General features: G+C 44.5%; 1 protein-coding gene across 1 annotated transcript; it reads left to right on the top strand.

The window, feature by feature from the left end:
* The first annotated feature begins 33365 nt into the window (after positions 1-33365).
* On the top strand, positions 33366-57998 carry RUBCNL (rubicon like autophagy enhancer). Its single transcript, XM_082675431.1, has 13 exons — positions 33366-33923; positions 37344-37426; positions 37885-38095; positions 42008-42109; positions 42565-42625; positions 43439-43568; positions 45497-45642; positions 47103-47167; positions 52287-52525; positions 53597-53658; positions 55242-55395; positions 56371-56461; positions 57613-57998. Exons 1-13 carry the CDS (start codon positions 33386-33388, stop codon positions 57732-57734), a joined length of 2004 nt encoding a protein of 667 aa, XP_082531557.1. The 5' UTR covers positions 33366-33385; the 3' UTR covers positions 57735-57998.
* Positions 57999-72089: the final 14091 nt, after the last annotated feature.

Raw genomic sequence — 72089 nt, 5'->3', positions numbered from 1 at the left:
TTTTTTAAAGTTTTGCATTGCTTTTTTAAAAGATATTTTTAAATTTTTATACAATTGCTCAAGGTTACTTTCCATTTACAGCTATTCCAAAATATTGGCTATATATCCCTAGTTGTATAATACATCACTGCGCTTCTCTTACATTCAGTACCTTGTACCCTCTACTCCCCCCTCCCCCGCTCCCCATCGGTACCTATTAGTTTAAGAAGATGTGGTATATATACACGAAAGAATACCAGTCAGCCATAAAAAAAGAATGAAATTTTGCCATTTGCAGTAGCACGGATGAATCTGGAGAGAATTATGCTCAGTGAAATAAGTCAGAGAAAGACAAATACTGTATGATATCACTTGTATGTGGAGTCTAAAATATACATTTCACTTAGTTTGAATATCCCTTTCTTTCAACTGTGAATACAAATCTCCTCTCACATTAGAATTCATTCATCTACAGCTCGGCATGGCCAAGAGGAATAGCAACACATGGTAGGAGTTAGTTTATCCAATGAACAAATAATTCATTCACCATCAGGGCTTTTATTCTTTAGGATCCTCTGGGAATATGTGAGTGAAAAACTAAATATGGGAATCAATGTAAAAACTTACCAAGTGTTTATCTCCATAGACACACACATCGGTCATCGTGTGACCCCCTTCCAGGCAAAGTTTTGTGGGGTTGTGAAAAAATGAAGACCCAGTCAAAGTACTTATTTGCTGTCATTTCTTATACATCTTCCACTTCAGATATTTAAACCATTAAGGTATCCTTTGGTCTCTAACTATACAAATAGAGCTTGACCCACCCTTTGCATTAAAAGAGCAAATTATATCCCCAGAAAGAGAATATATATTAGGCAGTACCTGAGATACATTTCATTCTTTCTATAAGATTCCCTGTGGTAGAATGATAATTTTATCAGCTGAAGCAGTGAGTGTTGGTTAAATAAATTGTGGCTCAGTCATGTGATGGACTATTACCCAGTCACTCAAAATCAGGTTTTTAAAAAGATATTTTTCATGAATTGTAAAAACGCTGATGCTATAATATTATTTTTAAAAACTGGATAATACTGTATATACAAGATAAGTTCCCATTTTGTAATGTGTGTGTATACATATACATATGTAATATAACATATATGTACATATAGATGCAAAAATATAAAAGGAATATGACAAAATACTTAGAGTGGCTGTCTATAAGTTGTAGGATTATGTATGATTTAGAAATTTAGAATATTTTTCCATTCCAGCTATCCTACAATGGATATATTTTACTTAAAATTAGGGGAAAAAATCCATGTTTTGAACATTTCAAAGAACTCTAAATCCCAAAGTGTCTAATCTATTTTCTGGAACACTAGTGAAGGTGATTAAAGTAGATGTTGATAAGGCCAGGAAGATAAACTTGATCATTTTTCAAACTATTCCCTTTGGTTTCTCAGCCACATGCTACCCCAAATCTGCAGAGTTGTCTCTAAACAAAAAGCTACTGAAAAGTGCTGGAGAAGCAGCTCGAAGTCTTTTTCCTTTAGTTGGTCAGTGGCATTATCACTGCCAGGAGGTAACTGATGCCCAAGAATAACCTGAAGGTGCTCACTTGCTTACAACTCCATTGAACATCCTCTGTAACTGGTGAACCACCATGTGCTGGCATTGAGGGGATTCCTCCCAGGAAGGCTAGAGATCTCAGACTTGCACTGACAGAGTGGGCTTAGACAGGAACTGCAGGGACCTTGTGGCCCTATGCTCTACTTCAGCTCTACCTGGATCTACACAAAGGATTGCAGAGTGCTGGAAATGGAGACCACAGGGATAAATGTGTGTTAACTCTATGGGAAATAGGAAGACTTTTTTCCCTATGATTTAGATGCCTTTAATAGATAATTAGTCATCTAAAGAAAAACAGGACTGTACTAAATATTCATACTATCTATTTTAACTTTCAAACTGAGGTTTAGAGACCTTAACCATCTCGCCCAAGATCAAACAAAGACATCATTTGTACTCCGTTGCTTTGTGTCATTGACACAAAACACAGTTCCTTTCCTAAAAGTATGTGGAGGGGGAAAAATGTATTGAGTAATTACTCTACTTAGCTGCTTAAACAAATACTTCTTTGTTTAAAAAAAAAGACATTTATTGGGACCCATTACCACATTTCCAAGTTACTCATAAATGTAAATATAAAAGTCTACGAAAAAGGATGATGTTGATTCACTTAGAGGGACATGACCTGAGGTCTGATGGACTGGGACAAAGACCACACCAGTTGGGCTTTATGAGAAGTTAGATGGGAAGTGGCTGACTTTTTATGACAATGGCTTGAGGAGAGAGAACAGTACTACAGGGAAATGTGTGTTTCAAACAGTTATGTGGTTTATGATTTCCATTTGGATTAGGGAAAAAAATCAATGGACACAGGATAAATAGCTCTAAAAGAGGAAATCAACGGTAACACAATAATACTGGGGACTTTAACACCTCACTTACACCAATGGACAGATCATCCAAACAGAAAATTAATAAGGAAACACAAGCTGTAAATGGCACAATAGACCACATAGATTTAATTGATACTTATAGGACATTCCATCCAAAAAAAGCAGATTACACTTTCTTCTCAAGTGCATTCTCCAGGAACATTCTCCAGGATAGATCATATCTTGGGTCACAAATCAAGCCTCAGTAAATTTAAGAAAATTGAAATCATATCAAGCATCTTTTCTGACCACAGTGCTATGAGATTAGAAATCAATTACAGGGAAAAAAACATAAAAAACACAAACACATGAGGTTAAACAATATGTTACTAAATAACCAAGAGATCACTGAAGAAATCAAAGAGGAAATCAAAAAATACTTACAGACAAATGACAATGAAAACATGATGATCCAAAACCTATGGGATGCAGCAAAAGCAGTTCTAAGAGGGAAGTTTGTAGCTATACAAGCCTACCTCAAGAAACAAGAAAAATCTCAAATAAACAATCTAACGTTACACCTAAAGGAATTAGAGAAAGAAGAACAAAGAAAACCCAAAGTTAGCAGAAGGAAAGAAATCATGAAGATCAGAGCAGAAATGCATTAAATAGAAACAAAGAAAACAATAGCAAAGATCAATAAAACTAAAAGCTGGTTCTTTGAGAAGATAAACAAAATCGATAAACGCTTAGCCAGACTCATCAAGAAAAAGAGGGAGAAGACTCAAATCAAAAACTCAGAAGTGAAAAAGGAGAAGATACAACAGACACCGCAGAAATACAAAGCATCCTAAGAGACTACTATAAGCAACACTATGCCAATAAAATGGACAACCTGGAAGAAATGGACAAATTCTTAGAAAGGTATAACCTTCCAAGACTGAACCAGGAAGAAATAGAAAATATGAACAGACCAATCACAAGTAATGAAATTGAAACTGTGATTAAAAATCTTCCAACAAACAAAAGTCCAGGACCAGATGCTTCACAGGTGAATTCTATCAAACATTTTGAGAAGAGCTAACACTCATCCTTCTCAAACTCTTCCAAAAAACTGCAGGGGAAGGAACACTCCCAAACTCATTCTATGAGGCCACCATCACCCTGATACCAAAACCAGACAAAGATACTACAAAAAAAGAAAATTACAGACCAATATCACTGATGAATATAGATCCAAAAATCCTCAACAAAATACTAGCAAACAGAATCCAACAACACATTAAAAGGATCATACACCATGATCAAGTGGGATTTATCCCAGGGATGCAAGTATTCTTCAATATACGCAAATCAATAGATGTGATACACCATATTAACAAATTAAAGAATAAAAACCATATGATCATCTCAATAGATGCAGAAAAACTTCTGACAAAATTCAACACCCATGTATGATAAAAACTCTTCAGAAAGTGGGCATAGAGGGAAACTACCTCAGCATAATAAAGACCATATACGACAAACCCACAGCAAACATCATTCTCAATGGTGAAAAACTGAAAGGATTTCCTCTAAAATCAGGAATGAGACAAGGATATCCACTCTCACCACTATTATTCAACATAGTTATGGAAGTCCTAGCCACGGCAATCAAGGAAGAAAAAGAAATAAAAGGAATACAAATTGGAAAAGAAGAAGTAAAACTGTCACTGTTCGCAGATGATATGATACTATACATAGAGAATCCTAAAGATGCTACCAGAAAACTACTAGAGCTAATCAATGAATGTGGTAAAGTTGCAGGATACAACATTAATGCACAGAAATCTCTTGCATTCCTATACACTAATGATGAAAAATCTGAAAGAGAAATTAAGGAAACACTCCCATTTACCATTGCAACAAAAAGAATAAAATATCTAGGAATAAACCTACCTAGGGAGACAAAAGACCTGTATGCATAAAACTATGACACTGATGAAAGAAATTAAAGATGATACCAACAGATGGAGAGATATACCATGTTCTTGGATTGGAAGAATCAATATTGTGAAAATGACTATACTACCCAAAGCAATCTTAAGATTCAATGCAATCCCTATCAAATCACCAATGGCATTTTTTACAGAACTAGAACAAAAAATCTTAAAATTTGTATGGAAACACAAAAGGCCCCAAATAGGAAAAGTAATCTTGAGGGAAAAAAACGGAGCTGGAGGAATCAGACTCCCTGACTTCAGACTACACTACAAAGCTATAGTAATCAAGACAATATGGTACTGGCACAGAAACAGAAATATAGATCAATGGAACAGGATAGAAAGGCCAGAGATAAACCCATGCACCTATGGTCAACTAATCTATGACAAAGGAGGCAAGGATATACAATGGAGAAAACACAGTCTCTTCAATAAGTGGTGCTGGGAAAACTGGACAGCTACATGTAAAAGAATGGAATTAGAACACTCCCTAACACCATACACAAAAATAGACTCAAAATGAATTCGAGACCTAAATGTAAGACCATGCACTATAAAACTCTTAGAGGAAAACATAGGAAGCACGCTGTTTGACATAAATCACAGCAAGATCTTTTTTGATCCACCTCCTAGAGCCATGGAAATAAAAACAAAAATAAACAAATGGGACCTAATGAAACTTCAAAGCTTTTGCACAGCAAAGGAAACCATAAACAAGACAAAAAGACAACCCTCAGAATGGGAGAATATACTTGCAAATGAATCATTGGACAAAGGATTAATCTCCAAAATATATAAACAGCTCATGCAGCTCAGTATTAAAAAAAAAAACCCCAATCCAAAAATGGGCAGAAGATCTAAATAGACATTTCTCCAAAGAAGACATACAGATGGCCAAGAAGCACATGAAAAGCTGCTCAACACCACTAATTATTAGAGAAATGCAAATCAAAACTACAATGAGGTATCACCTCACACCAGTTAGAATGGGCATCATCAGAAAATCTACAAACAACAAAAGCTGGAGAGGGTGTAGAGAAAAGGTGACCCTCTTGCACTGTTGGTGGGAATGTAAATTGATACAGCCACTACGGAGAACAGTATGGAGGTTCCTTAAAAAACTAAAAATAGAATTACCACATGACCCAGCAATCCCACTACTGGGCATATACCCGAGAAAACCATAATTCAAAAAGACACATGCACCCCAATGTTCATTGCAGCACTGTTTACAATAGCCAAGTCATGGAAGCAACCTAAATGCCCACTGACAGACGAATTGATAAAGAAGATGTGGTACATATATACAATGGGATATTACTCAGTCATGAAAAGGAATGAAATTGGGTCATTTGTAGTGACATGGAGGGATCTAGAGACTATCATACAGAATGAAGTAAGTCAGAAAGAGAAAAACAAATATCGTATATTAACGCATATATGTGGAACCTAGAAAACTGGTACAGATGAAGCAGTTTGCAGGGCAGAAGTTGAGACACAGATGTAGAGAACAAACATATGGACACCAAGGGGGGAAAGTGGCTGGGGGTTGGGGGGGGTGGTGTGACGAATTGGGAGATTGGGATTGACATGTATACACTGATGTGTATAAAATGGATGACTAATAAGAAAATAAATAAATAAATAAATAAATAAACATAATAAAAAAAAGAGAAACCATAAAGTGAAAGAAACAATTGCAAAAATGTAAAAAAAAAAAAAAGATGAAACGACCCTTCCCCCACCAAGTATAATATTTTTGTTGGTTCCAGGAATTAATTAATTAATTTGTATTGAAGTATAGTTGATTTACAACGTTGTGTTAGTTTCAGGTGCACAGCAAAGTGATTCAGTTATATATATATATATATATATATATATATATTCTTTTTCAGATTCTTTTCCCTTATAGGTTATTACAAAACCCCCAAGTATAATTTTATTCAAGGAAAAGCATACGTTAAGAAGAATACTCATTTTTATCTATCCAATAACAAATCACTATGACTGGACCTGAGCCTTTCCAAAGACCTCAAGCATTACACAGGTTCATGAAACAACGTGCAGATTTTTCCTCCTTGCTCAACAGTATCAATGCTGACCAGCGGAAATGTGCATGTGTGTGTGTGTGTGTGTGTGTGTGTGTGTGTGTGTGTGTGTCTACATGGCTAGTGAAGCAAACAACTAACAAAAATTTATTTTAAAAAGCTAACATTTATTAAGTTCTTACAGTGTATCAGAAACTGTACCATGCATATTTTAAAATATTATCTCATCTAATATTCATAAAAACCTATGTAATAGGTATTATTATCCTCTTTTACAGATGGGGAAATTAAGTTATAATGCAATTATCATCATTAGGAATCAATAATGTTTTGAATGTTTATTATATGATAGGCTATACTAAATATTCATATACCTATTTTAATCTTCATAATCACCCTGTTGAAGTAGATACTCTTCTCATGAAGTACGGTTTACAAATAAGCAAGTGGAGGCTTAGAGACCTTAAATGTCATGCCCAATGTCAAATAAACGTACATCATTTTTACTATTTATTGCTCTGTCCTTGACATAAAAAATTTAGTCCCCATTAGTCCTAAGCCTATCTCTGAGAAATACATTCCAATACCAGATAGACAAATTTGGGCAAGTTACTTTTCCATTCTTGATAATCAGTGAAAGGCTGGGATAAAGAGGATCCCATGTCTTCAAACTTGCATCTCAGTCTATGTAGGCTGCCCATTTTTCTTTAGTTTCCATAATAATGTGATATACACTATTGTTTGGGACACTGGGAAGTATAGATTCTAGACGTTAAGGAGAGCCTGACTAAACATGAAGCATTTGGGGGGTTGAATCTTAAGGAGTATGAGTGTAGGGCAAAAATAGAAACATAGCTCTGGTGCACAAAAGAGGTATGATCATCATACGAATAGTTAACTCCCCCTTGCTGGACCCTGTGCTACGGTCTGGATGTCTAATGCTACGTGCTAGACAGTATTAGTATTATGTTCATTTTGCAAAGAAGGGAAGTAAGGCTCAGAGAGAAGTATCTTGCTCGAGGCACGCAGCTGGTAAGTGGCAAAGAGGATGGGAACATGTAGATGTCTGTCTCTGAGCCCCAGCACTAAACACCCAGCTTAGCATTTCAGAAACTGAACTGAGGGGAAGGCTGCTGGCCGAGGAAGAGAGACTGGGTTTCTATACCAATCCTGTTTCAGCTTCTTCTCATTGTTACCTTCAAAAAGATTTGAGTCAGGAACCAAAAACCATAAGAGGAAGATGAGGATTTATGGAAGAAAATAAAATGGATAAGATGGTAACTGAAGTAAATGAACCATATGTGTGACGTAAATTTTTAGCTTGGAAAAAAGCAGTTAAAGTAATAAAGAATCGGACTTCCCTGGTGGTCCAGTGGTTAAGACTCCACGATTACACTGCAGGGGGCACAGGTTTGATCCCTGGTGGGGAAGTTCCATATGCCGTGTGGTATGGCCAAAAAAGAAAAAGTCACAGGGCTTTCCGAAATTCTCTACGTTATTATCCTCATTTTCTGATAGAGGAATCCAAAGTACCATTGCACAGATGATGGTCTTGCATTTTATTTAAAGACGTCCCCAGAACTACCAACCTTTAAGGTCAATAAGTTCATCCTTACGTCTGGTGGTGAATCACCTGCTCAAAAAAGTTTGAGAAAAACAAGATCATCACTCCGGCAGCTGGGAGGGTCCCATGACTCAAGTTACGCTGACACTTTCATCAAGAGCTCTATGCACTGAGAGACTGTTTTCTTCCTATCCTGTGGTCTTTTTAAGGGGATTCCAAAAGCACAACCAATTCCTCTTATTTGTTCTCTCTTGTAAATCATGAGTTGGGAAAGGGTCTGGTATTTTGCAACTGCAATGCAGCCACAAAATCAATGTGAAACGTAAGGCTTTGTGTGTGTGAGCCTCTGGGTCCATCTGAGTAGTCGTTCACAATACATTGTGAATCTCTAATAAATAAAAACCATAGCTAATATAAAAGACAGCTAAATTGTAGGTATTACTGAATATATTATTTCAAATGCCAATCATATCTTTTATGATTAGTGCTTCTTGTGTCCTGATTATGTAATCTTTGTTCATGTGTTTTTTTAAAAGAACGCTCATTGTTCTACCTTTCCCATGAAGGTCTGTGATCCACCTCAAGCTAATTTTTTGTGTATTGTGTGAGGTGGAGGTCAATGTTCAGTTTTATTCCACATGCAATCAGATTGCCCAGGCACCATTTATATTTATCTGAAAGGACCGTACTTGCCCCACTGAACTGCAGTGGCACCTTTGCTGTCAATCAAGTGACCATAGATCTCTGAGTCTGTGTTTGGACTTTCTCTTTTGTTCCCTTGATCAATTAGTCAATGAAAGCCTTTAGCATTCACTAGTGAGTTATACTGTTTTTCTGAGGTTGGAAGGAGAAGAAGACCTAAGTTTAACACAGTTTAATATAGTAACTAAATTATAAAGCCACATAAAATTTTAAGAAAAGTTCCTGGGAGGTGAAAACGTATATTGAATACAATGATATCTGATGGACCAAAAAATTATCAGCATGTAAGTATTCTGGTCTTTCCTCACCATATGCACCCTGTAAAACAAATCTTGTATTTGCCTGTTTAGTTTCTCCCACTTTGTCACTTATACAAAGAGTCTTGCTTGTTTGGAAAGTGTCTAAAAAGGTTTATATAATATAAAAGAGAGAAGCCAAAAGTTGTTTGGCTTGTGTGTTGAGAGAGAGTTTAGGTGACCTTTGGAGAGAGAGCGGGCTGCTTGGGAGTAGATTCTGGGTGTAAATGAATTGCGGGTGGTGAAGGAAAGCAATGAAGGGGGTGGATCACCTTTGATGACCCTCAAGAAATGCAAAGAAAGGGTTTTGGTTGCATTACAACTTTTGCTGTTGTTGAAATGTGTTGAAGTAAATTTGAAGCCATTTAAATTTTATAAGAAAGAAAAAGACAGAGTCACAAGCATATGAGCTGATTTAGGGAATCTGAGCTGCTTTTAGAATTATGCCCATTGGTACTTCAACAAAGCCCACACGGGCAAGGGAGCCTTGTTTCATGGATATTCCAGACAAGTGCGATTAAATTCTATTGTTTTCTTTACAATAAAATTGTAAAATTAGTATGTGTTTGTATGTGTTTAAGCAAGATTAGCTCAATTTTTATAACTTTATGAATTCTATGATTACAAATCAGAAAATGTCGTTTATCAGACTGTAACTTGATTTTTGTTACCATCATATTTAAAGGGATTGTAAACCTCTCTTGAACTTCAGAATAAGCTTTCTTCTTCTTTTTTTTTTTTCAGAAGCGTTATCTAATAGCCTACTATATTTGCCTTAGAGACAAATGCCTCTGAGGATTCTGCCGTTGTAATGCGATCCGCGGAAGCAGTGACAGGAGCCTTCTCTCACCAGAATAGCGAGAGTAGGTGTATATGTGTATCTGGGTTGATAGAGGTGAAGAGGAGAGGTTAATTTGCACGGTGGGATTCAATTCCCCTTGGTGAAAACTAGGTCGTGCACTTTTGGGGAAGAACATCATTCCGTCCTAAGGAGTTAGGAGAACTCCAGAGCCGGAGAGCACACAGCATGCTGACTTTCATTGAGGTCACTCCCTGGTCACTGTCTTATTGAACTAATCCAGTAGGATGATAGGATGGGGAAGGACTGATGTGTCATTTTGTCAGGGAGGCACCCACGTCCTGTTCCTCGTGCTCTTTTCTGTCTTGGATGGGTGAGGGCGGTGACTGAAGTTGAAAGGTTTATTTTTTATTTTTTGGTAAGAAGTAGCCATTTACTCTAGGACTTTTGGAGTAAGAACTCTGTATTCTGATAAAACTCCATTCAATTTTGCCATCGTTTGCTGAGCCCTCACTGTACGATGCGCTCTGTGTCAAACGGAGGAAGCCACAGTGAGTTGAGTAACTTGATGCAAAAAGTGGCCTTTGGAGAGAGAGAGAGGTGCTTGGGAGTAGATTCTGGGTGTAAATGGATCGGAGTGGAGGGGGAAAAGGAAGGCAATGAAGTGGGGGTGGAGAGTTATGAGTTGGACCACCTTTGATGATGCTCAAGAAATGCCAAGAAAGGGTTTCGGTCGCGTTGTGACTATTGTTGGCTGTTGAAATGTGTTTAAGCAAATTACCTTAATTCCTTAATCCTCCCAAAATCTCATCCTAGGGAGGTAATTCTACTGACAGAAGAGGGGCCAGAAGCCCATCATCATCATATCCTCTTCCTTCTCATTATCTTCCTCATCATCTCCATCATCATCATCACATGATTGCTATAGTGTGATCGACATCTACCTTGTGCTGTTCTAAGCGCTTTTCACGTGTTACTCTACTTAACTCTCACGACCTGTCTATCAAGTATATATTTTGATAATAATAGCTACCATAACAGGGAACTCTACCTAATGCACTGTGGCAACCTAAATGGGTGGGAAGTCCAAAAGGGAGGGGATATCTGTATGAGTATGTTTCACCTTGTTGTGCAGTGGAGGCCAACACAACATTGTAAAGAAACCACGCACCAATAAAAATTAATAAAAAAAATAAACAAGCTCCATTGCCCACTCAGAGAAGAAAAATACTCCAACTCTTATGGTCACTACTCACTCTTAAAAGATTAATTTAGCAAAACTGAATACCCACCACAGCAATGAATGTAATTCAGCGGGAGAGTGGCTTGAGAAAGCTAGCCACGCTGGAAAGCAGGACGTCTTAAATGAATGACAGATCTGAAGATTATTTTCAGATTTGATCAGCATTTTTGAGAAGTAATGATTAGCCAGGGTGGGAAAAATCCAGATCAGTATTAAGTGTTTGCATGTTATAAGGCAGAATAAGCTAAATCCAAGGCTGGGACTTAATATTCAGCCTCTCACCATCCGCTGTACTCGCCAAAATGGACACACAAGGTCAGACTGTGCTGTAAAACTGGGAGAGTTAATAGTGTTGGTACGTTAAGGCCTCAGTGACGTTGGATCCGTCACAAATAAGAGCATGTATGCCACAACACTATACAATAAAGGAGGTATTATTACTATTCTTCTTCTTCTTCTCACTTTTAAGATGAGTGAGGATATTTAGGAAAAGAGAGGTTGAGTAATTTGCCAATAAACACAGCTGGTACATGTGGATTCAGAATTTGCTTCTGAACGATATAGCTACAGAGCCCACACCTTTAAGCACTATTCATTGCTGTGGCGAGGATAACAGTGCACACACCCACACATATACACCTGAAGCTTCTCCTGCATTTGTGCAATGCGACAACTCATTTTCACAGGCGTTATCATAGCTAATCCTCCCCTAATAATAATAATGATGGTCAACCTTTACAGAGCCTGACTTTGTTTCAGCCTCTGCTATAGCATTTCACATCTATTCATTCACTGAATTCTTAAAACAACTCTATGAGATACCTATTCTTATTAGCCCCATTTCACATATGAGGAAACTGAGGCACAGAGACACTAAGTTTCTTGTCCAAGGTCACAGAGCTAAAAGTAGCAGAGCCAGAATTTGAACCCACAAAGTGATATGAACCTGAAGATGCAAGTGTTATTATGCTTATTTTACAGTGGACGAAACAAATTCGATAAGACTGGATGTGATTTGTTTCCAAAAGGTGGTGTTAATCTATTGTTGCAAAACATTGAATAAACTAGTATGTTATTTTGTAAAAATAATAATAATAGCTACCGTATATTGGATGCTTCCTTTGTGCTAGATAGACACTGTGTTGAAATACTTTACATTTATCATTTCATTTATAGTGTGCAATGGTGTGTATACATACTATAGTGACCAAGCAAAGGCTCTTAAGCGTCCTGTGTTTCTCTCTGTGATGTCATTTTAAAGGAACCTAATTTATTTATCTGCAACCTTCCTTCACATCCCTCGATTATCCAAACCACAGCACGGTGGTCATTTTTGAAGAATGTGATGTTCTTGGCTTGGTGTCATCCTCAAGAATTTGAGAAACCTTTCCTGCTAAAGACATCAGGAAAAAGGAATTTCAACGCCTATTTGGTAACTAAGCACACAGACGGCAAGATGAGACAGAGAGCCCTGCGCTAAAAGTGCAGAGAGTCTGAGCAATGGTCCAGAACAAGTGAAGCCCTCAGAACGAATGACCAAGGACATTTCCACAATGTTCTCTGCCCGGGCTATTAGGTCACCCCAGGAAAACACACAGGCATTTTGAGGGTGGAAAAGAGCTTTGTGTGTGCCCTCCAGCTGCTCCTTCGCTTTCCTGCAGGCTCTGAAAAAAATCAATGGTGGATGCAGACAAGATATTCTGTTTAGGCCTTTGCTACTGAAAGCGTGGTCCATGGCTCAGCAGCTCTGGCATCACCCACGAGCTTGTTGCAGCATCTGGGGCCCCACCTGAGAGCTACTGGATCCGAATCTGCATTTTATGAAGATTCAAGGTAATTCCTAAGCACATTAAAGTCTGAGAACTTAAGACATATTAGATCACCAAGGAAGGAAAAGGCAAACATCAGTCCCGCCATTCAGAACCCTTTAGTAGCTCCAACTGCCATGAGGATAAGGGTCCAACTCCTTAATGGGGCATTAGACTCAGTCTCCGGGTGCCTCTCCCTCCTCTTCCCTCTTATATTCTCCCCAGACTCAGCTTAGAGCAGCTGTGAGAACCAGCCAGGCTTTCTTTTCGCTCTGTGTGCTGCATATATTTCTGCAAACTGAAATAGGAGCGTTCTAAAGCCAAAGGAATATAGTACCACTTAGGAGCAATGAACACACAAAAAAGCTCTCCTGGCCCGTAGGAGCCTGGCGAGTGTGACCGTGGCCAAGTCAGGGTATCAGCTCCGCACACAGCTCAATGTGAGAAGCACTTCTCTTCCCACAAGGGTTCTTGAGTCAGTAACTTTCAACTGATGGCATTTTCCAAGGGACCTTTTTATTTACCCTTGGTTTGACTCTCTGGCAGCAGCTCCAATACCAGAGGATGACAACAGGATGCTCCGGAGCTCTTCTTAGCTCCCCAAAGGTTGTCATGACTCATTGACATGCTGTACTTGCCTTTTCTTCTTCCAATAGGCCTAGTGTTTAGCGTTGGACATGATACGGGTGTCAGCTGTGTTGACAAGAATGTCACAAGCTCTTTCACCAGCCAGCCTGAAGAGCTTCCACATGCCTCAGAATAGAAATGAAGCTTCCTCTTGCAGGAGGGAAGTTACTACCCCAGGCTAAGACTACGCTTTGATTTTTAAATTGAATTCACATTTTCCCTGTAAGTGGAAAAGAGAGCTGGGTATTCTCATCCCAAATTCTCTGTTACTTCAAGTCCGTATAATTAAACTACCAATTTCCTGATAATAGAGGCATTCACTCACAACTAGTTAGAGAGAGAGATGGTTAAGCCTTACATTTTTCAGACTATCAATAACACACCAGTTATGGCTCACCGTCTCTATATTTTGCCAAAAACTCATTGATTCAACAAATATTTTTAAGGGCCTATATTATGTTCAGAGCACTTTGTTGATCAGAGAGAGGGAAAAAAATTGAGATATTTTCAGGGGCGTGCAGGAACCCATTTGGCACGGATACGAGACTGCAGCTCTAGGAACTGCATTTCATCAGTGCAATCAAAATCACTTAGTCTCGGGCTTCCCTGGTGGCGCAGTGGTTGAGAATCTGCCTGCCAATGGAGGGGACACGGGTTCGAGCCCTGGTCTGGGAAGATCCCACATGCCGCGGAGCAACTAGGCCCGTGTGCCACAACTACTGAGCCTGCGCGTCTGGAGCCTGTGCTCTGCAACAAGAGAGGCCGCGATAGTGAGAGGCCCGCGCACCGCGATGAAGAGTGGCCCCCGCTCACTGCAACTAGAGAAAGCCCTCGCACAGAAACGAAGACCCAACACCGCCCTAAATAAATTTAAAAATAAATAAATAAATAAATCACTCAGTCTCTTGCAGTCTGTACTATAACAGTAACAATTCCCTATCGTAGAGCTGTAGCAGTCTCCTGTTGCTGATTCACAATATTAAGAATTGAGTGGCTTAAAACAATACAAACTTGTTATTGCACAGTTTTGGGGGTCAGAAGTCTAAAATGGGTCTCACGGGGTTAAAAATCAAGGTGTCAGCTGGGCTACATTCCTTCTGGAGGCCCCAGGGAAGAATTCATTTCCTGTCTCTCCTAGACAGGCTCTCTTTGGCTCATGGCCTCCTTTCATCTTCAAAGCCTGCGATGGCTGGTTGAATCTTTGTCGCTTGCATCACTTTGACTCTCCTGCCTCCCTTTTTTACTTATAAGGACGCTCGTGATTACAATGGGCCCATGGGGAATGATCCAAGTCAGCTGATCAGCAGCCTTATTTCTCTTTTTTTTTTTTTTTTTGCGGTACGCGGGCCTCTCACTGTTGTGGCCTCTCCCGTTGCGGAGCACAGGCTCCTGACGCGCAGGCTCAGCGGCATGTGCGATCTTCCCGGACCGGGGCACAAACTCGTGTCCCCTGCATCGGCAGGCAGATTCTCAACCACTGTGCCACCAGGGAAGCCCCAGCAGCCGTATTTCTATCTGCAACCTAAATTCCCCCTCGCTATGCAACATAACATAACTACAGGTTCTGGGCATTAGGATGTGGACATCTTTGGGGGGCCACTGTTCTCCCTATCACAGGATCTGATGAAACTCACTGGAGATTTATATATAAGCAAGAACGATAATTTATTACTATTTACTGTGAGAAATGTAACTCTGGGGAAATGGAGTAGGTGGGAATGCCCATATTGGCTGGTCAGTATCTCATTTCCCTGTAGGCAAATTGACACAGAAAATCAATTTTTAAATAGAAGATAGCTTGGAGAGCATGAAATCAGAACATCAAATAAAGCTGAATGATTTTAATGGCTGCTGAAATGAATCAGTGAGAGAAAAGCTGTTGGTTGGATCCATCTATATTATAGAGACGTAACTTCCGTTCATCCATTGGTATTCATTGTACTGGCACGCTAAATGTTTTTAATTTTTAAATTTCATGTGGCAAAATAATTTCTCAAGAAACTCAGTTGTTCTGTTCTTACTGCTTTGCACAAAAATCTGAATGAATGAGACCACTTTTCTCTTACCTCCCTGGAAAGGGCCAGCAGGGCTTTGAGTCCCCCGGGTCAGAGATAAGAGATCTTTGTATTTGGCGTAATTGTGGTTTTGTCATACGATAAGCAAAAAGGCAGGAGTTGCCTGAGTGGGAAGTAGCTTCTTCAAGTAGGAGCTAAGGAAAAGAGATTCTTTTTATTTACTTTTGACTTTTATTTTTTTATTTTTGATGGGAAGGACAGAGAGGACCTGTGAGAGAGGGTCAGACTCTCTGAAGGGACGTTTGGATGCTGGGTAAATGCACCCCTAAGAGCTTGGTGAAGGATCCTTGCACCCACGTGTGGCACAGAGTGATGGAACTTCCCAAATTAATAGACTTCAACAATGAGAATCATGCAGTGACCATGATGGAACAAAAACCAGAAATCTTTCCTCGGACGTTACGTAAGCATCTGGGCTCTTGAGAAAATCTAGGGAGGCAGCAAGGCTCTCTAACACACGACAGATTTTTCTTGCCACTTATTCAGGTAGAGATACCAAGTTAAACTTAATTTAATTTAGAAAAAAATTTAGAAAAATAAGGTAACTTTGTTATGGTAACAGAATTTTGGAGAAAAATTCAATACCAGCCATACAGGATTTTATTTAGGTGTTTTGGCCTTTCCTTATTCAACCGTCCATGTGGAAAAGAAGGCTCCCACAGAAACTAATGAAATGTCAGGCATGAAACACTGAAGGGTCAGCTCTGGGAAGCAGGTGTGAAAAATATAAGACGTGGTTAATGGCTTGAGTTACAAAAGGTAGGAATATATGAAGAATTCTCCCAGAGCAGTTGGTGGGCCATTGAGGATCTCAGAGTAATTGAGGCAGGGGTGAAAGAAGAGACTGAAAATTGGGTTGAGACCACAGTAAAGAACACTTTAAATGTTGACTAAGACACTGAACTTTGGACACACTAACTGTCCCCAAACATGGGATAATCTTAGCTGAATGTCTTCCTCTTTTGTAGGATGGCATTCAAATCACACCCCATAAGCCACGTGAACAGTTGGAATTTTAATGAAACACCTAAAACATATGAAGTACAGGACTGGGTCCTGGGGAGGAGGCATCGTGGGGGAAGGAATTCAGAAATAAGTAAGGTCCTCTGGGTCCACAATCTAGTGGGCAAGACAGAATACAAACAACTTAATATTTTTAGTTCTAACGCAGATAACCGTTTACCATTGCACTCATGCGAGACCTCAGATTTTTGTGCAGACCACATTTTTCATCACGAAAAGGGACCAGACCAGAGAACAGGTGCAGCTTCCGGTTCTACTCGTCCAGCTGAGAGCATCTTCAGAAAGAAAAAGCAGGAATTGTGTGATAAAGAGAGAGAGGAGGAGGAATAGAGGACAATATTTACTCATTATCTGTCAGGCCAAGGGCACAGGCCCCTCATCCTGACATCTCCGTGGAACAGGCTGACCCTGGGCATCGGGGTTTGCCTGAAGCTGTGGGACTGTCTGTGCCTGGTATTCCTTGAAGCAAAGAGTATTTTCACCTGGGGCCACAATCCTTTTGTTTTAACTGCCTCTGTCTCTTACAGGTAAAGAGGCTCTTTCAGGGCGTGGTATCTCTGCCACTAACCAACCCCAGGCTACCTATCACAGCAGAAGCAAATAGTAAAATGGCGGGACTCTTCTTCCTTCCCCAAAGCTGGTCTCTGACACCCCTAAAGGAAAGCAAAAGAGAGCAAGATTTATTAAAATTTAAGAAACTAATCCCCAGAGGTCGGGGCCCCTCGCTTAGCATCATGCTTTCACTTGGGCTTTTACTCCAAAGAAGTATCACATCGTGATAGTAGATTTTCAATACGTACATATGTATTTATTATAATAAAATACATATATATTTCATTATGGTAAATATACATGACACTATTTTAAACATTTTTTAAGAATATAATTCAGTGGCATTTAGTACTTTTGCAGTAATGTGCAACCGTCACTGCTATCCATATCCAGAACTTTCTCAGCATCCTAAACAGATACTCTGTACGCATGAAACAACTCCCCATTTTCCCTCCTCCAGGACCTGGTACCCTCTATTCTATTTTCTGTCTCCATGAATTTGCCAATTCTAGCTTCCTCATGTAAATGGAATCATACAGATTTGGGGTTTTGTGGGTTAAAAAAAAGTGGGTACCTCTCAGATCCCCTGGCGCGTGTCCTGGCTTCCCTCCCACACAGGATGGCCCCTTCATCCCTGCACGTCTGCATGGTGACCATACCATTAGGCGCCTTCCTGAAGCTCCTCCTGCTGCTCGTTTCAGCTCAGTTCCTCCCTGCTCTGTACAGAAGTTGATTTCCCCTTTGCTGGCTCTGTCAGCTGAGCTCGAAAGCAGGGTCGCATCTCTGCTCCTGGCACAAATAACTTCTTGTGCAGCCCGGCTGGGTTTGGACGGGCAGCTGCCAGGCTTCTAGTCTCCTACAAGGCTGTCCCGGTCACAAAGGAGCTTTGTGTGTGACCAACGGGTGCTGGGGGGGCCGCTCTGCTGGCTGAAGCTCTAAGTTGTTCCTGGTACTTGCTCTCACTGCCCTTGAGACCTGGGGCCTGGAGGGCACTATGACCTGGCAGATGACCTTCCCCATGAAAAATAAAACTTGCCTCTGCTTCTCCTGCATGGTTCTTGGTTCGTAATTACCTGTGACTTTTTCAGGACTGACCAATCAATAAGGCAGTCTTGGAAAGCCTACCCCTCAGCATTTAGCGACTGGAAGATTCTGCTTCCAGATCCCTGAGGGGCCAGGACAGATTTCCAGTGAGTATTCCTCATTTGAAAAATCTGTCCTCGAATTTTCTTAATTCTAGAGATACTCCTCCAGAACGTGGGATTCCTTTATCTGTGATTAGATGTGGAATGTGTACATTCACATTTATAGAATGCCCCACACAACAGTGCATAGGCCGGGCTATTTGCCTCTTCACCTGTTAGTAAAGATGATTTCAAAGTGGCTTCAGAGGGAACTGACCAAACCTTATTGTCCTGGTGCAAAATCTCCCAGTCTCTCTACAAGAATACTTTTCTTGCCTGAGACTCTGTGCAGTCTAGCACCTACTCAGTTTTTCTTCTTGTTTTTCATTTGTTTGTTTGATTTTGACTAGTAGACTCTCTGATTTACTTTGCATGACATTTGCCCTTGTTTTAAGATTCTTTCTCTCAGCTTCCTCCTGATTCCTCCTTTAAATATTCCTTAGAAAGGCTCTGGCTTGGCCCCTTCTGTGTCATTTCATTCTTCCTCTGTGTCTTGCTAGTGGCACAGTGGCAATTGGACATGGGGTTTTGTGTTAGATACATCTGCTTTCAAAGCCTGACTGTGCTACTTCCTGGCTGTGTGACCTTGGGCAAGTGACTTAACCTCTCTAAGCCACAGATCCCTCCTCTGTGAAATGGGAATAAATGATGTGTTATTCTCGGGGATGTTGAAAATAATCAGGAAAAGTACCTGGCACATAGCAGAGACTCGGCAAACGTTAGCACACATCCCATGCCCTTTCCTTTCTTGATCTAGTTTAGTGTAAGCCCTTCCCAGTCGGCCTTCAGCAGACGTGAATTCCTGAGACAGAACCCCAAATGTCCAGAGCTGTTTCAGGTCTAAGCCAATCTAGGCTCCACATCGGCTGCCCTCAATGGAAGCGGGTGATTGACAGCTACCGTTCACCTGGCTTGTGATCTCGATTCTCACTTAGGTCTTCATCTGAAGAAGCAGCGTCTACGCGGCACCGCCCCTTAACTAACTCCACGCCAGGCTGCGCCAAGGAGGGGGATGTTTCAGAGAGACCCCCGGCAAATAAAGCCAAAAATACCTCTGACATGGTTCCACAATGTCACTTCCATGTTCCTGGAAGTGACAAAGGACAAAGCCAGGGAACCAAAAGGATTTCGGTGCGGGTTTGGTTTTACCGAGCAGAAGGGCCAGGACTGGTTCACCTGCGTGTTGTTACCAGAGCAGGTAACTGGGAGATTCTTTCCCCTAGAGACATTAGGGCGCTGCTGGAGCGCGCTGAAGCTCCCTAGGGGCCGAGGGACGCCGTGCACTCAGCCGTACTGTCAGGGCTTATGTTTCTATTTGTGAAAACTTTCTGTATTGGTTGGCTGCTTCTCGCCAGCCTCCACTGCGATCTGCGTGCTCTGCGCGGCACAGCTGTGATGGGTTTCCAAACCCTTGCTGCGGGCGGACAAGGACGATTAGGTTGAACGGATGCTGGCGGTGGCGTCCTCGGAGTGGGGTTCCGCGGGGAGCAGCCCACTGAGGTCAGAAAGACGCGGCTCGCGCTCCGGGTAAGTTGCAGGTCCCCGCTGGGCCCATTGATTGCAGTGCAGACTTGAATCCAAATTACTAAGGAAGATCATTTCAGGCAATAGCACTGACGCTGAAGACGAATGCTTTGAGCTTTGGGGCTGGACATCTAAGTCCGCCAGGTGTGTGATTATCTCGTTTCGACCCCGGAAAGCGCGGTTCCATCTGGGCCCCCAGCGAGGGGTAGGGTGGGATTTCCGGAGGGAACCGAGGGAGAAGGGAGCACAGCTGCTCCGGCGGTCCCCAGCCCGCATCACCCAGGGCCCGGTGTCGGGGGGAGCGCAGGGGGCCCGAGTGGCTTCCAGCTCGCCTCTTTGGCGTCTCCCCGCGAGCAGCAGGCCGGGGAGTGGCGCTTCGCTTCCCTGGGGAGCTTCTCGGATTGCTGCCGGAGCCCCGGATTTTTTGGTTGGCGCGGGGAGAGGGGGTGGCGGCGTCAGGGCGCCGCTTCCCCCTCCTCGTTCCCTCTTTCGGCCGCTTGGGGGCGCAGTGACCGCGCAACGCGGCTCGGAGCCGCGCCAGAGACGAGACGCCGCGCGGCGCCCACATGGTTTTCCGCCGCTTGGTTGAGCCAGGCGGGGCCGGGGACGCGAGAGCTGCGGGAGGTGCGGGGAGAGGGGGAGGGACGCCAGATAGGCGAGCACAGAGCGGAGACTCGGGGGACCCCAAGGTAGGTCGGGGCAGTGCCGAGTCCCGCCCTCCCCGCCCCGCCCCCGGGAGAAGGTAGGAGGGGACATCTGGGTAAGGGTGGCGGATTTTTGTGGAGTTGCCTTGCAGGGGGTGGGGGTGGGGACGACCCTGTGCTCGGCTTGGGTCCGAGGGGCGCAGGAGTCGGATCACCAGGCACTTTTGCGCAGGGCGACTCTCAGTAAGCGCGAACCCTGCGCCCTGCGTGGTCCCGGACGCTGGGCTCCGGACTCGGTGGCTTTTCCCGGTTCCACAAAAAGCGCCCACACAGCAGGCGAAGGTCTGCGGAGCAGCACCCGCCTAACACGCCCAAACCTGGTGGCAAGCAACTTTTGGCTGCTTAACTGAACTACGTTAGAGTGCGAAAGCGCCGCGCAAGGTTTCGTCCGGGCGCCAGGTGTGACATCCACCTGCTGAGATTGCAGCGGGGATAGCGCATGCTGCGTTTCACCCTCACCCCGCCTGCCCGTGGCCGCGCGGGAGGTTTGCTACCGACCTCCTGCGAAATTGATGCTGTCGGCTTGGAGAAGGTGGAACACCTTCAGAAGAGGGGTCCTTTAGCCTTAATGGGAACGAAGACTCAAAGGAAAGGGGATATTCAAGAGCTGCCCTGTGTTATGCCAGTGCAATTTGGAAGGATCTTTAAATTGAAGATGTGCAGGCAAAGAGCAAAGGACTGAGGGTCGGCAGACTTGGGTTTCTTAGACCCTGTCCTGAGGCCGAATAGCAGAGGTCTCAGCAAGTCAGGAAACCTCTTTGAACTTCAGTGTGAGAAGCGTGGGGATGGTTCCTGCCCCACCTCACTGGGTGGTTTGGAAGAGAATTGGAAGGAGGGTGGTATTTTGAAAAGTATAAAGTGTGGTTTGTACAAATTAAGCATTGCTGCCCACACCTTTTTCCTGGACACCGACGGAACCTTGCTCATAGCCGAGTTAAGGCAGGAACTTCGCGGCAGTGCGGGCCTTTTCCTTGTTACCTGTCAGAGGGGCGAGATGCGTCTGTTTCTCAATCTCTTGTTGCAGTTCCTCTTCACGGCACAGCCGTCGTGAAACTGCCCAGCACAGTGTGACATCAGGGGAAGGAACTTTGCCTTGTTCATCAGCTCCTTTAGGGCGGGTACAAAGCGGGGGAGGTGCTCGGAGAGTGCACAAAAGTTGAAAGTCTTTGTTGCAGCGGCTGGGGGGTCAGATTTGATCGCACGTGTTCTTCAGGAGAACAGGTTTAGCTCCGAAAACATTGTTGGCTTTCTGAAGTCGGAGTTCTTGTTTTCTGACGCGGGGAAAATTCTGTCAGAGCCAAGGATAGACATCCAAGAATAAGCATTTTAATTCGAATGCTTTTAGAGGAAGCTAGGTAAAGAGCTCCGGAAATGTTTCCCACACAAATCATAGCACATATTAGTAAGGACAAGTTAGAAGAGTTTCTCTTATTACCAAATTTAGATTCATATATCTAATACTGAAAGGAGAGATTCGCATGGTTGGTTGTGTTACTGTTAAAATTTAAGCAGTCCATTTGAGATAAGCGTGTCCAGCCCTTCCAGAGGCTATAAAAGTGAGCAATGCTAGAGCCTGTGTGTCATATTTTATCTTTTCATGATACCAAACAAGACCTCTGACTGGCTTTTCCATTTTAACTAAAAGGAGTTGAAAGATGACTCATTTAAGAGCTTGGGAAATAAAACTAGATTGTCTAGGGGCTTCCCTGGTGGCGCAGTGGTTAAGAATCCGCCTGCCAATGCAGGGGACACGGGTTCGAGCCCTGGTCCGGGAGGATCCCACATGCCGCGGAGCAACTAAGCCCGTGCGCTACAACTACTGAGCCTGCGCTCTAGAGCCCGCGAGCCACAACTACTGAAACCCATGTGCCACAACTACTGAAGCCCGTGCGCCTAGAGCCTGTGCTCCGCAACAAGAGAAGCCACCGCAATGAGGAGCCTGCGCCCCGCAACAAAGAGTAGCCCCCGCTCACCGCAACTAGAGAAAGCCCGCGTGCAGCAGCGAAGACCCAATGCAGCCAAAAATTAAATAAATGAATAAATAAATAAGTTTATAAAAAACTAGATTGTCTAATACTTCATAAAATAACACAAAGGATGATAATAAAGCTAACTTTTATAGACTATTGTATGCCAGACTCTGATATGCATGTTACAATCCATTTAGTTCTCACAAAAGTCTGTAAAGAAACTGAAGCACAGAGATGTTGAGTGCCTTGCCCAAGGTCACACAGCTAGTAGTGGAGAATTTCTCTCAGATTGGCATAACAATTACATTTGATTGGTACTCTTGTGTTTGTTTCTTAACTTCTGCGCTGGGTTTTCTCCCACACATACAGGTGGTCAGGAGTGAGACTAAGGGCTCTGGAGCAGGGATTCAGGACCCTGAGCTTGCTGCCAAGTTGCTGTGTGGTCTTTACTTCTTTTTTCTGAGCCTCGGTTTTCTCATCCATAAAATAGTGATAATAATTCCATATTGAGCGAATGCTTTATTTCTCACGTGAACATGGAGCGTGAACTGTGAAAGAAATACTTCTCAGCACGTAAAGGGAAGTTTCAGAGTCAAAGTGTTTTTGTCATCGGTTAACAGTAGGCTGGCAGGTGGCAAATGAGTAGAAGCTGGAAGAGACTACACACAATGTGATTTACCCAACAATTATGTTTGAAATTTGTTTTAAAAAATTCTTGAGTTCTGTTTTTGGATCCTTAGCATTACGTTTATTAAAAGAGATAAATGCAGATTAGACCTCAGAGTTTTTCTGGCAAGTAATATTGAATAACACTATTCAGTAATCACAGCCAGCACGTGCTTTTCTCTGGTTGCGTTCAGGTGATGAAAATTGGAGGGTGGAGGGTTGGTTTGTTTGTTTGTTTTTTAATCCTTACATTCTACATCCTTTTATTCCAACAAGCTATAGTGGGTCAGAGAACAACCGAGTCCTGAAAATATATGTAAGTTACTTCCCTATCCTCTCTTTCTTTGTTTGGAAATTGTTCTTAGAAGACAGCTTTTGGGACAGCCAGTTTAAATCTGGTGGGTGAGGAAACTTGAACTTCCGTATATGCTTATATTAAGGGTATTTTAAACAGTACGGTTCAGTTGTCAAACCATTTGAACTGTCCTGTGACCTATGTAAGATCTTTTTGGGGGGAGGTTCTCACTCTTAATTTAGACTGTGGTCTTGTTGGAGATTTGGGCTGAGGGAGGTAACCGTGTCAGTGTTACTGATGTGGCCAGGCTCACAGCAGCCAGTCCGCGCCTGGTGAATTTTGATGATCTGGAGTGATGTTTGGATCCGTGCTATTTAAAGGTCTTCCCTTCACCCCTGTGCTGTTGTAGGTAAGAATGTGGATTTGCAGTGAGACTGCCTGGCTGGGAAACTGGCTCCATTGACTAACCGTGCCTCAATTTCTCATCTGTAAAATAAGGACAGTGTTGTCATATCTACCTCATAGGTTGTTAGGAGGATCAGGTGTGTGTGTGTGTGTGTGTGTGTGTGTGTGTGTGTGTGTGTGTGTGTGTGTGTGTAGAAAGCCTAGAACAGTGTCAGGCACATGGTAAATGCCATCTAAGTGTTAGTAATGAACTGATGATGATGAGTGCTATGGAAAAAGAAACAGGGCAGGTACTTCCCTGGTGGTCCAGTGGTTAAGACTCCACGCTTCCACTGCATGGAGCATGGGTTCAATCCCTGGTCAGGGAACTAAGATCCCGCATGCTGTGCAGTGTGGCAAAAAAAAAAAAAAATGGCAGTAAATGGGGATAGGGTATACTTGTAGGGATGCAGTTTTTAACAGGTTGATAGGGAAATTCTCAACCCAAAGGTAAATTTGAGTAAGACTGGGGGGGTAGGAGGGTGTAGGGGTGTAAAGGGATATAGTGGTGTAAGGTTGAAGAGGGGTATAGAGGTGTAGGGGTACAGAGGTAAATAAGGGGGTCAGAGAGGTAACTTAGGGACACAGACAGATATAGCACATGTTGAAGGGTTTTTTTTTAACTTGGGAATTTTCTTATGGAAAATTTCAACCATTAAGTAGAGAGAACAGTCTATGTGCCCTTCTCCCACCTTCAACAATGATCAAAATGGCCAATTGTGTTTCATCCATATCCCCCCACTGGCACTGTTTTATTTTAAAGCAAATTCAAGAAATTCTATCAATTATTTCTAAATCCTTCTGTATATATTTCTAAAAGATAGGCACTTAACCAAACATGACCATGATACTTAATCTCTTTGACTTTGTTTTCCCATCTCTAAATTGGGACCAGCAGAACCTCCCCTGCAGAGCTTGTGTAAAGATAAGGGTGGACGCTTGGAGCCCTCAGTGTAGACAATCGTTTCCCCATTATTCAGCCATCATGCTGATGGTATTGTCCTTACTCTCCCTTGGGTTTTTTTTTCCTACATAGTTCAGTCATGGCATTTTCACTTCTACTTACTCTCTCCCTTCTCCATGCCTACTTTAGGCACATTTATTCCGTACTCCCTTTATCTACTCTCTTTTTCCCCTTTTAGCTTTCAGTGCTTTTGTTCTCAGCCTGACTTACAGCTTGTGCTCCTTTGATCCCTGTGGCACACGAAATACCAGGGCTCTGTAGTCTTCTCAGACCTTTTTGAAGGGAGATGCGTACTTGGCCCATTTCATTTTTTCAACAGCATTATTGAGATTGAGATAGAATTGACATAACATAGAATTCACCCAATTAAAGTGTACAATCCAGTGGTTTTAGTGTCTTCACAGGTATGTGCCAGGATTCCCACAGTTGGTTTGAGAACATTTAGAACCTCAAAAAGTTACCTTTGACCTGTTACCCCCTATCTTCCCATCCCCCAAAGCAACTGCTAATCCGCTTTCTGTCCTATGGATTTGCCTATCTGGACATTTCATTCATTCATAAATAAATAAATACATAAGAAATATTTTTGTCACTGGCTTCTTTCACTTAGTAGGATGTTTTCAGGGCTCATCCATGCTGTAGCATGCATTAGTACTTCCCTTCTTAGGATGGCTGAATAATTTTACATTATATGGCTGTCGTGTACTTTGTTTATCCATTTTTCCGTCGATGAACATTTGGGTTGTTTCCACTTTTTAGCTATTATGAATAATACTGCCATTAACATTCATGTAGGTATAGAAACATCAAATCACTGTTTTGTAACGGGAACTAACATAGTGTTGTAGGTCAATTATACTTCAAACAAATTTATAGAGAAAGAGATCAGACTTGTGGTTGCCAGTGATGAGGTTGGAGGGGGAGGGGAGGGGGATTGGATGAAGCTAGTCAAAAGGTACAAACTTCCAGCTATAACACAAATAAGTGCTAGCGATGTAATGTACAACATGATTATAATAGAATTAACACGTCTGTATGTTATATATGAACATTGTTAAGAGAGGAAATTCGAAGAGTTCTCATCAGAAGAAAAAACGTTTTTTTCTATTTCTTTGATTTTGTACCTATACGAGAGGATGGATATTCCCTAAACATACTGTGATCATTGCTTCACAGTGTATGTAAATCAAATCATTATGCTGTAAACCTTAAACTTATACAGGGCTGTGTGTCAATTACATCTCGATTTTTAAAATTCACGTAGAAGTTTTTGTGGTAACATATACTTTCATTTCTCTTGGGTATATAGCCAGGAGCGGAATTGCTTGTTCAAATGGTAACTGGATGTTGAACCATCTGAGGAACTGTCAGACTGTTTTCTTTCAATAATATAGCTCCCCAGTTTATTTTGCCCAAATATGGGAATCTAGCTATCTTTCAAGTGCAGGTACCCACCCTTACTTTGGGTAAATTTTTGTATTAATATTTTTCTAAGTCTTATTTAGTTATCTAATTATATTCATGTATAAGCCTTTTTGTTATTGATGTTTTTTGTTGTTTCTTTTTTTAAAATTATATTTTGGCTGCGTTGGGTCTTCGCTGCTGCGCGCGGGCTTCCTCTAGTTGCGGCGAGAAGGGGCTACTCTTTGTTACAGTGCATGGGCTTCTCAATGCAGTGGCTTCTCGTTGCAGAGCACGGGCTCTAGGTGCGTGGGCTTCAGTAGTTGTGGTGCACGGGCTCAGTAGTTGTGGCTTGCGGACTCTAGAGCACAGGCTCAGTAGTTGTGGTGCATGGCCTCAGTTGCTCAGTGGCACATGGGATCTTCCAGGATCACGGCTTGACCGCGTGTCCCCTGCATTGGCGGAAGGATTCTTAACCACTGCGCCACCAGGGAAGCCCCTGTTATTGATTTTTGAGTAAAGCATTACTTGAGCAGTGGTCCCCAAAGTGGAAGTTATGTACCTTTAGGGTACAAGATGATTCATTGGAAAACAAGAACAAAATGCTGTGTTCTTGCATCTTTTCAATGATGCTTTATAATTATACAATGTATTAGAATATCTATGTATATGTAAGGTTTATAAGTAAATAGTCCTATATTGGAGATGTAAATGCAAAGGTTTTTTTTTTTTTCCAAGCAGGAAGTCATATAAAGTTCTGGAGACAACTGTTCTAAAGGCATAGGATCAAATATATGGAGCTGTGTGGTTATTAATCCCATGCTTTGTGACAATTTTGATGGGGAAATTCTTAAAATTACTTTGCTAAAGAAATTGAAAATATCCTGCTAATTTCAGCCCAAAGGGAACATGTAAATACCAGTGGAAGGAGCTTTGGATCAGGTGTTGGACTTTTATTTCTATTCTACTTCTGCTGATTACTAATGGTGAGACTTTGGGCAAGTCCCCTAAAGGTCTGCATTTCAGTTCCCAAATTGGCCTAATAACACGCGAAATATCATAAATTTTCATTGTGCAGAACGAGAGTGGTAAGTATGACAGATGCAGTGACCACAGAAAGTTAGTCATCTGCGCATCTTGTGCAACCCTGCAGTTTTCTTAGGCAAATATCTGGGTTTCCTTGAACTTTTCCCTGGCTGGGTCTTCCCCTTCCCACCCCACCCTGCTTTCTGTCCTTCCTCTGTGTTCTTCTGACAACAGACCTTCAAAATGAAGGGTCATTGCCAAAGGTTGACCTGGACGGAGAGGAGTCCTGTGATGCCACCAGCCACCATTGCGGTGTGGCACTGTTTCCTTCCTGGTGCTTTTCGTATGAGAACACAGCGTTCAGCACATGTGCAGTGAAGGTGCAGCTGTTTCAAAACTGCAGTTTACTCTGATTCCTGGCCACTGTCAGGGAAGCTATGGAGTTGCATTATTGGGCATCTTAAAGGTTTCTGTGTGATCTGTGATCGCTTGAGTCTGTAGACATCCTTGGGGGATATTAGCCTTTGCTTAAAGTCAAAGCATGAAGGGAATAGATACAGAAAGATGGGAAGAGGTCCTGGGAACTGTGTTAACCAAAGAGCTCACATGCTGTGGTTAAAGGTCATTTCATTCTCTGCTTGCTTTTGTCTCTCACCTGGCATATGCTCAGTAAGACACCATGAAACTGAGAGAAATGAATTTGACCTTTCACCCTCAACTCTCGTTTGTGATTTCTCTAGCACCCTTTATTCTAAGGAAATGGTTGGCAAGTGTTTTAGGTCGTGATCTCCAGTTTCTTCTACAGGGTGACGTCTGTTCTTGGCTTCCTTTCTTGGGCAACAGAAATAACCAATATAACAACACTTAGGTACTGTTGGTTAGTTTGTTCATTCTTTTATTCATATACTCAATATATTTATTGAGTACCTATGATATGCCCCTGTTCTAGATACTAGGGACAGATCATTGAAGAAAATTAAAAGTTTTTAAAATGCCCTCAAAGATTTTACATTCTAGTGGGTGTTAGTCACTGAGGTTAAATGAAATGAGGGGTTGTGCTGAGGAGTAAGGAGAGAAAGATAGTTGCGAAGGGGGAGAGGAACTACGGGGGAGGGGCAGTTGCCATTATTTTTAGGGTGACCAGGGAGGCCTCACAGAGAAGGTCACATTTAAGATGAGTCTTTGATGCTCCCAGTTATGTATTTAGGTACTAGTGCGGAGGCAGAGAAAATCCTAAATCCTAAACCTGACATGCTTGCTCCTAGCCCTGGAGTACCTTTAAGATTCTTAGGGGTATTAGGAGCTAAAGCCGTCTCCTCGCTACCGTCAAAATGCTGGCTGCTTAAGGTCTGCAAGACTTTTGTCTTGCAGGTCTCTATAGAGGTTCACGGTGAGTCATCCGCCCGTCTTGCAAAGGTTGCATCTTTGCAGCGGCCACTGTACCTCAGCAGTAGCCCTAGTCATGCAGTCATTCTCAATGGGACCAATGACTCCAGTGCTCAGGGACCTTCCAGAATGACTTGGGGTGTTGCGAGTCGAGTCCTGGAGTCTTTCCTTTGTCTAGGACCTTTGCTGCTGCACATGTGTTAACTAGTAATCTGTGTTTACGTTCAGTAGGAAAATCTCAATAGAACTGACAGTAAGCTTCGCAACTGGCTTTCTCTTCCTTTGAAATGTGTTTGGAAATTGATTTTATCTTTGCGCCCCAGCATCTCTGATTCAAGGGAGCTCATTTGTGACAGCGGGAAGGACTTTGAGAAGATGCCAAGCATTCCTTAGATCCATGTTACCTGCTGTCAGTCAGTGCCTGAAATTTATGAATGTGTTTAGTCCCTGTCTCCCCTCCACCAGAATGTAAGCTACTGGAGGTCAGGAAACTTATTTCAGTCACCACTGTTACCCCAGTGCTACCAGAACAAAAACACTGCCAGTCATGTAATAGACGCTCAATGAATATTGGTTTAATTGAATAACAGACTAGAAGCAATGTGGCAATAAGCAACACAACCAGCAACAATATCTTGGTATCTCCTGATTTATCTGCTGCCCCAAAGATCAAGAAATGGAGATGATCTTTCATCTCCAGGGTCTGGACTTTATCTCCAGTCATTGCTCTCTCCTCTGTGTCAGTCTGCATGTCAGAGAAACGCACGCTTCCTAATGAGTGTCCAACCTGGCTTGTCATCCTTTCTCTGCCACTACCCAGCTGTGACCTTAGATATGGCTTTGACTTTCTGTGGGCCTATTCCAGCTCTACAATGTTCTTATTCTATAACCTGGCAAAACCAGCACCTGCCGGCTATTTGTGTGAAGCAAGAACATCTTTCTAGAAGGAAGTAGAACAAGCACCTGCTTATGAAAATTACTTTTTATAAGGAAGTCTGTTTTTGCTCAGTGCAGTTGATTCCATATCTGGGAGGCTCAAAAATAACATCATTCTCTTGAATTGTTAACTTTAAACTGTTTATAAAAACACAGGTATCACTACTGCTTACCATTTGTTTGAGGTTGTGTGTTTTTCATATGATTTCATATCTGTAATCATCTCTCACACACAAAACCAGATATGATGTGCAGAAAATTGAGAATAAAACATGACTGACATAGCTTCATTCTCTTGGAAATAGTGAGATTATCATGGGCTATGGACTCAGAACTAAAATTGGCACTAGTGAAAGAAAAGATCTAGTAAAAGAAAGTCAATCAAAAGCAACATGATTGAAGATGTTCATTGCTGTATATTTTATAATAGTGAAAAACTGAAAAGTTTCATCAATAGGAGTCTGGCTAAGAACTTATGATACATTTGTACCATAAAAAGTGGTAAAATAGTTAAGGTAAAGAATATACACCCTCAATGGGACTTCCCTGGTGGCGCAGTGGTTAAGAATCTGCCTGCAGTGCAGGGGACATGGGTTCGAACCCTGGTCCGGGAAGATCCCACATGCCGCAGAGCAACTAAGCCTGTGTGCCACAACTACTGAGCCTGTGCTCTAGAGCCCGTGAGCCACAACTACTGAGCCTGCACTCTAGAGCTCACGAGCCACAACTACTGAGCCTGTGTGCTGCAACTACTGAAGCCTGCATGCCTAGAGCCCGTGCTCCGCAACAAGAGAAGCCACCTCCCGCGCACCGCAACGAAGAGTAGCCTCCGCTTGCTACAAATAGAGAAAGCCCTCACGCAGCAATGAAGACCGAGCACAGCCATAAATAATTTAAAAAAAGAATATATACCCTCAAGACATGTTGATGAGAGAAAAAGAAGGTATGTTTAGAGTGCGTTTAGTATGATCTCGTGTGTATATAAAAAAGAAAATAAGACATATCTTCTGATCTGACATATGTATGTTAATTCATAGAAAAAGGTCTGGATGGAATAAAATGGTTGACGATGTTATTTCTGGGAAAGAAGTAGGATTGGTGGGGGCTTGGTGCAGTGACATTGCTTCACTTTTTACTCCAGGCTTCTGTGTTTTTGGCATTTTATAAAACCATAGTCATGAGTGGGGTTTTTGGTAATTATAACACTCGAAATTACTGGAGAGGAAAAGATGTGCGACAAAGAGAAATTGGGGCACAAAGTGAGATTTGAGGTCGGGAGAAGGAAGATGAAACGCTTCAGGTAGTGAGCGCTGGCCATTCTCACCAAATCCTGTGATATTTTGTGACTGGTGAGTTGGAGCTTGTGCCGTGTTCTGAGGATGATAGATATACATAGATGTCCTACATCACTCCAAAAACTATGACCTGCAATGGAGGACCCACAAATCAAGAAAACCCAGTTTCCACATTACCTTCTTTTGGTCTCTTTGTAAGCATTGGGTGAGAAAAATTTTGTATCTTTAGGAAACATTGATTCACTTCCATCCCTGGATGAGTAAATCTGCTACCATAATAGAGCAGTTGTATCGACCACAGACGTCTTTCCTCTACCCGTGACTTTATTTCCACTTTGTTGGATTTATTCATTCAGTCTGTAACTTTTATTGAGCCCCCATCTGCCACTCTTAGACAAGGCCGCTGCTCTCCCGGAGCTTCTAGTCAGGGGGCTGGACAGAGATGACAGGAAGTATCAGGAAGTGAGAACTACTGTGATGAAAATTAAGCAAAGTGATGTGAGAAGGCATAACCAGGAAACTACGTTAAGAGAGGTAGTTAGGAAAGACTCCTTTGAGGAAGTCATTCATAAACCCAGGCACGCATAAGAAAGGAAGGAGCCAGATGTGTGATCATTTGAGGGAAGAGTCGTCCAAGCAGAGAGATTACAACGGGGCCCAGAGAGTGGGCAAGAGCGTGTGGGACTCAAGAGTTTGCTGCGTGGTTGGGACTTCCGGAGGTTGGACAGGCGAGAGAGGTCTGCAGGACAGGATCATGTCATGACTGGAGGACAAGGTAAGGATTTTGGATTTTATTCCAGATTTGATGGGAAGCTATGGGGGTGGTCGATTAAGGGAATGATTTAGGTTTATAAAAGATATCTCTGAATAACTTGATTATAAATAGGTGAGAGTGGAAGCACAGAGACCATTGGGAAGATGGCGGGAGATCCAGTGGGAGAAGATGCTGACTTACACTAGGGTGGTGGCTGTAGATATAAGCTTGCTGGTAGGTTAAAGATGGAGAGCCTGGGAAGGTAGGGTCAGTACTGACTCCTACATTCGGGGCTTCAGCAACTAGGGGGTTGCTGAGATGGGGAAAACCAGGCAGGAGCAGATTTGGGGGGGGAAAAATCAGTGTCTATTTTGAATATATCAGGTTGTGATGCCTTCTTGACAAACGTCAAATAAGCAGTAAGATACGCTAGCCCAGAGTTCAGGGGAGGTCAGGAATAGAGATCCATGTGGGAGCCGCCTATATATACTGATGGTGTTTAAAGCCCTGGAACTTTTTTTTTTTTTTTTGCGATATGCGGGCCTCTCACTGCTGTGGCCTCTCCCACTGCGGAGCACAGGCTCCGGACGCGCAGGCTCACGGGCCCAGCCGCTCCGCTGCATGTGGGATCTTCCCCGACCGGGGCACGAAACTGTGTCCTCTGCATCAGCAGGCGGACTCTCATCCACTGCGCCACCAGGGAAGCCCAAAGCCCTGGAACGTTATGAGGACCAAAGTCGGAGGCTCAGGGCAGTGTGCCCATGGATTTCACCCTTCCTTTAGGGTCACTGCCCAAGTAGACACCTCCATCTCTAAACCTTCCCCCTGCCAACCTTGCTTTGGCTGTTGAAGGCTGTTTGGAGCTTTACAACGTGAAGGACAGTGGGAGAACATTAGGAAGACACATGTGCTGGGCCTGTAATTAGTGACGAGAGCGCTTCTCATCTGTGTGGCTCTCAACATTGTAATCGCTGCCTAATTTACTAAAGCTAAAGACGGGGCTGAAAAGTGAGTGGACCATTTTAAAGACAGAGTCTAGGTTTGCAGTGCGGTCTTTAGATATTATAAGCCAATCATAAATTCGTATTGCTGTTATAATCTAAGTAAGTATTACAGGCTCATGTAAAGTTATACAAAACAGAAGTTTTTGGTGCTATTGGTTGTTCTCAGTTTCACATGCCACTTGCCTACTTTGTTGAAATACAAACACAAACTAAATAGAAATAAGAAACTATGAACGTGTGTCTTTACTTCCAGATGGCATTCCCATTTTGAGTTGACATTTAATGCATGGGTGTTTTACATTTTTACCTGTTTTTTTATCAGCAGTATCCTTACACGACTTTATCCTGGTATAAAAATAATATTTTTATGCTTTGAAATCCCTTTCCTATCCCAATGTCATATCCCTTACGTTTGCTTCTAGTTTTATGGCTGATTCATTTATTAATTTTTTCCTTTTAAATCCAAGCGGAATTTACTGTGTTGTATAGGACGAAGTAGAAACTTTCTTTCTTGTTTCTTTGCTTCCTTAAAAGAATTTGGAGTTAAAAATATGATCGAGCCCTTGTTTATCGTGAATGATTCTTGCTCATTGCAGGTAAGCTCCCCAAGCCCTCTAGCTGACCAGGTGGTGAGTTCAAGGTCCTAATCCAACAGCACAAGGGAATTCACACCAGCCCTGAGCCTCGAAGATGGTGTCACAGTCTGCGGGCCGGCAGGACTCTCCTGTGGACCCCTGGGAAGGAATCAGCAATGACCCTGGCGACATTGATGGTTCGCCCAGCCTCCTGGACACGGACCACCTCTCTTGCACATCAAACATCAGGTTTACGAGGCACAGAGCTGCCTGGATTAACCCCCAGTGTGTGCAGCAACAGCTGCAGGACTCGCCCCCCCAGGTGCCAGCAGTGGGGAACAAAGAGAGCCGTGTTGCCTGGGACGCTGCCTCTCCCTTGGGCCCTTCACCGTTATCTCTTGGGGACTCCGTGGCGGAGACATCATTGTCGAAGGGCACTGTGGACTCCATGGGCAGCTCCTCTGCCCGGGGCTCAGCTGAAAAAGGCGGTGACTTCTCTCTTACTTCAAAGGAAGAACGGGCAGTGCTCCCAGGACGCTGTCCTTGGACGCCTCTGTTCACAAGCTCCAAGACTGACTTGGCTGCCTCCCCGTGTCGTGAGGCTGACGATACTTTTTTCAAGCCTTCCCAGCTGACAGCTTCCACTGATGCAGGTAACTCTGGGGGGGACTGCCCTCCTTCCTGTCTGTTCTCACACCAGCTCTGCCCGGGGCCGAGGCCAGGTGTTCCTCACGAGGGAAAAGCTCCTGGCTTTCCACTTTGCCCACGATCCAGGGCATGGGCTCAGTTCATGCTGTCTTTGGCCCAGCACCATGGGTCACGATGGGTGGAGTCAAGGATACCCCTTCTCCTTAGACTGCAGGGAAATGTCATCTTAGCTCAACTTAGTTGATAATCAGTGTCACCTGCCATCTTGGAGCAGGTATGTGCCCTGCAGGAGAGCGCCAGAAGTGCTCTGCATTCAGTGTGGTGATGGAAGGTGGTCCAGACAGAGTGGGCTCCGGTTCACACCAGTGCTGAGGTAGGAGAGGAACTCGCCTCCCCTGTTAGATTTACCTGGACAGGGTGTGGCTAGAAAAAAAGTAAGACTTAAACGCAGTAACCACAATTCCTCCAAACTGGAGAAAACCTCTTCCTGTTAAAACCAGGGCTATGAGGTGACACACGTATTCCTAAAATACTGAAATTCCTAAAATGAGATAATCCATTCCAAACGCCACTCAAGAGTCAATAAATTAGCAATTCTTGTTAAAATGTGTGGCATGCTTAGTTTATTTTAAATATTCATTATGCTATATTCACACTTTTTTTTTTTGTGGTACGCGGGCCTCTCACTGCTGTGGCCTCTCCCGTTGCGGAGCACAGGCTCCGGACGCGCAGGCTCAGCGGCCATGGCTCACGGGCCCAGCCGCTCCATGGCATGTGGGATCCTCCCGGACCGGGGCATGAACCCGTGTCCCCTGCATTGGCAGGCGGACTCTCAACCACTGCGCCACCAGGGAAGCCCTATATTCACACTTTGCATTAACGTGTATTTCTGTTGGAATCCTAGTTCAAAAAGTCAATGAAGTTTTTTCTTTCAAAACAGTTTTAAAAGCTGCCTGCCTTTGTGTGTGTGTGTGTGTGTGTGTGTGTATTTATTTCTCACTAGCAGGAACCAATCCTCCCCCTTTCCTAAAATACGGGGTTTATTTGTTCTATTGAAACTTTTGAAAAGTCAAAGATGGTGACAATCTTTAACATATTATTAATACTTTAAGAAGAGCAGATTTTGGACAGGGGTTCAGTGGGCTAACTTTGAGTTAAGAACCAAATTTGAGCAAAATGGCATAGTCTGATCATAGGCCTTTTTTCTCTTTTCGCTCACCTGGCCGGATAGCTCTCAGGAAAAGAGTGACCTGTAAATCCACTGGTTGAAAAGTGAGAAATTAGTTTCCTGCTAGGTTGTCTCAGGGGAGAGTGAGGAAAAAACAGAGAAAATTGAAAGGCCTCTCTCCCGCAGGCCACCACCACGACAACTTATGAAGTGACGGAAGATGACCTGTCGGGCCTAGTGTACCCCTGCCCAAAATCATTTTTTGTATTCCACTACAGGAAGGGGTTCTGCAATTTCAAGTTATCCTTTCTCCAAGAAAGAAAACAGGCACCCCAGCCGCTTTGTCCAGAAACAGTGTTTCCCAGCAATCTAAGTACCTTTAAAAACCACTCTGTCTTTTGAGAGTATCTCTTAAACTTGGTAAGGGGATTCATTCCATGGGCTTAAGAAAAAGAAGTCCCGAGTGAGACGGTTCTTTCTTTCTTTGATGTGGGGAGTGCAGGCATTTGCCACAAGGCCTGGGATTTTCCTGGATCTGCTGCCTCTCAAAAATGAAAGCAGCAGGGTTTTCCTTTTTTAGATTATTTGGGAGGGAAAGACACCTGAGCCTGTCAGCATTTCCTGGGGCTGTAAGAAACAATTCCTTTTGTCTGCATAGGATCTACACGTTTACAAAGTGGTTTCACATTCCTTATCTCCTTCCGTTTCCTAATAGTAAGTATCCCAATAATAATAATTATCCCAATTCCAGGGATGAGGAAATTTTACTGCAGAGGCATAGCTGGTGAACGGGGGTGGGCCTGGAACCGGAATCCACTGTCTGATTTTTCTCTGCGCTTTTTCCTCTATCCTCAGGGTCCCCAAACTATGACCTGTAGCCAAACCCCGCCAGACTCCTGATTTTACAAATACAGTTGTGTTTGTTTTGTCTGTAGCTGTTTTCTCAGGACAGTGGCAGAACTGAGTAGTAATTGCAGCGAATGCTGTGTGGCCCTCAGATCCTACAATATTTACTACCTAGTCCTTTTCAGAAAAAGGTTGCCCACCCCAGATGGCTTCTGAAGCTAAGAGGTCCAGAGTTTTCCATGCAACAGTGGAGTTCTTGAAGACGAGGCAGAGGGCTTGGAGGGATTCTGCTTGTCTCTCTGTTTGCCACCTCGAGAGCTGTAAAGCCTTCAAAACATCTGTAGCATTTTGTTCTGATTCACCAGGTTGGGACAACAGCGCTTATGGCTCTCACAGAAATGTTTTGCCTTGCAAGCTACAATAAGATGTCACACGACAGGCCTCATTTTTGTCTTGGTGGTGTTCATTGCCAGTAATGGAGTGGCTTCATAAGGACGCAGAATGGATGAGTCAGCCGAATATATCCTCTGCAGCTTCTTCTTGTTTTTGACTGGAGGAAGAACATTTTAGAGAAGCAGTGCTGACCTTTTTCAGATAGATTTTGTTTCTGTAAACAGGAAGTTTTAGGTCAAATGCAGTGAGTTGGAGGAATGATCCCACAATTCTTAAGGCCCTGCTTCTAGACTGCTCCTTCTCACCCTCCATCTCCTGTAGGTAGATTCCATGATCCTCTTCTCTTTCTACCCTCTTTCCTCATTGGTCTCCTCCATTCCCATGGCTCTCTGGGAATCCTTCTCTGAGGATTCCTCCCAAGTTACTCCAGAAGCTTCTTGCAGAAATGATGACCCTCTGCCATCTGCAAGGTCTACCATCAGAAGGGTCTTTCTTCTTCTGTCGTCCTAATTTATTCTAGAAGTGTGCTGATTTTTATTTTTTATATTTATTTATTTTATTTTTGGTTTTATTTATTTACTTATTTGGCTGCATCGGGTCTTAGTTGCGGCATGCAGGATCTTTCCTTGCGGTACACATGCTCTTTGTTGCAGCGCGAGGGCTTCTCTCTAGTCGTGGCGTGTGGGTTTTCTCTCTCTAGTGGTGGCGCATGGCGCACAGGCTCCAGAGCGTGTGGGCCCCGTAGTTTGCGGCACGCGGGCTCTCTCGTTGAAGCGCGCGAGCTCAGTAGTTGTGGTGCTCGGGCTTAGTTGCCCCGCGGCATATGGGATCTTAGTTCCCTGACCAGGGATCGAACCTGCGTCCCCTGCGTTGCAAGGCAGATTCTTTACCATTGGACCACCAGGGAAGACCCTGTGCTGATTTTTAAAACAGCATTTAAAAGCCACTCCCTAGAATTGTTCTTAGATCACCTTTGAACTTCTTTTTCTCTATTTTTAATAACTTGCTGTATTGGCAGGTGCTATTCAAGTCGGTGGAAGAACCGTTTCTTCAAATTCCTTCTCACCAGAGGCATTCGTGCTCCCTGTGGATGTAGAAAAGGTGAACACAGCTTCTTTTTTCTTTTTAAAACCACCGAGAGTGTTAATCCCTTAGAACGTGCTGTTCTGATTTCAGTCTGGAAGCTTCACTGGATGAGACATGGCAAATAAGTTTCATTTCAGCATTTGAGTGGTAGTGTGTGCACTCAGCTGGGAAGTTTTCCACGATTGATGAATGATGTCTCCCACTGAGGCACCACCAGTCTAGGGTTTCATATCACAAGAAATTCAACTTGGGTCATCTTTTGGTTGCAGTGGGCTAAATCTTCTGTCTCTGGAAGATATGGGCTGTACTTGATGTAATGACCTATGATAACGCAGTTAAATAAACATTTATATGTCTATGCATTAACTCCACTTAAATACAACTTCTTGATTTGTCAATCTAATACCCCCTCAGTGGAAAAAAGAGTTGATTATGCTTGTGAGAATTTTAACTGATCATCTTTTCTCCTGCAGGAAAATGCCCACTTTTACATCGCAGATATGATTATCTCAGTCATGGAGAATACGAAGTGTAGCATTCTGAGTCAACAGCACACAGAGACCTGGAGTACAGGAGAGGCCGGCGGGTCGCTCGGGCATGAGCCGGCAGACTTGGAAGGGATGTTTTATAACCACATAAAGCAGGAATCCGGCTCTTCCACTTCGTCCGACAGTGGCTCTGAAGGCAAGTGGGGCAACTACGAGAACGCTTCCAGCTGTATTTGCCACGTGCATCCCCTCTGTCTGAAGCTTCTGGAGTAACCTGTGCAATGCCCACCATTTCTGCCGCTTGGCTTGGGATTGGTCACTGTGCTCCATTCAGTTATGAAATCGATGTGCTTTTTTCTTGGGTGCCATCCTGCTTTCCCTCTTCCTCTGTCCTGTCACTCAGCATCCCTCTGCTTACACAGGCTTCCTTCCCACCCCCCCCACCCCCCCATAGACCTCTTTCATTCATCCCAATATCAAGGAGCCCATGATGCGCTGGGTGCTGGGAATCTGCAGGCAACAGGATGTGCTCCTTTCCCCAGGGAGCTGTCACGCCGGAGCAGAGGCTGAGAAAGGGATGCGTGATCACTGGGCTAACAGAAGCAAGGGCCCAGCGTGGCGAGTCACGGGCTCAGGGCATCTCTCTTTATTCTGGGATCCAGGGAGCCTTCCTGGACCGGAGGGGACCTAAGCTGAGAACTGAAGTTAGGACTTAACCATTTTCTTCCCATTTCCTAAGTCTGAGTCCTGCTTCAGTCCTAGATTCTTTCTCTGTATTTACTTCCTGGGAGATTCCATCCACTGCAATGCTTTTCCATTATTCCTTCTCCCTTGATCTCTCCCCAGTTTCTTCCCAGCCTTTCACCTCTCTTCTAAGGGCTTGCTTCACAAGTCTGGGAGCTGTTGAACGCGTTTACCTGGTGGGCAGGTAACTAACTTAACTTGTCTAAGATAGTCATCTGTCACTCCCTTACAACCCCCCTCCTTTCAAAAAAAAATGAAAACTAAAGCCTCCTTTTCGCTGGGACTGCCTTTACTTAGCATCTTAATCAGGAACCTTCCAGTGACGAGGGAGGCACCAGCTCCGTGTGTAGCACAATGCAGGTGCACGATCAATAGATGTCGAATAGACTACCTCGCTCAAATTTACAGGGATTTTTTAATAAAAAGTTTACAAAGCATCCTCATCGAACCCAGTGGTGGCCAGTACAGAACTGACCAGTAGAGAGGCAGCTCTGGCATCTGTCTTTTCTGGGGTTTTGTGGCTTCTCATTACTTCTCTTCGTGCAGTTGTTTCCTTCTCCTTTTCCTGCGGCTAGACTTCTACCCTCCCCCTAGCATCTGGTTTCAGCTCGGCAGTCCCCCTGATGGCTCAGTCAGGGTCTCACAGCTCAACCTAGCCTTTCAGGACCCCAAGTCCACATTCCCAGGGAACAGCACCTGGCTGGGCCTGCTTTGACGGGGTGTCCACAACTGGTCAGCCAGCGGTGGCCAGGGGAGCCGGGGAATGTGCTATGGACCATGGTCCCCCTTGAGGCCACCCGTGGGGAGAAAAGAAGGGATTCGTATTCCTGTGCACGGGGCTCTACCTGTGCCTCTTCTTCCTCATGCCCATGCTCCGTCCTGTTTCTACAAGGGGAAAAAAATCAGTCCTGACTTAACAGTAATACAACATCCTGCCACCTCTGCCCCAGTCCCACCTTTCACCTGGACCATCACAGCAGCCTCTGGCCAGTCATTCTGTAACAGCTGCATCTAGGTCCTCCGTGTACGTTTGCTGTCTTTGATTTTCTCTCTTTACTTTCAGCCTCTTTCCCCTCGTTGATTCTACACACATCTGTTCTCCTAGAACACAGCTTCTAATCCTCTAAAATGGCCTGCTGAGTTTGTTCCACACTTTACCCTGGGATTTCAGCCTTTGGTGTCCACCTGCTCCCTGCCTCTCCAACAGGCATCTCCCGCCATTTGCTTCCCTGTGCTGTACCGTGGGCTCCGGTTTTACTAGCCTGTTCTACTCGCTGGCAGACATTTTTCATAAGCCCCTGCCTCCCTCCCTTTGCTTCCCTGGGCTCCCCTGGATTGCCGGTTCCCCAGGAACAGCACACTAGTTCCTTCCTCCTTCCCATTCTTCAAAAGCAATCTCCCGCTACGAGCTCTGTGGCATGCTCCCTGATTTGTGTCACAGGGCAGAGGACCATTCATGGGAAATGAATCACAAGCTGTGCTCCAGGATGCTCTGTGATTATCTATGTGCATGGCTCCCCCGACCTCTGAACTTCTGAAGGCCCACGACATACACCTTGCTTTCTTGTGGTTAAGTGTGTCGGTGTCTCAGCCCCCTCATGAGGTCTTAAGCTCTTTGAGAGATTAGAATTTGTCTTACTTATATTTGCATTCAATATATGCCTGGCCTGAAATATTTTATAAATATTTGTTGAATGGTTGACTGGAAGCTCATGCTTAGCTGAAATTTTGTTTTTGTTTTTGTTTTTCCGGTGCGCGGGCCTCTCACTGTTGTGGCCTCTCCCATTGCGGAGCACAGGCTCCGGACGCGCAGGCTCAGCGGCCATGGCCCACGGGCCCAGCCGCTCCGCGGCATGTGGGATCTTCCCAGACCGGGGCACGAACCCGTGTCCCCTGCATCGGCAGGCAGACTCTCAACCACTGCGCCACCAGGGAAGCCCTTAGCTGAAATTTTTTAAAAATGTGAAATGAAATTTTAAAATATTTCTACCACACAGATAAAAATATTTATCTTTTATCACTCTTGTGACATTTATGGTCATAGAGTTTACTCCATGAGGTAAGGCAAGCGTTCAACAAATTGCAGGTTGATCAAGAGAGTATTAAAAACAAAAAACGAAAAACTAGACAGTATCAGCATGCACCTCACATAGGGGGAGTGATGCTTCCTGGAACTTTATCAGTTAAGTCTATTTTTGTGCCTGTACTAGGTTGCTATGTAAATTGTATGTTACTGCTGACCATGATCGAAAGAGTGTGAGAAACACAGAGGTGGGTGAAATTGTCCCCATTTAACCCATGAGGAAAGCAAGCTGAGAAGTTGATTGTCTCCCAGCTAGAACGGTTTTTCAATGATCACATTTTTCAGTGAGGGTGTTTCTTGAGGTAATAGCATGATTTGCAAAACCATTTCCCAATTCTTTGGCATTTAGGTAGCTTTCAATATTTTAACACTTTAAAAGGACTGCAGATAGCTCCTTGGTGATCAAAACCTTCCTCTTTCACTTTTTTTCTCTGTTTAATGACATTCTTGGGATAATTCCCCAAACTGGTATTAGGGATAGAAAAGCATAAACGTGTTTGTATTCGTTTCCTGGGACTCCTGTAGCCAAATATGACAAACTGGGTGATGTAAGACAACAGAAATTTAGCCTCTCACAGTCGTGGAGGCCAGAGGTCAGCCATGAAGCTGTTGGAAAGGTTGGTTCCTTCCAGAGGCTCTGGGCCACGCCTGTCTCCTGGCTTCTGTCAGTTGCTGGGGATCCTTGATGTTCCTTGGTGTGAGGACACATCCCTCCAGTCTCTGCCTCCATCTTCACAGGATGTTCTTTCTCCGAATATCTGTGTCTGTGTCCACATCTCCCTCTTTTTATGACACCAGTCGTATTGGATCTAGGGCTTGCCCTGATCCAGTACGACCTCAGCTTAACTTGATTACAATGCAATGACCCTATTTCCAAATCAGGTCACATTCACAGGTTCTGGGTAGACATGATTTTGGGGGACATGTTCAACCCAGTACAATGTTTGTCACCTATACTTTTTGCCTCACTGTGAAAAAAGTGCTTTTCCCCCCTTTCATTTTGTAAAACTTTGTATTATGGACATTTTCAAACTTACATAAAAGTAGGCAGAATACTCCTGTGGACCCCAATAGACTCAGCAGTCTGTTTCACTTAATCATGTAAATATAAGAACAACACAAAAAGAGCTCCCTGTACTTTTTAATTCTTACAGCTGAATTTTAAAATTAAAAAAAAATCAACTAGCCCTTTCATTCCCCAATTTCGATTTAGCTGAGTGTTGCAGGTTGGGCAGTCCTTTTTCTTCTTGTTGGTGAAATCTCCTTCCTTTCTTCTTCTAGGTTGTGCTGTGTTACAGGTCAGCCCAGTGGTTGAAACACCTACTTACTGTGATGTGATGAAGGATGACTGCAAATGTGACTTGGATGAATTCGTTATCGTAGGTAAGATTCGGAAACTCATGATCTGTGACTAGGTACCCTCCTCCCCACATACGTACTGGCCCTCTTCACACACAGTACCACCTTACGTGGCATTCAGAGAAGCTCCTCCCAAGATCAGACAATGTCCCTGATATAAAAAATAAGATGTCTCGATATTAATCTCTCATCTCATTTGTAGATTTGAATGCAAAAGCAGGTGCTCGTTATGGTCCGATATCTGTTTGGCGCCTCAGTTATATTTTGATGAAATTTCAGATGGGCATATTTTGAAATCCCATCTTTGGTCATTAGCTGTAGTCTCATAGTAGAAACACAAAAGAATGTGAAGTATGGAGATGCTGAATAATCGGTCCCTTCTCAGATGCAGGCAGCTCTTTCTGTGTTCTCATAACTTGACTACGATGAGGTGAAACAGATTAAAAGACCTCACTACCCTTTCTTTGATTTTCCCACAGAACTTGGAGATTTCAGCAATACCACAGAGACCTATGGATGTTCCTGCAGCTCCTCTAAGAGGTATCATCTGCACGCAGACCCCCGGGCCATCACCTCTGAGGCACTGTAGACCCCAGGCCTCTGACATCTTGGGCCCAATCCAGCCAGTTCCAATAACAAGGATTACTGCTTAGAAATGAAGCCATCACTACTAAAGTTCCTACAGTGTTTTTAGAGTGTTTCAAATACTTTTTTTTTTTAAGTGTTTGTTTTTTTTTTTTTTTTTTGCGGTACGCGGGCCTCTCACTGCTGTGGCCTCTCCCGTTGAGGAGCACAGGCTCCGGACGCGCAGGCTCAGCGGCCATGGCTCACGGGCCCAGCTGCTCCACGGCATGTGGGATCTTCCCGGACCGGGGCATGAACCCGTGTCCCCTGCATCGGCAGGCGGACTCCCAACCACTGCGCCACCAGGGAAGCCCCTTTCAAAGACTCTTGTACACATTCTCATTAATCCTCATGGGTGGGATGGGCGGGTTTTCTTAAACCCCATTTTATGGATGCAGAAACTGAGGTTCGGACGAGATGTGCCTCAGGACGCTGTGCTGTTAAAGAGCAGAGGTAGGGCTTGCGCTCAGGTCTTCTGACTCTACATCTGGTGCTCTTTTCACCACCCCTCCCCTTGGTACCCTCAAAAAACACAAGCTGCCCTGTTGAGCGTGGAGGCATTGAGTCGAGTAAGATAACCGTCGGCGGTCACGGTAAGATGCACGGTCTGTTGTATGACACCTCCTCTGGTTTTTGGAGAAGGAAGGAGAGTTGAAAACCTGAAGCACAAGACCGTAAAATATACGGTCGTGAATATAGTGTTCCATTTTTGCATCTCTTCCATTTTAGTGTCGTTTATGAGCCAAACTTCAATTCGGCTGAGCTAATAGCCAAAGAGTTATACCACCTCTTCAGGAAGTGCTGGATGTCAGAAGTTAATTATCAGCTGGCAGGCTCCCTGAACGCAGCTGGCTCCATAGTAAGTATCAACAGAAGTTGACCTTGAATCAAAGGTTCCTAAATTCTCATTTTGCCTGCTGTTCACATCAGATGTTTCTGTCTTTGTTGCTGGGTGCTGATGGATCTGATGTTTATTGAGCGCTTGTGATGCACCAGGGTCTGTGCTCAGCAATTCATGTTTTAATCCTCACAAGTCTCCTATTAGGTAGATGCTACTGTTATTTTAAAGTGTTAGTTCCAGACCCTCAGTGGGGCTGGTCAGTGGTAGAGCGGCGGGAGTCGAGCCCCAGGCTGCCTCGTTTGAAAGCCCAGGCTGGTTCCCTTCCACACTGCCCACCGAGCAGGCCACCCACCGCGGCAGAGGACTCTGTGGCAGAGGCTAAAGTCGGGGTGGGAGAAAAGCACTCTGGAAGTGCAGGGAAGGCAGTGTTCCATTTCATCAGGGGAACTTGGGAAGGCTGATAGGCGATCTCAGAATTCAAGGTAAGCGTCAGGCCAGGCAGAACTGTAGCAGGTAGGGGCACGTGAAGGGCACTCTTGGCAAAGGGCAGCTGGAGCAAAAGTGACAGGGAGGTGCGGGGTGTGTTTCCCTTTTTATTTTTTTGGCCACACCACAGGGCATGCGAGATCTTAGTTCCCCAGCCAGGGATCAAACCTGCGCCCCCTGCAGTGGAAGCTCAGAGTCTTAACCACTGGACCGCCAGGGAAGTCTGCATGGTGTGTTTCTTTTTTTTCTTAATATTTTTAAAAATTAATTAATTTAGTTATCTTTGGCTGCATTGGGTCTTTGTTTCTTCTGGCGGGCTTTTCTCTGGTTGCAGTGAGCGGGGGCTGCTCTTTGTTGCGGTGCGTGGGCTTCTCATTGCGGTGGCTTCTCTTGTTGCAGAGCACAGGCTCTAGGCGCGCGGGCTTCAGTAGTTGTGACACGTGGGCTCAGTAGTTGTGACTCGCGGGCTCTAGAGTGCAGGCTCAGTAGTTGTGGCGCACGGGCTTAGTTGCTCCGCGGCGTGTGGGACCTTCCCGGACCAGGCATTGAACCTGTGTCCCCCACATTGGCAGGCGGATTCTTAACTGCTGCTCCACCAGGGAAGTCCACATGGTGTGTTTCTTGAGCAGAGTGATTCGGCGTGGTTGGAAAACGTGTGTTTGTGTGTAGCTGGGTGTGTTTTGGGGACAGTTAATCTTAATCTTCCTTGGAAATTAAGCTCAAAAGTGACCAAACTATGGAGGGCATAGATGCTAAGTTCAGGAGTTTGGATTTTAGATGCTAAGAGGAAAGTATAATGGTTGGGAGAGGTGCCTCTGCACCTGTATAAGCCGGCAAGTGTCTGCAGAGAGCTGCTTCTGGAAAAGTCTGACTACAACAGGGGATTCTGATCCGCACCGTTTGTCAGCCTATTGACTAAGCAGGGTGAGGTCCTGCTGTGCAGGAAAGCATTCCAGGTCACACTGACCTACCTACAGCAATCTGAAGTCTGGAAACAAAAGAACTAACTGAAAATACCAAGCAAAGTGACCTCAGCTGCGTGATGTCTCAAGCAATTCTCCTGCAGAGGGTTTTAAGTACAGGGGGGGCTCTGCCCAGGTCCTTTAGTTCAGATGAAAGCAGTTTTCATTTCTCAAGGTAAATTTTAATGTTGCAAACACATTTGAATGTTCTTTTTTTTTTTTTTTTTTTTTTTTGCGGTACGCGGGCCTCTCACTGTTGTGGCCTCTCCCGTTGCGGAGCACAGGCTCCAGACGCGCAGGCCCAGCGGCCATGGCTCACGGGCCCAGCCGCTCCACGGCATGCAGGATCTTCCCAGACCGGGGCTCGAACCCGTGTCCCCTGCATCGGCAGGCGGACTCTCAACCACCGCGCCACCAGGGAAGCCCTGAATGTTCTTTTATTTCAGTTCCTGAAATATGCCTGTTGCTCCTAAATCCTCTTCTGGGTTATTTATGCAGGTTGTAAATGAAGAATGTGTCCAGAAAGACTTTGAATCCAGCACGGATGTAGTACAGGAAATTAAATTGAAGTCGAGGATCAGAGGGACTGGAGACTGGGCGCCCCCTAGGTTTCAAATCATATTTAATGTTCATCCACCACTCAAGTAAGTCTGGGTTGCTGCTTGGACCCTCCAGTCCAGTTAAAGCAAGTTGTGATGGGTCCCGCCTGACTCGTTCTGAAAATAGGTGAAGGCAAAAAATAATATACCAAGGGACAAAGAAAAATTTGTTTTAGGAAGAGGAAAGTTGGGCATATTTTTCTGAGCTAGCTTTCTTGGCACCCTGTTTATCATGGGCTTTTGGGTTCTGTAAGTTTTGACAACTTGAGAATTTAACTATGTGTCCTTAATTATGAACATTACGTAACAATTGAAAAGTAAATAGGCTCATATTAAGTGGCTAATAGTGAGCTTTAAAAATTACATACAGTAATTTTAAGACTAGCCCACTATTTTCCAGTGCAATGTGAAGTAAAAATCAATGAATTACTTTTTTTAAAGGAAAATTTAATCTTGAAAAGCGCACCTCTAGTTAAGAAACATAACAGAATGCAAATAAAAATATCTTTGTTCTCTATGAAGTAACGAAATCCTAAAAGACAAAAAAACTAAGATGGTGCAAAAAAAGGAAATAAATACATTGTATATAAATATATATAATAATTTAAAGTAGTGTTTATTGTGAGACTAGATGACATTGTAGACAAAGGGACATTGTAACGAAATACAGTTTTTTTCATTCCTCTTGGTTGGTATTTAATACAGTGTACAAACTGCAGTGTTATGAAGGGACTGGTAAGGGTCATTGCCTTCCCTGTGGAGGTGCCTTCTAGACTGACTTTATTTTTTTCTTTCAAGAGAATGCCAGGAAGTTCTCTGGGGCTGCTTGGGCAGAAGAGCCCCCTCTCCGAGCCTTGTTGAGGGGTCATTTCCCTTGGTGTGGGATGTCTTTCCTCTGGGATTTCCCTGGGTCCTCTCAAACGCACATGAGTAGGGTTCCACGTATTTTTACCGTGGCCACTTTTGCTGACCCTAATCTGTATTAAAAATTTACAACTTTCTCCATATTTCCAAATCCCATGTGGAACTGTGACGCTCACAGTTCAATAGCAAACACTTCAGTAGACTATCTTTCACCAAAAATGTTTGATAGCATTGTCTTATATTACCTCTTATTCATCTAAATGTCTTTGGGTCCATCTGTAAACTGCCCGAGTGCATCATCTCTTGGTGTCTCGTACCCCTGAACTTTCTCCTGTATATTACGTGCCTCTAGTTCTCCGTGGAGAGAGAATCCTGTGTATGCCCAGTGAGACGTCTCTAAGGACCCCTCGGTGGAATAGTTACTCGTGATACCGACTTCTGCTTTGGTGGTAGCAGAGGCTTTTAAAAGACCGAGAGATTTCAACTAGAAAACTCTACTGAATAATTCTATTTCTTTCCCAAATGAAAAATGATAAAATTAAGCCAAGAAAAGTACGATGATGTCAATTTCTCTTCCAATGAGTGAAAAATGCCCCCTTGGCCTTTTCTGAAATGTAACTCTTATCATTTTCTGCCCTCAGGAGGGATCTCATGGTAGCAGCCCAAAATTTTTTCTGTGCTGGCTGTGGAACTCCGATAGAACCTAGTAAGTATGGATAATGGGTTGCCTGCTTATTAGGTGATAACATTGTTTTCTTAAAACATAAGTATGGGTATATTTTTCTCTCAAATGCATACAAGCAATAATTACACAGCAACAAATCTTCTGTTCAACAATGGTTTGGTTCATAAGCATGTGAATGAAATTTACATAATTTCATATCCATACCCTTGCATTTTTAAATACTGTAAGTTAAAAAGCACCCCCAAATAACCAATTCTTATATTTCCTGTTTATCCCTCTATACATCAGAGTTGGGCGGTGCATTGTTTTTGTCAGAGATGCCTTTGATGAGAAGTTATAGGCGCTTCATGATGCTGCCCTCTCTTTCGTGAAGAGGCCACCGTGACCTACAAGGCTCTGTGACTGCCCATTACCCCTCAGACTCTTATCTCCTAGCTTTCTCCCCATCGGGCATTGAGCTCCAGCCACAGGGCCTCCCTGTTGGTCCTTGAAGGCGGCAGGCTCTCTCCTGACTCAGGGATTTGCATTTGTGCTTCTCTCTCCCTGGAATGCCCTCCCTACAGCATCCCCCTGACTGGTTCTCTTCCTTCCGTCCCATCTTCATTCACAGATCTTCCCTGGCTACCCTATCGAAACTGTCCACCTCACCACCCTCCTGGCCACAAACACACACGTACACACTTTATATTCCCCTTCCTTTCTAATTTTTATTCAACCACTTATCTCCCTAAAATATTCTTTCCTATTTTACTGATTTTTCTTATTATTGTCTGTCTCCGTCAGAAGACTCTAGTTCCATGAGGACAGATATGTGGTCTGTTTTATCCATTGCTTTATCTATTGCTCCTACAAGCGTACCTGGCACACAGTTGGGACTCAGAAGATATTTGTTGAATGACTGAATGACTTATGCAGGAGCTAGCCAGACTCCTCTAAGAGGGTTTCAGGGAGTGGCCCCAGGGCCTAGAAAATTAGGTTTCACCCCGTCAGAGAGGCGAGTTGCTCTCTTGAGACTGGGAATCACTTGTTTTGCTGTGAACGCATCCATAGGTCTAACCTGAGAAGGCTGGGGAAGGAGCTTTGTGGGAAAGGGTTCCTTTGATAGGCAATCTTGGAAGGAAAAAGACTTTGAGCATCTCCACCTCAAGAAATAAAAATAGAAAGCAGAAATCTATCCGAACTTCCTTCTGCCATGCTGAATGGTAATGCCTGCCATGCATCACAGTCGTAACTAATTTTCTCTGAATGACCCTCTTCCCCGCTAGTCTAGTGGGGACCATGTCTCCTTGGTTAACCACTGTATCCTGGTGCCTCAGTAAATATTGAATGCATGACTCAGAAAGTGTGAATGCGTGCCTATGATTCCACCAACTTTTAAAGTACTTCCCAGAGTTTGTTCACATGTGGGGACGTAGGCCTGCACCACTGATAACAGCATGGTCCTTCCCTCATGAAGCTTGCTGACAGGAAGTCATCAGCCAAGTAAATAACAGGGCGATGCCTGCGACAAAAGAGAAAGGCAAGTGTGCTGTGGGATTTACAGCCAGGGAACTTAATCTGGGCTCGGGGGGCTGGGAGTGAAAGGTTTCATAAGGAAGTGATTGTCCCCAAAGGAGAGAGAGAGGGAAGGGGAGGGGGAGGGGGAGAGAGAGAGTGTGTGTGTGTGTGTATGTACGGGTTGGGGGGGGGTCACCATATGTAAAGGGCCCAAGGCTACTGCAAAGAAGTCGTATATGACTGGAGAGTAGGAACAAGATCAGACAACATGCCGCAGAGGTAGGCAGAGCACAGACGGCAGGAGCGTTAGCAACCGTGGAAATCATTTTGGACTTTTCCCGCGAACTTCCTATAGTTCTTAGGATAATTTTAACTTTTCATTTTGAGATATTTTTAGACTTACAGAGGAGTTGCAAAAATAGTACAGGCACAACCCATATACCCTTCACCCACCCTTCACCTTATAATAATCATAGTATAATTATTAAAACTGATACATTAGCATTGATACAATCCTAGTAACTAACCTACAGTGTTTATTTGGGTTTCACTAATGACCGCTATCCATTCTGGGGTCCAATCCAGAATTCCACACTCAATTTGGTTGTCGTGTCTTCTTACTCTCCTCCAATCTCACACAAACTGAATCATTTGAAACGTAAGCAGCAGAAAGGATGGTATTTTACCCTTTAGCAGGTCCTAAAAATAAGGATGACGAACAGTTATCCCACCAAAGAAAATTAATAACGATTCTCTAATATTGTCTAATACTAGTCCAGATGCATTCGTGGTCCTCAAGATGATGTTTATAGCTAATTTGTCCACCAAGTTTCATACATTGCATTTCGTCATTATTTCTCTTTAGTCAGCTTTATTCTAGAACTGAACTGTCCAGTATGGTAGCCACTAGCCCCTGTGGCTACTGAAAATTAAAATTAATTAAAATTAAAAATCCAGTTCCTCAAGCACACGGGTCACATTTCAAGTGCCTAGCAGCCACCTCTGGCCAGTAGTGACTGTATCAGGACAGCACAGATCAAGAACGTTTCTGTCCTCACAGAAAGCTCTGTTGGACAGCGCTGTTCTAGAGCTTTTCCCTCTTATTTTTTTTCTATGACCCTGACTTTTCCTGAGATGAGGACAACTGTGGCTTAGAGCAGAGTTTCTCAACCTCAGTGCTGCTGACTTTGTTATGTGGGGGGGATGGGGTGGGAGAGGCTATGCTGTGCGTTGTTGTGAGGGGCATGGGGGAGACTACCCCGTGAGTTGTAGGAAGTTGGGCAGCATCCCTAGATGCCTCTAGCAGCTCCCCAGTGGTGACAACCAAAATTGTCTCTAGACATTTCCATATGTCCCTTAGGGGGAAAATCACCCCTGGTCGAGAACCGCTGGTTTAGCGTGCTCTGTTTTGTTCTGTTTTAATTCAAGGACTGAGGAAACCAAAAGAGATGGACGTAATTCGTTCTGTATTGATAGTATAATGCTTAGTATGCATTCAATGAAATTTGGTGAATGAGTGGCTGGATGTTGAAACGTTAGGATTTTAGATGTTAGAGAAAGATGCATTCTAACAGGAAAATGCACTGGCCCCTTCTGTCCTCCTCTGTCTTCACGTCTTGCTAAGTTCGATCAGAAAAATAGAGTTCAGGGGCCAGGATATGCCTGTGTTTTTCCCGTTTAATATAAAACGTGTTGAGGCCCTATCATACGCAAAATAATGCTCATTATTCTTCATATCAGAGATCCTAATCCAAGGTGGGAAATAGACACAGTACAGTAGACTTTTCAAAGTTTCAAATTTGAGAGCTCAGACATGAATCATTAAGCACTTACTAAGTTCTTCACAAATAATTTGTCAACCCTAGAGGAGTGTCATATGTTAATTTAGAGTTTGATAATAGCGTGTGTACATATGTACTTACTGTTGACCCTCATCACTGATGAATTCCGTATTTGCAAATTTGCCTACTCCCTAAAATTTACTTGTGACTCCAAAATCAGTGCTCACGGTGTTTGCACAGGCATTCACAGGTATGTGCAAAGCACCGAAAAATTTATCGCCAGAAATGTGAGTTGCCCGGTGCACTTGCTCTCAGCTGAAATTGAACAAGGCAGCTCTGCCTCCTTGTTTCAGCTCTCATGCTGTAAACAAGTCCTTTTCACAGTTTATTTAGTGCCATGTGTTTTTACATTTTTGCATTTTGGGGTGGTTTCAGCTGTTTAAAATGGCCCCCAAGCATAGTGCTGAAATGCTGTCCAGTGTTCCTAAGCACAGGAAGGCTGTGATGTGCCTTAAGGAGAAAATCAGCTTCCTTCATGAACGATAAACGTCAACCTCGGCTCATCTTAGACCCTAGGCTTGAGGGAGGAGCGCGTAGGAGGCTTAACTGAACTGCCATTTTCTTTCTTAAGCCGGGTGGTGGGCACCCAGGTATTGGTTGCATTAATTTCTATACTTATTGTTTGTCAATATGTTTTATTAACAATATCTCCAAAAGCAATGCATGTTCATTTTAGCAAATTAAAAAGTGCAAAGAGCAAAACTCCTTTCTTTCCCCCACCCTCTAGAAGTATTCAGTGATGGCTTTTTGGTGGGCACTTTTTTGGACCGTGTGTGGTTATTTTTAAAAACAAGATACAGATCACATAATACACACCTATACCTGCACGGCCACTGCCCACACTCTTCCCTGTATTTCATAGACCCCCGGGCATCTCACTGTTGAGTGTGCCACGCTTATCTAACCAGTTGCTTCTTAATGGATATTTAGATCGCCCCCCCCCCATCTATCATAAATGTGCTGTAATGAACGCTTTTCTCTCTTGCCACACGTGCCAGTTAGCATTTCTGTCTAACGCTGCAGAATTAAGATGACTGCCTCATGTTTAAGAATTGAACTGTATCACGGAAATGTCCTAAAAGGCAGCCTCTCCTGTCAGCCCTGTGGGTGAGTGCCCACCACGCTGCACCTCACCAGCTCTGGATCTCTTAAGTGTGTGACAGTCTGAGTCAAAGCCAAGTTTTCACTCATTTTATATGCATGTCTTTGTTACCGAGTGTCTTTTACATCTTTACTGGCTGTGTCTCCTCTTCCTATGTATTCCCAGCCCTTGTGCGTGTTTTTAGTTTTTTCCTCACCGATTTATTCAAGAACTCTTTGGGGTGCTACTTCCTAACAGTCTACGTAGAGTGCGTTATCATTTCCAAAGCATGTTTCATATGTGTGATATCACGGGATCCAGTTCTGAGTCGTTTTCGTGGCTTCAGGACCGTTAGCCCGAAGAGATTCGGGCTTATAAGAGTCTTCCTGCCAGTAAGGGGTTGAGGCTGGACTCCCACCAAATCCCCGGACCCTGAATCTCATATTCTTTTGACCACACGTCAGTTTAAAAGGCCCATCTTCCAAATCCCAGAGTGTTTCGGGAGGGTTCTATTTCCCGACATCTGTTACACGAAAGCAAAGCTCATGAACGGCCATGACTCGAGGCCTCCCGTGTCTGCTGGAGCTTCCCCAGCACGGCTTCAGCGTCGTGAAAACAGCGAGCGGAGTCTTGCCCTTGGGAGGGAATTGGAGGTGGGGACAGGCAAGGGTGGGTTTCCAGCATCAGGTGATCAGTGCTCATCCTTCCGTGTGTCCCGCAGAATTTGTGAAGCGGCTCCGGTACTGCGAATACCTGGGCAAGTATTTCTGTGACTGCTGCCACTCGTACGCGGAGTCGTGCATCCCGGCCCGTATCCTCAGGATGTGGGACTTCAGGAGGTACTACGTCAGCAATTTCTCCAAACGGCTGCTGGATAGCATATGGTACCAGCCCATCTTCAACTTGCTGCACGTGGGCCACGGCCTGTATACGAAGGCCAAGGAGCTGGACAGAGTGAGGGTGAGCAACTGCCTTTCCGGGGAAGGGAGTCCAGTGGCTGAAAGGGTCCTGTGGCAGCAGATGGACATCTCCCCCAGCTCAGGGCATCCAGACAGACCCTCAAAGGGGCGGATTTACCATCCAGCGGATGGAGTTTACGCTTCAGAGACCCTCGCCTGCTTGGGCACTTTCCGTGGTCCCAAACCAAATTTCACATTTATGCGTAGTTTTCATTTATACCTAGCTTTTGAATTTTATTCTCTTTTGAATAAAAATTGTATGTGTTTAAGGGGTACAACATGACGATTTGGTATACGAATACGTGGTGAAATGATTGCTAGTCAAGCTAATGAACGTATCCATCCCCCCACACAGTTACCTGTTGGGTGTGTGTGGTAAGAACACCTGAAATTTACTCTCAGCAGATTTCCAGTATTTAATATAGTCTCGTGAACTGTAGTCATCGTGCTATACATGAGGTCTCTAGACTTTTCCTATGCAACTGAAACTCTGTACCCTGGACCAGCATCTCCCCATTTCCCTTACTTCTTTCTCCCTAGGAACCACCCTTCTAGTCTCTGCTTTTATATACCTGACTTTTTTAGATTCCGCATATAAGTGAGATCATGCAGTTTTCGTCTTTCTGTGTCTGGTTTATCTCACTTAGCATAATGTCCTCCAGGTTCATCCATGGTGTCTCAAACGCAGGACCTCCTCCTTTTGTATATAGTTTGGTGTTTTTCTTAAAGAAGGCCCCCAACATTGTATAAGCTTCAGGTTCCCCGAGACCTGGGTCCCTCCTGGACCCTCTGTAGATCTCTGGACTCAGTAATGAACCCCTGCTATAAAGACTGTGTATTTCAAAAGCTTATTTTCTAGAGTTGTAGCATTTCAAGGTTAGAAATAACATTTAATTTTGACTTGTGCCTTTCCAGTGTTTTTTTTTTTAACATCTTTAATGGAGTAGAATTGCTTTACAATGGTGTGTTAGTTTCTGCTGTATCACAAAGTGAATCAGCTACACGTATACATATACCCTCCAGTGTTATTTTATCACACTTACTTTTCCCCCTGTTTGGTTCCTCACATCAGGAAGTCCAGGAGCAGCTATTTCACATCAGGAAGCTGTTGAAGACCTGCAGGTTTGCTGAAAGGTGCTACTGCTGGCTGGGTGGGCGGGTGGGCCTGCGAATGGGAGGTCTGATAACCCCACGCACTTGCTGATCCTTTGTGCCTCCAGGCCCAGCTCCTCCAGTACATAGCAGTCACCTTGTGACTCTCCTTGGGGATGCGGACCCCCTCTTGAGTGTTGCTAAGCCTTCTAACTCACTAGCAGGGAATTTAAAATGTTAAGAAGAATGGACCAGTATAAGGATGAAACAGCTCTAGCCAGTGGGCTATTATTATCATTATTTTAAATTGCGATAAAATACACATAACATAAAATTTACCATCCTAACCCTTTGTAAGTGTCCAGTTAAGGGGTTAAGTTCACATTGCTGGCCAACCATCACCACAGAACTCTTTTCATCTTGTAAAATGGAAGCTCTGTACCCATTCAACACCATCTCCCCAGCCTCCATTCCCCCAGCCCATGGGAACCACCCTTCTCTTTTCTGCCTCTATGATTTTGACTATTCCAAGTACCTCATATGAGTGGAATCAAACAGTATTTGTCATTTTGTGACTGGCTTATTTCATGTGGTATCATGTCTTTAAGCTTCACCCCACGCTGTGGCCTGTGTCAGGATGTCCTTCCTTTGTAAGGCTGAATGACACTGCACTGTATGTATATTCCACCTGTTGTGGACCCATCCACCCTTCTTGGGTTGCTTTCTTTTGCTTATTGTGACTAGTGTTGCTATGCTGATAGAGAGGCATGTCAACTTTTATTGGCTGTGTAATAGTCTGTACTATGATGTGGTATTAAGTATTGTCCTATTACTGAACACCTCATACATTTTAAATATCTTTTGTTATTAAAAAAAAAAAGCACTAAGCTTTAGCTGAATCTCTGACCACATCCATAGGTATAGCCTGAGGATGAACTTCTGAAGGCCATGTCCATAAAGGCACAGGCATGAATTTAGCAGAGATTTTTGCAGTACGCGGGCGTCTCACTGTTGTGGCCTCTCCCGTTGCGGAGCACAGGCTCCGGACACGCAGGCTCAGCGGCCATGGCTCACGGGCCCAGCTGCTCCGCGGCATGTGGGATCTTCCTGGACCGGGGCACGAACCCGCGTCCCCTGCATCGGCAGGCGGATTCTCAACCACTGCGCCACCAGGGAAGCACTGGATGCCTGAATCTTAATCTCAGTGCTGGACCAGTGGTTTGGGAGTCATAGTAACTCTCCTGAGGCATCACTCAGTGATGCTGATGGACATGAAATTTAGTGGAAATGAATCAAGTGGTAATTTTTATCTCAGTACACGTTTTCAGGACTGGAAAAACAAATTTTCAGTTTTCTTTTGCTCAACGTGCACATGGGCAGGCTGCCAGAGACACTTTTCTTGTTCAGCTTTTTGAAATTCGGTGTTTATGGAATTTTAACTTCCTGGCTTCCAAGCAGATTGGCAAAATGTAAAGTGGAGAGTAAAGTTAACTTGTTCCTGGGGCTATTTTTTTAAAAGTTGAATCCAAAATATTCAGTGTGAGTGCCAGGAAAAAGCGCCCCCCTGTTTCTGCCCTTGCCTGTGTCAGGTGGGTTTGATTTCCCCTTGGTTTCCTTTCCGGCAGCACATTAAAGGAGTTTGAACAGGTGCCAGGACACTTGACTGATAAGCTTAACCTGTTCTCCCTGGAGGACCTGGTCCGGGTCAAGAAAGGGCTGCTGGCGCCCTTGCTCAAGGACATTCTGAAAGTTTCCCTCGCGCACGTGGCCAGCTGTGAGGTGAGGTTTGTCTGCCCTGGTGGGTGCATCCCTGAACTGTCCCTTCTGTGGCCAGGCCTGGGCAGGTTGTTCTGCACTTGCCTCGTTTAACCCTCACAAACTCTGAGGAAAGTACCAGCAACACTATTTGCAGATGAGAAAAAATGAGGTTCAGAGCTGTTAAGTACCAGACCAAGAGCATCCTACTGGGATGCAAGCCTGGGCCAAGCGACTTGTCGTCTGGACGCCCAGCGCTGTGTGGGGCCTCCCTTGACTCCCATCTGCCCTGATGTGCCAAATGCAGCTGTGTAGACTCAGGATCCAGTGGATCAGGACCTCTGTGTCTTCAGAGCCTGACAAGTTGCAGGGGAGCTATCAGAAACAAAGTGAGATCCTTTAAGGACACCTATTTAAAATCATGATCTTTCTCTGGTGCCTCAAACTGCCCTGATGTGCAATTTCTCCAGACAAAACAAATGCACATTTATTGTTCTGATTCTTCCATTGTGGCAGGATATAGCATCCCGTTCCTTCTAGAGGCTAGAATCATAGACATTTCAACATTGGTGTTTACAGAACTCTGTATGTCATTAGAACTCTTGTATAGTGAGAGCAGTTTACAGTCTTGGCTTATAGCATACCAAACTGAAATCTTTACATCATCTGCCGTAGACAAGCTTTTTAATTGTTACGTATATCCACGACATTCAGTGGCCTTGTGCAAATATGATATGTTGCTTAGGCATATCTTTTGTCCTATGCAGAATGTTTCATTGGACTTCTATGAAAATTGCAATTCACGAATTTATATAAACGTTTTAAATGCAGAAACTTGTTACTTCCACAGTCAATCTGGGGGGATGCTAGAATAAAAGATTTCAATACCTGGGGAAAAAACTGGTGTTTATGAAGTTCTGTGAAAGTGGTAACTCAGCTTCTGCGTCAGGAGAAACATTACCAACGAGGACTCTCACTTTTTGACTCCTATTCTTACAGCTGTGTCAAGGAAAGGGTTTCATTTGTGAATTTTGCCGGAGTACAGCTGTCATCTTCCCATTTCAGACTGCAACGTGTAGAAGATGTTCAGGTATCATAATGCGATAATACCTTAAGCTTTATAGTGGCTTAATAACTTAAGCGCAACGTTAAGTTTGATGACTTAAGCACAAAATTAACCTTAGCTTAAAAACAGCTTAATAACTAAAGCACTGTGTTATTTCTTTAAAGTATAACAATGCTGGTGTGTGCTATGTTGAATTGGAGCCAATAAAGGTTTGGGTGCACAGTGGGGAGAATTTGAGTGGGGCAGAACTAAAGGATGATGTCTTATGGAACAGGGTTTGGCGAGAGGAGGTGGTCCCTGTTTGGCCTGTCCCCCAATTCTTCTACATCAGGGCAAGTTACAGCTGCCCCTGTTTTTTTTTTTTTTTTGCGGTACGCGGGCCTCTCACTGTTGCGGCCTCTCCCGTTGCGGAGCACAGGCTCCGGACGCGCAGGCTTAGCAGCCATGGCTCACGGGCCCAGCCGCTCCGCGGCATGTGGGATCTTCCCAGACCGGGGCACGAACCCGTGTCCCCTGCATCGGCAGGCGGACTCTCAACCACTGCGCCACCAGGGAAGCCCCAGCTGCCCCCCTGTTTTGTAATTGAATCACAGCCAATCCCAAGTTCACTAGGGCACTTCTCAGGTTCAACACCTGCGAGAGTATGAAGGCAGCAGGGTTGGGCAGAGGGAGAAGTTGAACTGTGGTGGGGTTGCCATGAAGACTCAGTGCATCTCAGGGGAGCTGGGATGGTTTTGCGGCATTTTGCCAAACTGGAGACAAGAGAGCCAGCCAGGCCTTTAAACATCATATTGACCAGTCACTAGATGCGGGCTGGGGCCAGTGAGGGGGCATGACCTTGATCAAGCCATTTCCCGAGAAGGGATGCTTCCTCTTGAGCCATCAGCCATTGGTGTGGTGATGCACTCTTAGCACCCTGGGGGGCGGTCTTTGGACAGATCTGGGAGGCGCTGCAGCCTCCACGACATCAAGCTCTCTGAGCCTCATGTTCTACTGGCCCTCATGACCTACTGGGGACTTTACAGTCCCTCTGAGTTTCAACCTGCCTGACTTCTCTTTGGAAGACTCTGGTTTCTGGGTTCAGATCCCCTCTCTCCCTGGGATGGGATGAGCGTCTGTACATATTTGAGAAAACCAGCTACCTGTCAGCTGACGGCTGTCCTCCTTGCTTGCAGCGTGCAGGGCTTGCTTTCACAAGCAGTGCTTCCAGGCCTCCGAGTGCCCCCGGTGTGCGAGGATCGCAGCGAGGAGAAGACTTTTGGAAAGTTTGCCCTCTGTGGCGACGTCATGCCCTTGACTGTCGTGAGAAAGACTGTGAAACACTTGTTATGATCACGTCTCCTATTGATAAGATTGTTTTATTATTATAATTTTTTTTTTTTTTTTTTTTTTTTTGCGGTTCTCTCACCGCTGTGGCTTCTCCCGTTGCGGAGCACAGGCTCCGGACGCGCAGGCTCAGCGGCCATGGCTCACGGGCCCAGCCGCTCCGCGGCACGTGGGATCTTCCCGGACCGGGGCACGAACCCGCGTCCCCTGCATCGGCACGCGGACTCTCAACCACTGCGCCACCAGGGAAGCCCAAGATTGTTTTATTATTGACTGTTGTCTATTAAGAAAAAAGATGGCCAATATTCTCTTCATTATATATATTTAATATTTTACAAGAATGCAGATCCTTTGTTATTAAGCCTAGGGTTGTTACTGGTGATTTTGTTTACAGATGTTCAATGTTTTTGCTGCTACTGTTTTTTTAAGGTTTTTTTCTTTTGATACTTCTTAAATTGTATTTGAATAGTTGTATTTAGCTAATGGTGGAGCCTATTTTTTATGAATTGTAACTGACAAGGCAAATGACTCAGTTCCTCTTCCCGTGAAGCTTGTTTTGTGAAAGGGATTGGTACTTCCAAGGAACAAAAAGGCAACCAAAACTCTGTTTGCTCAGGCATTTTTTTCCAACTTAAATTCCATTTTGTAATTGTATCAGTCTTACAGATTTACTTATTCCGGGGTTTGTACAGAGGGTACGTATTACTTTTGCAGTTACATCTGTGTCAAAATGAGTTTATGCTTAGCGGTGTACGCAGGTGCCGTTTGAAGTAGTTGCCTCTAGATGGCGCTCTTTCAGGTGGCACAAATCAAACCTGTATTTGTCACCTCTGTTCCACAAAGTCAAGGGACGCATGGATGGGTAGAACTTTGAGGGTTTTGTCTCATAGACATAAAATTGACCATAAGATATTTGAAGACTTAAATACGCTGTGGGGAAATGCTGTTAATGAACACAATGTGATTATAGGAATAACTTTAAAATCATAGACATTCCATTAACAAGGTTAAGTGAATCACTAAACCTTTATAAATTTCTTTTTCCTAATATTTCTTATATTTACATGCTTTTCTTCCACCTCCTATATACTTTCTCCTGCTTGAGAAAGGGCCCTGGGGCTGGGTCCCTTCTCGGCACATCTTTAGTCTGGAACGTGGTGTCATGTCCCCAGGATTCTCACACCCTAAGTAAACCTACTCAGAATGAACTTGTCAAACAGCACAGGCAAGCAATAAAGTGGGACAGGTCGTTCCCTCAGCTCATCCAGTGGGGGGTGTGTGTGTGTGTGTGTGTGTGTGTGTGTTTCATTCAGTGGGATGATATTGAGTACTTGCAAGAAATGAGTGTCTACTATAAATCTGGCGTCTTCTCATCCTATCAATTGTTTTCCCGTCCCAGATGCTTCTGCTGGAGCTGGGCCCCCATTCATTATTTAAGCTAGGTCTCTTTTATTTTATTTTTTTTTAATTAAAAAAAAATCTCAGTGTGTTTTAATTAATTAATTAATTTGGCTGTGCTGGGTCTTAGTTGCAGCACGCGGGATCTTTGTTGCCACGTGTGGGGTCTTTAGTTGTGGCATGCGGGCTCTTAGTTGTGGCATGCATGCGGGATCTAGTTCCCCGACCAGGCATCAAACCCGGCCCCCGCTGCATTGGGAGCGGGGAGTCTTAACCCCTGGGTACCGGGGAAGTCCAAGCTAGGTCTCTTTTAAATAGAAATTCAGGCACATAGGATAAGATAAATGAGATGAAATTTAAGACACTGTTTCATTTTTACCCATAGCTTATATTCTGTCTTAGGAATCTAGGATCCGAGGGGCATGTTGATATTCCTTATAACAGTCCTACGAGGTTCACGTCAATATCTCCATTTTACAGGGAGGGGCACTGAGGCTTAGAGAAGAGAAGTAACTTACCTAGGTTCCCACAAGTTATGCATGCTGCCTGCCTCCAAAGACCATGTTCCAACTCCCACTTCTTCCGTGGCATCTTTCTTAGATTATACAAAAAAACCCACTTTAACTTCTAAGTGCTGGTCAAACCTCAGCTGGTGGCATTGGCTGAGTGTTCTCTCACATTCTTCCCTTGCGTTGATTTGAGGGAGTTGCTGTGGCTTATGCATTGTTTGAAGGGCTTTGTGTTCAGGCTGCCAGGTCTGTAAGGCACTGGTGAGTGTGTGTGTGTGTGTGTGCGTGTGCGTGTGTGTATGGGTGTGAGACACATTTTTGATGTTGAGGAAGAGTGCACAGGAGCTACCAGGAAGTGATGCTTTTGGTTTTTTTATTTTGAGGAAGAATGAGGCCATTTAAATCACCAGTCTACAGGTTTGACTGGGCTGTGGTTCCTCCCTGCCCTGGTAACAGAGGCTCCTTCCCAGTAAGGTACCTGTTGGAACAGAGAAGTGTCCTCAGCTCCCCCCCGGAGGGAAGTAATTAGTTGTGACATATTTTGCTCTTTAATGGGATTTACTCCTTGCCTGGTTTTCCCATGGCTGCTGGAAGGTAGACAAAGACCTAGCGTTTCTCATCAGGCCATCGCCCACCGTGAGGCACTGAGGTTCAGTCCCAGGATCTCAGGGATCAATCTTCTGCCTTTATACTCTTTACTTGGAAAATCCCAATAACATGTCTTTACAGTCGTGATTCTCAGCTGCACGTAGGGAGTTATACCAGGGGACATGGGGCAAGGAGGCTGAGCCATCCCAAAGTCGTCCTGGTGTGATGACTTGGGTAAGAATCTTTGGCCAGAACTATGGACCGAATCCCAGATCTGCCACTTCCTACCTGTGTGACTCTGACCACGCTACTTAAATTATCAGTACCTGAGCTTCCGTTTGAAAACTGGGGGATAATAACGATATGTAGTGGATATGAGGATTTGACATGAAAATGCAGCATCCAGCAGAGGCAAGGAGCATGGAGGCAGGAACGCAGCAAGATGAAGGCCAGGAGGGGCCCTGGGAGGAGAGATGCCTGGAGGTGCAGGCAGGAGCCTGACAAAATGCAGAGAGAAGCACAGGATTTGCCTCAACTCTGGGGTTAATCTCTCAGATCCTTAGTCCTGTCGGCCAGGAGAGCTGGCCCTACGTGTGGGAGGAAGCGGAGAAGCGTGTTTTCTCAGTTTTAGGCTGAGGTTTTCCAGTTGTGTTTGCAGTCTGCCATCTGTGACATCACTCATGAAAGCACTATTTTAGTTTCTGGTGAAGTGAAAAAGAGAACTCTGATTCCTCTTTCCAAACCAGTTGGGGGATTATTTAAAGATAGAGATCCTTATAAGGAAGCACCTTATAAAGGATGTTGACGGTGAGACACTGAGATTCTCTCCCACGTCCCCCTTCGGAAATGACCTTGAGAAGTCTTGTGACGGAGGCTTCGTGTATGTGATATCTGCTTGGCGTGAAACCAGCTGAGCCGTGGCGGCAGGGACTGAGGTTCCCAACTCCTCGATCACATGTCTACACTGTTCCTTTCAGCGAGAAGAGGAAGGCGGCTGCAGGGAGGCTGCCAGGATGCATTAGGTCCAGTCTTGGCGTCCAGAGCCATGGGCCCGCAAAGCAGCCTTCCGCCCACAGAGCCCTCCTGCCACACCTAGGCAGAGGCTCATTTGGGAAGTGTCCCCTTCTGCCACCGCCCTATCCCCACTCTGTTGTTCTTGCCCTCGGTCCCGTTCACTTGAAACAAATTTCAACATTGAAAACAAATTAACGATGCTATTCCATAGGCCATCTGTTGGGGGGGTGCTTTTCCAGGCACATAAAGGTACCTTTGGGAAAGGACTAGAGCCCAGACTCTAGTTACCAGGATCTGAACTCCTTCCCCTGAACTCTTCTCATTATGGACCCCACAAGTGGCAGATAAGAGCACCGTGCCTTCCCACTGAAGGGGGAGGCCTCTGGGGACAGCTTCTCTATTAATATTGAACAGAAGATGGCTTATTAGTAGCTGGTGGGCAATCTTTATTACATCAAGTTAATGGACAGTGGCTCCCGTGAACCGTGAGTCTATTAAAAAAAACAGGAAGAAAGATGTGTCTCCAGCTTGTAGCATGTCCATCAGTATTGCTCTTCTCTTCCTGGGCACATGGTCCTAGCCCCATGCATCTGGCTCAGCCTGTGTAGCAAAAGAGGGACCGGTGAAATTCAAGTGGAGGTGATGACCATGACTTCCGGTCTGGCCTTGAAACATCCTCTTTCCTTCCACTCTCTCGTTTCTCTCTGCCCCAAGACCCCTCTCCGATGTTCAGCCTGAGAGGAGAGACCTAATCTGGAGGTGTTTGTTTTTATAAATGTGGATTGGTGGTAGCAGTAGGGGACCCAGGGTGTGGATAACTGTAAGGGTGAACAGGCAGGTGTGTAGGGGGAGGATGGCTATGGACCCCGGCCTTCCCTTAGTTTAGTCCAGTTCCTTCAACGAGGTCCTCTTATGCTCCAACTAGACCTCCGTGTTCTGAGGGCCTCAGCCTCACATCAACACAAGCCAAACTCACCTACGTATGACTGTCCCCTCAGCCTTCCCAGCTACACTAACTTATGCTAACAGGTTATTGTGTTCTCCCAGTTTTGTACCAACTTCAGAGCTGGGGGCAGGTAAGAACTTCAAACGATAAATCTTTTGCCCCCAGCTTTATCTGTGTTAACAGCACCAGAGCCTGGGATGTCTGGAAAAAGGGAGAAAATGAATATTTACTGTGCATCTGTTATGTGGTAGAGACTGAGGTTTTCTATCTTAAAAATAAATGGCCGGAGAAATTCTCTCTGGGGCAATGACATTGATTCTGAGCCTTAAATAACAAAGAGCAGAAGGACATGCAAAGATCCGTGGCCTGAGCATTCTTTGGCAGGAAAAATGGCAAAGGCTGAAGACCCAAAGTGCCGAGAAGCCTGCTGTGTCCAAAAACCAGAAGATCAAGGCTAGAGCAACCCAGGCAGCAATCAGAGAGCAGGCAGGAGCTGGATCACGTGAGGCTGCCGAGGCCATGGGGAGGAGTCTGGATTTCGTTCTGTGTGAAGCAGAAGCCCATTGGACGATTGCGTGAAGGGGAGTAGCATGGTCTGCTCTACATTTAAAAGTGATCATCGTGGGCTTCCCTGGTGGCGCAGTGGTTGAGAGTCCGCCTGCCGATGCAGGGGACAAGGGTTCGTGCCCCGGTCCGGGAAGATCCTACATGCCGCGGAGCGGCTGGGCCCGTGAGCCATGGCCGCTGAGCCTGCGCGTCCGGAGCCTGTGCTCCGCAACGGGAGAGGCCACAAAGGTGAGAGGCCCGCGTACCGCAAAAAAAAAAAAAAAAAAAAAAAGTGATCATCGATGTTACGTGGCAGCCTGGATGGGAGGGGAGTCTGGGGGAGAATGGGTACATGTACATGTATGGCTGAGTCCCTTCGCTTTGCTTCTGAAACTATCACAGCATTGTTAATCGGCTATACTCCAGTATAAAATAAAAAGTTAAATAAATAAATAAAGTGATCACCCCGGAGAAGGGCATGTTTAGGGGAAGAAGCAGTGGCTGGCTGGTCAGCTGGAGGCAACCCAGGTCCAGGCAAGAGATAATGGTGCCGCAGACTGCAATGGCAGCAGTGGAGTCGAGAGAAGTTGATGGTCTGTTGTCCAGGCGTCAATGTTGTGATAAAGACCTCGAAGTATACTTAGGCTCCATTGTGAGAAGAAAGCAGTAACAAAATTACATCTTTGGCCATGACCGCAGCTAGGCACCCACTCAGCACTTGGGGAGATCGGTTGAGACTGATCATTTCCCCTCTCCCTCCTTTGTTTCTATGACTGTTAACGTTGTTGAGGAAAGAGAAAAAAAGAAGAAAATATATCATCCATCTCTACAGCAGGTGGCAGCACGGCTTTGAGTTTGAGCCTCAAGCAGTGACGCGTGCACATCAAAGCTACCAAAATCGACAACATTTCAAGCTCACTTTGGTGTCTCCACAGGCAAAGAAGCAGCGAATCAATCATTATTATCATCTAGAAAATCACCCTTTAGGAAGGTGGTCGATCAGATTGTAATTTAAACACGTCGTGTTCCCATAAGGACAACATATCACCTTTTTATAAGGAAGAGTTGGTTTATCCTATCTTTCCAGCCATTACAAAGCACCGCACTGCACCCGGAGTGATTTCCTGGTTAAATCTACAGTGTCTTTACCTCTTTAAAGGTGGAACTCCCAGGGCTGCTCTTAGACCTGGGGCTGGGGTGGGGGCGTGGAGAAGGGGCGATGGGCAGAGCAAAGCTTAGGAGCCTCAGAATCCAGACCACTTGAGTTTCAAAGCTGTCTCATGCTTACTAGTTCTATGACCTTGTGCAAGTTATGTAATGCTTGTGTCTCAGTTTCCTCATCTGTAAAATGTACATAACAGCAGCGTCTGCCATACGGGGTTGTGAAGATTAAATGGGTTGTAAGTGTAAAGCATCAGAGCAGTACTGGCTGCATTGGGAAGCACGATACAACTGATGGTGAATATTGTCGCTATTGCGTGTGTGCGTTTTAAGGGTGAGAACAGCTTTGCAGAGCACCAAGCACTCATCACCCCAAGCCAGGGGCAACTGGTCACAGAACACCTCCTTATTTTCCCAAGGATAGAATCCAGGTGGTCAAAACCCCAAGTTGAAGTGGACAGAGAGGCATCAGGTGTGTCCCTGCTTCTAGAATGGGCTACACGTCAAGCCCATGGAGAGGCAGAGTGGAACCTAAATTTGCACCTGGTCCAACCTCCCGCTCCTGTGGCGTCCTGGCCTCAGAAAGCACAGCGTGTGCTCTCCCAAAGTCAACTGACCCCCTGTCATTTACACCCCGATCCTAATTCCACATTCAAATCGGCCTCAATAAATGGAAATCTGCCCCCATTCCAAAGGTTCTTGAGGGAAAGAAGGTGTGAGATGCCCACTTTGGCCCCAACACTACCACTGTTAGGAAATCCACAAAGAAAAGTGACTACTGGAGAATCCAGTATGGAAAAGGGACTCTTTCTGAACTTAGCCTTTTTCTTCCTTTTGGTTGAAAACCAGAAATTCATTACAGCAGGACCACAGGGTCAGCCATGAGCTGGTCTGTCCTTCAGTGAGTGTCTAAGTGCCCTGGGTCCATGAGCTGCCTCAATAAGAGAAGAAAAAAAAATGTGTACAGTATTTGAATATCTCTGACGCAGCACCAGTGACAAAGATAGGGCTTCACAGAGCTGAGTGAGGGCTGTCTCCTGATCCCACCCCCAGCCCACGTTGTGAGGATCACCTAAGAGAGGCTAGGATAGGCCTGAAGCCCAAAGGGCCAGGGTTTATTTGGAAACATAGGTCTTCCCTGCATCGCTTAAGTTATACGACTGACATAAACACGTCACTTCACCTCTCTGGGCCTTCATCTCCTTGCCTTGAAACTGAGCAGAAATGAACGAAATCAGTGTTTCCAGCAGTGAGTTCCCTGGAACATTAGTCCTTTGAGTTGCTCCATGAAGAAAAGAGTTCTGTGGTCTAAAGCAGTCGTTTTGATCTTGCCCCTCAGGGGACATCTGGCCATGTCTGGGGACATTTTTGATTGTCACAGCTTAGGAAAGGGGGGCGGCCCTGGCTTCTAGTGGGTGGAAGCCAGGGATTCTGCTAACTACCCTACAATGCATAGGACAGTCCCCAAGACAAAGGATTATCCCTCCCAGAGTGTTATAAGGTTGAGGAACTAAGATATAATGAGAAACCCTGGTCTAACCAGCTTGAGATTTACGGAGCGTATCCCATCACCTTCTTTGTCCACACACATTAGCATGATGAAGACAGGAGCATCCCCATAAGTGCTCTTTGACCCGGCGTTTCTCAGCCTCGTTTGATCATGGAACACTCTGCCACCCTGTTCCCACCATCACAGACCCATAACTTTATTTTCCTCATGCAGAACGACCTCCAGACCGTGGGCCATTTGGGGGGATGCTGGCAAGATGATCTCCAACGTGGTTTTTGCATTTTAAAAAACATTTAAAGGCATTTTCCTCTGATGAGGCAGCATAATGTCGAGTTCTGAAATATAGCTTGGAATCCTGCTTCTTGAGTTGGGATCGCTCTGTGAGCTGTGACTTTGGACAGGTGGCTTCAGCCTGGGGTTCCTAAGTTTCATCTAAAGTGGAAGTAGTAGCATCACCACCAGGCAGGGGTGCCACAGGGTTAATGGAGATAACGGCCAGCAGGCACATTTACTAAGCCCTCGATTCAACGTTAACCATTATCATCTAAGTGTTTTGCTGGTGCTCTGATTTTGTGATTTCCTCAAGGCTCTGTGGCTGTTCGAGGTGTCAGATGTGCCCACAAGAGGGCGCCAGCCACACAGTTTTGCCTCCAAGCATTTTCAAATCCGGTTGGAAAGCCCTGCAGGCAGTTTTGCCCGCCTCCTCCGTCGGATTTCCCCTGAGCTGCTGAACCACAGATGTGAGAACCGATAGAGACCCTGCAGATGACGGAATCCGACAACCGGATTTTGCAGTTATAGCCACAGGAGGCTAGCTGTGGAGCTGGTGAGCATGACTTACAAAATCAGCATAGTGGCAGGAAATCTACTCCAGGAACATTCTCTGTGGAGTTGGACGGCAGGACGGAAACAATCTTTCTGGAAGGAAGAACGGCATCAAATGGGTTAACAGCAGTGCCGAGCTGAAATGAGAGGCAGCTGCTGGTGTGTGTGTGTGTGTGTGTGTGTGTGTGTGTGTGAGAGAGAGAGAGAGAGAGAGAGAGAGAGAGAGAGAGAGAGAGAGAGAGAGAGAGAGAGAGATTGGAAAAAAAAAAAAGGAAACACCGGATTCTGTACTGGTCCTTTCCTCCGGACGATCTCGGAGGACTGACGTATTCAAGACGGCATTTGACAGGCTGAGCCTGAGAGCATTTTTCACACCCAGGGCCCCTTTAAGGGAACCTGCTCCACCCACAGTCCCTGGGGCTCAGACACCCATATTTTGTCCTCCTCCCTCCTCTTCCAGTCACACCTGAGCCCAGGGTGTCCAGTCCTTCAACTGGCTGGGTCCCCTGTTCCCTGAGATCTAAGTTATCAAAAGACAGAGGTGATGAGCAGTGGGGGTTCAGCTGACAAATCATGAGGCAGAAAGGGGCAAGGGAGGCCTGGGTGACCACTCCGAGCCAGCAGGTGAGGGGACGGGGCTGAGGTGTCACAGAGGAGCACACACACCGCAGGAGGCGCAAGGGCCATGAGCCGGACGGGACCGTGTGCCAGGGAAGGGCTGAAGGAGATGGAGGGTTTCTGCAGCAGCCTGTCCCCCACTTTTTTTCAATGCAGTTTGTTTGGATCTCTAGTTTCCTACAACTAAATTGCTTAATGAATATAAAGTTTTGAAGGCGGTGTCAGACTACAGACCTCATGGCAAAGGCAACCTTGATGGTGTGTGTTTATGGAGAGGAATCATATTGCAGGAGAGCCTGTGGGTATGTATGTGCTCAGAGGAAATAGTCCTCCCCCCTCCTCCCTCTCTCCCTCCTTCTCCCCCTCCCCCTCCTCCCTCTCCCCCTCCTCCTCCTCCTCCCCCTCCTCCTTCTCCTCCAAGGTCTCCTCCTCTTCTCCCTTCACTTTCTCTTTCTCTCCCTACTTCTCTTTCTCTTCCTTAGCTCTAATACCTTAATTTTTAAAACGTTTTTATTTTGAAATAGTTTCCAAATTACAGAAAGTTGCATTTTGCTGATCACCTGCCCTGATAGCTACAGGGCTGGTTCCCTTTGGTCATTAAAATTTGAGCTTAAACATCACCACTTTGAGACACCTGTCACTCTTAACTACTTCACCTTATTTTAATTCTTACTATCTGATATTTTCCTTTCTCACTTAAAAAAATACGTTTATGGTCTATTTTATTCTGTCCTATACAGGGCTTGTACATAGTAGCTGTTCAATAGAGATTTAATGAATTTTGTTAAGTGAATGAGTGTGCTGACTTCAATTCTGTTCAGGTCAGTATTTGCTGGTTAATGGTCCTAGCTTTCTTCTTGTTTGGTGTGTGTCTTGTCTTTCATATTGCTTTCAGTTTTCTCTTATATATTCTCCACTGTCTTTCTCTCCATTACTGTCCACTTATCTCTTTGTTCTCATTCTCACTAACTTCTTTCTTCTTGATGGGGTCTCTCTCATGCTTCCATGCTTGTTGCCAGTCTTCAACCTTCAGGAGACCTTACTCATATCTTTCAAAGCCAACTTTTCAATGAATAACCCCTGTACTCAGCCCCCTCCCACCCTGTTTGACATCCCCTTGGGCCATGGTCAGTCAGAAGCAGTGTGGATTCTATAAGACAAAGAAGAGCAGACAAAATCATCATTCATTCAAGTCATCCGCCAAGAACCCAAAGAAAGAGTCCTGTGGGTCCGTGTCTTTCGTTAGAGGTAATTAACTCCGGAGACAAAAGGTTCCTACTGTCTGGAGCTCATTTAAACTTAGCCCTCCTCACATATCCTGGCAAATTTCACAACACTGATAATGCAATAGCAGCAAAGGGGGGTAAATATATGTGGAAGATAGAGCTGTATATCACTCAACAAAGTTTTAAAGGCAAATGAGGAAAAAATATTACTTCTGTCCTGAAGCTGTGGAAGGAATCGTAATCTTTTTTTGTAATGCCTTGTCTGAACTAAACTCCCATGTTACATCTATATTGAAAATGCACTCAGAGAAAAATTTGGTTTTCATCGTATATTTCAAATATTGTTTTTAAAAAAATGATTGTTGTGTGCTGCATAAGCATGGCAGATTAACTACATGCTCCTTCCCACCTTCCCTCCTAGAATCTTATTAAAATGACTGTAAAGGTAGTAAAATATAAATAAATAAAAAAATCCAAGAGGACAAGGTGAATCGGATACAAAACAGCATCGGATGAGAGAGATTTCAACACAGTTTTGGGTGATGGAGGATTTGCAAAGAAGGATGGGAAGCCAAGGGTTCCTCTTCGGACCCACAGAAAGGCTTCCCAAGGTATGCAGTCCCTGCCTTGCAGTCCCACAAGGCAACACGCTGAGAATGGGGATGTTCTGGAAGTCTGTCTATGGAGCAGTTTGCCGTCCTTCCCATCCTCATGAAGTCTGGCAACTGTCCTCACCACCCCTCAGAGTCTGGAGGCTTATTCTCTAGAGAAACTGACCTTAAGAAACTTGGGAGAATCATAGCGAAGTGGGGTGGGGAGAGATGGGATACAAGTTGAAAACAAGGGACTTAAGTGAAAATCTGCCCATTGAACAGTAGGCTCTCATCCCCCACCCCACACTCCGAGGATTCTTCTCTGAAGCCTGTGAATAAACCAAGCAAAAAGATCCCAGGCACCAGCACTGGAGGACCTCCCTCCCCCCAAGTGAAAACGGGAACTTGCCAATTGATCTCCCTGGGGTGACGCCCCACAAATACTCACAACTGAACTTACAATTAGCTTCGTGCTTAAATATGAAAGAATAGGCAAGATCACCAGACATTTTGTGGGTAGCTACAAAATGGAAAAGAGAGAGAGAGAGAGAGAGAGAGAGAGAAAGAGAAAGAAAAAGGAAGGAAGAAAGGGAGGGAGGGAGGGAGGGAGGAAGGAAAGAACAAATATAGGGGAAACAGATCATGCTGAAAACAGAAAAAAATAAATTAACATTCTATGGTGGAGGAGGGAAGGTAAGATTTTAAAGGAATAGCACAGGCTGATCTTGGTGGTGATGTATCTTATGTGATAAAATAACAGAATTATACACACACATAGTACCAATGTCAGTTTCCTGGTTTTGATATTGTGTTACAAGTAAGTAAACGTAAGATATAACCATTTGGGGAAACTGGGTAAAGGGTACTTGGGACCTCCTGGTGTTACATCTTTATACATCTTTGCAACTTCCCAACCATCTATAATTATTTCAAAATAAAAAGTTAAAAAACGAATATCCTCAGTGTGTTAAGAGAAGGTATTGCATCCCAAACAAGAATGAGATACTATAAAAATAATCAAAGGAAGACAAGTTTCTTTGAGGTTAAAAATGATAGTTCCAAAAAAGTAAAGGGCTGAAAAATAATACTGAAAAAGTCTCACATAAAACAGAAGTGGGGCTTCCCTGGTGGCGCAGTGGTTGAGAGTCCGCCTGCCGATGCAGGGGACACGGGTTCGTGCCCTGGTCCGGGAAGATCCCACATGCTGCGGAGCGGCTGGGCCCGTGAGCCATGGCCGCTGAGCCTGCGCGTCCGGAGCCTGTGCTCCGCAGCAGGAGAGGCCACAACAGTGAGAGGCCCACATTAAAAAAAAAAAAAAGAAAAAAGAAAAAAAAAAAAAAAAACAGAAGTGAAGGTAAAGCAATGAGAAAAGTTAAAGAGAAAAAAAAAAAAACTCTTGGCCGTAGGACAAGAATAAAGGGACCCACAGAGTATAGATAAGTCATATTCAAACCACAGCCCAAGAGTGAAGGAATGCCACAGCTGCTACTCAGACCCCTAGGGTGTCTGTGGATCCAGATCCAGTCCTGGTAAGAGGACGTGCTTTCAAGTTTGAAAGACAGCCCACCTTCCCTATTACTTTATTCGTGTCCTGTATGAAGTCCCTTTATTTGAGTTAGCTTTAAGTTTTGTGTTGCTTGCAAGCAAATGAGTCTCACCAGAAGAAACATGAAATACGCCGCTGAGACTTCGTTGTTTCGATGTTCACAAAAGAAAGTTTTGTCATGAGTTTCATGCAAATGCAAGAGGAGAGTAAATACAAATGCATATGCAATAACTATGCTGGTACAAACAAGGCATCGTACTAAAAGTATTGATTTTCCCGGACAACTGAACGGTACACCGTTGGTGTTCTCGTTCTGTATTGCTGATCTCGCGGGAGCTGGAGGGGCTTTGGGCGCAGCCGCCGCCCCGCCTCAGCAAGAGAAGCCGGCAGAGCCATGACGATGCGCGTGCGCTGCGTCAGGCTCCGCTTGCCCTCAGTCTCCAGCGGGAAGAGAGGGCTGGTGCCGCGTGCAAATGTAACTCCTGTGGTTTCTCTCTACATGGAAACCTACTGGGAAGGAGATGCTGGAAAATGCCGTTTAGCTTAGCCAAGTTGACACCTGGAACCACCAGAGGTATGGCACTAGTATTCTAAGTTTCCCCAGGGATTTTCTGAAGTAGCAAACTAAGATGGCGAATTTTGAGTTTGGAAAATGTTTGGTTTTAACAAAATCTCAGAACTGTGAAGGGAGTGGCTGGAGGATGCCAACTCCAATGATGAAGCTCAGGGGATGAGAACTTTCCAAACCCCAAGCAGAGTTGAAGCTGGACTTTGCCCTGGACAGGAAAAGGGCGGGGTTGGGGGGGGCAGAGTTGGCCAACGGAGTCGGGGGTGATCCAATATGTTACCTAACTGAGTCGTAGGGACCCTCTTCCGGGCCCTAGCCCCACAGAGGCCCTCTGTCTCTGCAGGGGAGGGTTCTTTTTCCACTTGGGTTCAGTAGGTGAATAAGGAAACCGAAGCTGAGATAGCAACACAGCACAAGCTTTATTCAGTGGCCAAAGAATGGAGAAGCGGGAACTAGGTTCACAGATCAGCTTCTCACCTACCTGGGGAGAGTGGTTTAATTTTAAACACTAAAGGCAAAGGGAGGAGGAGCGAGGGGAGGCATATGCATTAGTCCGCTGGAGAAGGGGCAGGGCTTTTTCAGAGGGAGAGGGGTGCTACCCCCTTTTTATCCTTTTTGGGTCCTTATTCTTAGATTTTGGCTGCAGGAGGGTGTGTTATTTTATGTGCTTAATGTAGTAAAATCAGCGTATAATGAGACTCAGGGTCTGTTGGAGATCAGATTCCTCAGCATCTTGGTCCCAGCTGGTCCCGTCTGGTTTTGTCTGTTTGTAGCTTCCTTTCTTATCGCTGGACCAAAGATTTATGGTATACTCTAATAAAGATGTTAAAAAAGAAAGAAAGAAAAGAAAAAAAAACCAGAAGAAAAAAAGAGTGTAACTCCCACATCAATGATACATTATTAATAATAATCAATAAAAATAATAAAATTTAAAAAAAGAAAAAGATTTATGGTAACTTCTGCTAAAGGTTGGCAGGTTTGGAACAAGGACACTCCTGCTAAAAATGGAATCTGAAGGGCTGTGAGCAAAGCCCTGGAGCAGTTCTGGAAATAAATACAATATTAGAAAAATGTTGGCCACTTGCTTGAGGAAGTTGTGGGAAAATTAATCGTATCTATGGGCACGTGGGGGAAAATGTCACCCATAAAAAATGAAAAATCTGGGCATGAACCACAAACAGGCATGACTTATCAATGTATCCTGCTTGTATGGACTGTGAAACTCAAGCCAAGAAGTGAACGTACAAACTGATCCAGAGGCACTGAAAGGTCTAGAGT

The sequence above is a fragment of the Grampus griseus genome (genome assembly GCF_964374135.1).
Source record: "Grampus griseus genome assembly, chromosome: 18".
NCBI lineage: Eukaryota > Metazoa > Chordata > Mammalia > Artiodactyla > Delphinidae > Grampus > Grampus griseus.
The sequence above is the reverse complement of the archived record's forward strand: the minus strand, read 5'-3'. Positions and strand labels throughout refer to the sequence as shown.

Excerpts from the sequence above, each read along its gene's own strand:
- RUBCNL (XM_082675431.1), top strand. The coding sequence starts at position 33,386 with ATGGTGTCACAGTCTGCGGGCCGGCAGGACTCTCCTGTGGACCCCTGG. Across the intron at positions 42,110-42,564 it reads GGATGAATTCGTTATCGTAG|AACTTGGAGATTTCAGCAAT; the intron begins GTAAGATTCGGA and ends ATTTTCCCACAG. Across the intron at positions 43,569-45,496 it reads TGAACGCAGCTGGCTCCATA|GTTGTAAATGAAGAATGTGT; the intron begins GTAAGTATCAAC and ends TTATTTATGCAG.